General features: G+C 42.1%; 3 protein-coding genes across 8 annotated transcripts in view; 2 read left to right on the top strand and 1 right to left on the bottom strand.

The window, feature by feature from the left end:
- kcnn1a (potassium intermediate/small conductance calcium-activated channel, subfamily N, member 1a) overlaps positions 1 to 4,460 on the top strand; it is an 80,946-nt gene extending 76,486 nt beyond the window's left edge. For all 3 annotated transcript variants that reach the window (XM_071206289.1, XM_034104093.1, XM_071206290.1), the window contains exon 9: positions 117 to 4,460. In XM_071206289.1, coding sequence (XP_071062390.1) covers positions 117 to 422 — 306 coding nt within the window. In that variant the 3' untranslated portion in view covers positions 423 to 4,460. The remainder of the gene's footprint in view (positions 1 to 116) is intronic.
- An 11,123-nt stretch (positions 4,461 to 15,583) lies between these two features.
- LOC117462055 (uncharacterized) lies at positions 15,584 to 38,106 on the top strand. The gene is made up of 14 exons (XM_071206221.1): positions 15,584 to 15,726; positions 18,017 to 19,228; positions 20,462 to 20,658; positions 20,785 to 20,956; positions 21,109 to 21,159; positions 21,477 to 21,583; positions 26,029 to 26,584; positions 27,307 to 27,510; positions 28,030 to 28,191; positions 31,794 to 31,948; positions 32,386 to 32,646; positions 33,936 to 34,107; positions 34,318 to 34,359; positions 35,217 to 38,106. The coding sequence occupies exons 2-14, from the start codon at positions 18,092 to 18,094 to the stop codon at positions 35,316 to 35,318; spliced, it is 3,318 nt and encodes a 1,105-aa protein (XP_071062322.1). The 5' UTR covers positions 15,584 to 15,726; positions 18,017 to 18,091; the 3' UTR covers positions 35,319 to 38,106.
- Positions 38,107 to 38,186: 80 nt separating this feature from the next.
- On the bottom strand, positions 38,187 to 45,729 carry nr2f6a (nuclear receptor subfamily 2, group F, member 6a). 4 transcript variants are annotated; one of them, XM_034104123.2, is made up of 6 exons: positions 44,911 to 45,729; positions 43,831 to 44,580; positions 42,036 to 42,130; positions 40,344 to 40,681; positions 39,913 to 40,159; positions 38,187 to 38,867 (listed from the first exon to the last, which is right to left on the bottom strand). In XM_034104123.2, the coding sequence occupies exons 2-6, from the start codon at positions 44,097 to 44,099 to the stop codon at positions 38,593 to 38,595; spliced, it is 1,224 nt and encodes a 407-aa protein (XP_033960014.1). In that variant the 5' UTR covers positions 44,100 to 44,580; positions 44,911 to 45,729; the 3' UTR covers positions 38,187 to 38,592. The 4 variants fall into 4 exon arrangements, with proteins under 4 accessions (XP_033960014.1, XP_033960017.1, XP_033960015.1 ...); XM_034104126.2 differs by having other exon boundaries at positions 40,344 to 40,678; XM_034104124.2 differs by having other exon boundaries at positions 45,116 to 45,729.
- Positions 45,730 to 66,658: the final 20,929 nt, after the last annotated feature.

The following is a 66,658-nucleotide window of genomic DNA, read 5'->3' as shown; positions in this document are numbered from 1 at the left end:
CTTTACTTGTGTTTATTAAGTTATCCTCCTCTAACCCCCCGGCCCTCCTCTTCTTCCCTCTCTGTCTTCCTGTTCCTGCACCTCCCCAAACACATTTACTCTCTCTCCTTCATTAGACCCAGAATGTGATGTATGACCTGGTGTCAGAGCTGCAGGAGCGCAGTGAGGAGCTGGACAAGCGCATCGGCACGTTGGAGGACAAGCTGGACTCGGTGACGGGCAGCCTGCAGGCTCTGCCCTGCCTCATCTCCCAAGCCATAACCCAGCAGCAGCAGGAATTCCTGGACGGCTTTGTTCACCGCTTTCGGCCCGCCTCACTAGCCTCTGAGCGCTCTGAGCGCTCTGAGCGGTCGTGGACTTCCACCGCCCGCAGGCGGCGCTCTCCCTCCACAGCACCACACACATCCTCTGATAGCGGATAACCTTGACCAACCTGACGGGCCTCACCTTTCCCAAACCAACTCGCCACCTCACTCCTATCCAAAGCTGCCCCTGTAACCGCTGGCGAGTCCACGTCTGGACTGATAATGAACCCATATCTTGACCTCTGACCTGATCCTTACCCTTATTCTCTCCCTCCCATCCATCTTCTCTCCCCTTCCCCCCCACATCATATCCAAATACCAATTCCTCTGTGACTGGGCGACTCAGCACAGGACAGGATCAGAGCTACTCCAAAAGAATAAAGAAAAAGCAAACAAAGACTTCAATCGAGAAAAAACACAAATGCATAAAAAAAAGAAAAAGGGAAAAAAATGAAAAATGACTGAAAAACCGAGATAAAGTAGATATGGTTTATGTTTTAGCCATTGTATGGCTGTTCAAGTTAGCTTTTTTGTAAAAGCCCTTGTATAGTTAAAAAATGAATGAGTTCAGGGTCGCTGGGGTGAGAGCTGGCTATCACACCGGAGAGTCCTTAACCACGAGGGGGGAAGTCGGTCTGTGGGGACGAGAGCCTCGGCTCACCTGCTGGCCCTCTGAGGCCATGGAGGACATCCGTCCACCCATCCGTCCGTCTATCTGTCAGTCCTGTGACAAACCATTGGATTTCCCTTTCAAAAGACTAGTGTCATAGATTCTTTCCCATATGTAGGGTGATAGCTTTAGATAAGGCTTGGAAAGCTCTGGCTTCAGGTCAGTGTTTGAAAATGCACTTAAGGGGAAACTGTCACACAAACGAAGAGCAAAGGGGATGCATATGGCATTACTACTGGGTAGGAAAATGTACACAGTTGCCAACTTCAAGGTTTCAGCTTCCTTGTTCTTACCAAGGGAAAATGAGAGCGACTATCTTTTTTAGTTACATATTGACATGTGATTTTTCAGTGCCTGAATGTATAAATAGTAGAGGGTTATTTAATTACTTATTTCAGAGCTTTTTTACGATGTTAACAGTCTGAATACAGCATTGCATTCCTTTTTCAGATACATTCCTCCAAAAATTTAAAGAAAATGTCTTAATGTAATGCATAACATTGCCTCCATTACACAGCAACTCTAAATGTTTTGAATTTTTTTATTTGTATTTCTACTAACACCGTGGGTTAAGAAAAAGTTCAGAGACTAAAGCAAAAGGGAGACAGTCGGAGAGAATATTTGTGAGTGTGTTTGTCAGAGTTCACTTTTAGCTCAATGTTGCACACTAATACAACGATGAAATATGTAGTACCTTTCTCACCACCCCTAATTAGAGCTTCCTGTGGTCTTCAGATGAAGGCATGGCTTGAGGTCTGCCGGTATGTGCGGCCACACAGGCTCACATCACTGGTCTGCATGGGTATGTGCAACAATGGCAGTGGAGCACATTCTTCCTCGGATGGCTTGATGATTTTATTTAGACTTTTATTACGTTTAATTTAGTTTGGGTTGCCTTTCTTTCCTTTCTTTTACAAAACATGTTTTGCTGGATACCTAGGGTTTTTACAGTTGCAGAACCTAGAGAGTTGCAGTAATGTGATTCTGTAATTCCCTTTAAAATATGAGGTGAAGAATTCATCGCTATTATAAAAAGATACAAATAAAAGTGCTGAAGAAACTTGGATGAAAGGGTCCCTCTGCACACTTAAAATAATAGTTTTGGGAAATACATGTATTCATTTTCTAGCTAAGTGTTTGATGCAAAGATTGATACAACAGTGTAAATATGAAGCTACTGCTAGAAGCTGCTCAGTTTAGCTTAGCTAAACTGAGCTTGTGGTCAAGACTAGAAACAAGGAGAACAGCATTCCTAGCTCTTTATAAATTAAAACAATGTTTATTGGTTGTTTAATCCCTACAGAAAACTGAAATGAAATTGTCACTTCCTGGACTTTCTGCTGGTTGCCTTGGCTACTGCGTGTTCTCAACATGTTCGTACTTCGGTTTTCGTACGGATTAAAAAACATGAAATGTTAAGTGATTTTCAGGAGCTTGTAAGTGTATTGTAATACCCTTATGCAGAAGCATCTGTTTTTATACTTTTTGCCTTTTTGAATACTAAAATTAGCTAGCGACTTCTGTCTTCTTATTTACCGAAAGAGTGCTGTCAATCTTTTCATCTAACTCAATGAGCAATCAAGTGAATTAGCTTATTTTCCAACTATTCCTCTAACATTACAGTATTAGGCCACTGTGGTGTCTTTTTAAAAGACATTATTACACATTGACTAGGATAGAGGATACGATTAAAACATTCTGAATTTGAGAGGCATGGTGAATGATTAATCTTAGAATAGTAATACATTACTTTTTGAAGATAAATATTTAGGATGTTTAAAGCAATTTTCTCCAGAGAACATATAAAAGGCAGATCAGGAAGTCAGCGGGTTAGTGGGCTAGCATGCTGTCCTAAAGTAGTTTGAATGGTAGATAACTTGCATACGTAAAAGGATGTTGGAGCTAAAACAGAGTCTTTATGACCCCTTAAGCTAATAGACAAATAGGATCATATTTTTCGCTGGATCTTAACTATTTCCAAGATGCTACGATTTGAATTGGGGCAATCTCTAACCCCTGTGAGCGAGGTCATTCTCCCACAGGCTCTGGACAGGCCGAAGAGCACTTCATTTAAGAACACATTCAGGTTGCTACGAGTGGATCTTAATCAAGCATGACTATTAGCTTTTTTCCTTTCAACTTGAGTTGATGAAGCATGACTCTTTACTGCCCCCACCTCCAGCCACTTCTCTTGCAGTGCTACACTCCATCCTCCCAGTATAGAAGGATATTTTATGCCATAACAGTCTCTGTTTCGATCATGGACTGTTTCAGTCAGTGTCATCCATTGAGTCAGGACGGCTAACGTAAGACTGTCTGCTTGATTTTGACCTTACCTGCCTTTTATGTATCACAGGTCTCCACCTTATCATTGCATTGCATATTTAGCCTTGCGTTTGTCGTCTGTCATGATTAACAACTTCAGCCCCCCCAAACACAAATAGGCTTCCCAAATGGCCCGCAGCAAAGACCTTTTAGAGGTTTGAATGGAAAAAAACAAAAACAGGAAGAAGCAGGGGAACCCTCAGGTCATGTTTCATGTTGCACTCAGTGTGTAATATTCAGTTACACCAGAAAGGATCGCAGATGCTGGAGTGTCGTCCCCAGAGACGTAACAGTACTGGTGTTAAGGAGTTCATCCTTCATCAGCCGGGGCGAGACTAGCTGGGGGGGAAATGGGAAAGATGAGAACAGTAGCTCATTTACTGACAGACGTTCGTTTTGGCCCAGGGGGGTTTGAGGGGGTTTGTGAAGAGCAAGAGTGTGTCCTGTAAATATGACCTCATTGTAGATGTCGAACAAACGGGCCGAATGGTGAGCCGCAGGGGTGAAGGTAGCCGGGAGCCCACACAGCAGGTTACAAAAATGCAGGAGAATAAACATCTAGAAAGGAAATGACATATTATAAAAATATTATATTTTATTAATTTCACCTTTTTTTTTTCTGCTAATGGAGGTACAATCAGGTTCTGTTTTTTAACCCTGTTGTAGAAGTTGGTTTTCTTCTGCACTCCTTATCCTGTCACCAACTAAGTCCTGCCAAAACACCATTCCAATATCTAATAGTGACCCAATTTTTCTCCACTAGGAAATAAAAGATGCACAGTATTTTGTAGTAAAGTGAGGGACATTCATGATGTTATTCTGATGATGGTAGATGAGTCAAAGTGATAAACGCATCCCAGAGTCTTTTTAATTATCCTGAAAAGTAGGCTTTCCTCGTAGAGCAGGAATCAAAACACACTTCGACTGAACAAAAACCCCAAAAAGTGAAGAAATGTAACCCAATCATTGTTCTGTGTACACTGCCACATGATGCATAATGTACGTAGTAGCACTGGAATAAATCAACTTTTAATGGGTGGCAAATGGGTTTAACATGTTCTCTGTATACTGTTCGCTGTTCCTTCATTTTGCAGGTGAACTTTTGTCCTAGCAAGGAGAGACACCAAGGTCAAATCATTAAAGACTTTCTTCAGCTATGACCTCACTCTCTTCTCCTTTTTGGCAGAGCTAGTGTACTTGCATGACCTCCAATCTGAAACTTTTGTATACAAAGAAAAGGGAAACAGCTAATCGTTACAGTGAAAGGTGAGTTGGCACATGTGTTGACAGATACAGACATCACGTGTCTGTTCCTGGAAAACTGTGAGTCAGGGACATCCTAAAACATGATTACAGGAGGATGTATTGACATAAACATAAACATTGCTCCAGAGGACACACAGCTGCTGAGGCGCTGTTCCAAGGTGAACTATGAGCTGTACATAACACACACGCACATACGCACAAAGCCATTAATTTTCAAATAACAAGCTACTATTCATGTCCACATGCACAAACAAGGCTCAACCTGGTTAATTACAGCCAAATCAGGAGGGACTTGGCAGCAGACCGATATCCCGCAAGAGTGGCAGAGTCAGTCACCCTGCAGTTGTTGCTATACAACCCCAAACACATGCAGCCTTGGAAACACAGCTCCTCTGCTCCTCATCCCTCCCACATGAATACCACATCATTAAATATAGTGTTGTTATCCCTTTAATTTATGGTAATGTGTGATTTCAAACATGCACTCTTAGATCAGAATATAGTTTCACAGTTTAAAGTTATACATTGGTAAATTAAGGCAATTTTAGCCATAGATACCCAGCCTGGCCTAAGCAGGTGCTTTCCAGTATTCCCCTCAGTAATATTTCTGTATCTTAATTAGCCCAGTAAATCCATCCAGCTACTCACTCTTGTGTAAAAGGCAAGAATAGAGGCATCAAATTACCACAGAGCCACCCTAGAGGGTACTTACGATGGGTCAATGGTGAAGCAAGACGAGAAGGTTGACTGAAGATGACCCTCGGACCGGGAATGGGTGGAGGGGAGGGAATTGACTTGCAGGGTGTTTAGGATCATACCAGAGTGTGAAAAGATCCTTCGGGGATAGCTTGCGGCCGGCAGAGGAAGTAATAATGAATTGATTGCAGTACCTATCGTTCTCCCCATCTGCCCTGGAAGCTAATGGCTAGCAGCTGCATTATTCGTAATGCCCTCCCTATCACTTTCAGCTAAGGTGGTTTGGTATTTCAGAGAGTATAGCAGTATTGATCTTGGTTTTTGGCACTTTTTAATGCACAATGCTGTAGTGGTTGAAAGTGGGTGTGAAGGACTTTTTATTAATGTTTTTTTGAGTGTTGTTTATTCAGCATCAATCATTTCTCTCTTTCTATCTGCTATCTTGTTGCTGGTTTCTCTCTAAAGGCAGAATGAACTGATAGAAATGAGCTTGTCTGTCGGAGTCTGCCGGAGCTTCCCTGCCTCATTTACCTCTGAAGGAAGAAAATAGCATTTTTTTCTGAGCCCTCAAGCCATGTATCGTTTTTATATGTACAAAAGTGGAGGGGCACGAAAAACGTAGATGTGTATATATAAGCTTCTAGTGCTTTTTTAAACACGTAAACAAATAGCTGTAGGCTATCCATGGTTCCGATAGAGAGAGAGGGGGGATGGGGGGGTATAAGGAAAACTCATACACTCATCACCGAGGTCACAATATCAATCGATCCAGCAGAGCAATAGCCTATAGGCAAAACACAGAAGATCAACAAAATATATGACATAAAATGAACTTACCAAAGCTGAAGTAGATGGTCAACTTCATTCATTTTCTTTCCGTTTTACTGATTTGAATCGCTATATGCTGCTCTCTCAAAATATATTTTAAGATGTATTTCTTTTGCATTTATTTGCATTTTTTGGGAATTTCTATTTGAATTACTTTCTGCTGATACTATAGGTGTCCCTAATGACCAGTCGCCACTGTGTGCACATGTATGTTTCTACAGTGCGAGTGTGTGCACGTGTACACTAAAGATTAACTTTCTCCATATAGACACCTAGACTCTAAAAACAAATACAGGTGGCGAATAACAAATGTCCAGGTTCACTTTGACATTTATAAAGAGAGACTTGGCGTTTATAATTTGGAATTGAAAAACGCACGACAATCGTTCTTCTCTGACATCATTACCAAAAACAAAAACAACGCACGTGCCTTGTTTGCTACCGTCGACAGACTAACTAACCCCCCAGTGTCAGTAGCCTCTGAATTTCTATCCACCAGGGCGTGCAACGATTTTGCCTCCTTTTTCACTGACAAAATTCAGAAAATCAGACAAGCAGTCAGTGCCTCTGCATCAGTCAGTGCCTCTGCATCAGGAACCGCAAATGTGTTGTCTCTGTGTCCACCTAATAACAATTCAAGCACCATGACACAATTCCATCAGATTAATGATAAAAACCTAGAGGACATTATACAACTTCTGAAATCCTCCTCCTGCTGCCTTGATATTATTCCAACAGGATTTTTCAAAGATGTTTTGCCTTGCATGGCCTCAGATCTACTTCATATAGTAAACAAATCTCTTCACTCAGGTATTTTTCCACAGGCCCTGAAAACTGCAGTCATTAAACCGCTCTTAAAAAAGAATAATCTAAATGCTTCAGTAATGAACAATTACAGGCCCATATCAAACCTCCCATTTCTAGGTAAAATCATTGAAAAAGTTGTTTTTCAACAGTTGAGTAATTTCTTGCATTTAAATAACTGTTTCGATGTGTTCCAGTCAGGCTTTCGTCCAAACCACAGCACTGAGACTGCTCTTGTAAAGGTCTTTAATGACATCCACTTAAACACAGATAGTGGCAGAACTTCAGTGTTAGTATTATTAGATCTCAGTGCTGCGTTTGACACTGTTGACCACAACATATTACTAGACCGACTGGAAAACTGGGTGGGACTTTCGGAAACAGTTCTAAATTGGTTTGAATCCTACTTAAAGGATAGAAACAACTTTGTTTGAGTTGACAAATATGACATGTGGGTTTCCTCAAGGCTCCATCTTGGGGCCTCTTCTCTTTAACATCTACATGCTACCACTGGCTCAGATAATGAAGAACAACAAAATAAGTTACCATAGCTATGCAGATGACACACACATTTACGTAACAATTTCACCAGGAGACTATGCTCCAATTCAAACACTGAGTAAGTGCATTGAACAAATCAATGACTGGATGTGTCAGAACTTTCTCCAATTAAACAAAGATAAAACTGAGGTAATGGTTTTTGGAGCCAAGGCAGAACGTATAAAAGTGAGCGCTGAGCTTCAGTGTGCAATGTTCAAAACAACAGATAAAGCCAGAAATCACAGGTGTCACTAAAAAATCTATTAGAAAGCTGCAGCTGATTCAGAACGCCGCTGCTCGAGTCCTCACTAACACTAAGAAAGTGGATCACATCACTCCTGTTCTGAAGTCTTTACACTGGCTTCCTGTGTGTCAAAGAATAGACTTCAAAATATTGCTGCTGGTTTATAAAGCACTGAATGGTTTAGGCCCAAAATATATTACTGACCTCCTGCTAAATGATGAAGCATCCAGATCTCTCAGGTCTTCAGGGACTGGTCAGCTTTCTGTCCCCAGAGTCAGAACTAAACATGGAGAAGCAGCGTTCAGTTATTATGCTCCAAATATCTGGAACAAACTCCCAGAAACCTGCAGGTCCGCTGCAACTCTTACTACTTTTAAATCCAGGCTGAAGACTTTTATTTTTGTCGCTGTTTTTAATTGAACTATTCATATCTTAAACTGCACTGTAACTTTTATCCATGTATTTTTCCTTTTAATGTTTATTTTATTAGCTTTTCTTTTTTAATGCTTAATGTCTTTCATTTTTTGTAAAGCACTTTGAATTGGCTTGTGTTGAAAAGTGCTATATAAATAAACTTGCCTTGCCTTGGCTCAACAAAGAAAATCAACACAACAGTTTGCATCGATGTTTTTTGAGTCAAGACAACTTCTAATGAAATTGTCTTAAAGCAACAAAGTTATTTGAGTTAGGAGAGAAGGCTTTTCCTCTACAATCAGAGGTGTTTTTAATTACCACTTACTTAATAATTGGTATTATAAACACAAGTTTTGAAGTTGATTACTCAAAAGATTAAGTTGTTCCGACTAGTTTTACCACATGATTTAAAAGGAATTTTAAGTTGTATGTACTTTGTGAACACACATTTTTAAGTTGACAACCATTTATAAATGAAGTTGCTCCAAATACATTATATTCAATAGTTTTTTTCATGTTTTTGCCTTTAAAGAAAGACATTAATTGATTCCACAACAAAAATATTAAGCAATTCACTTTTTATTTTGAACTGCAGTTGTTTATTTCAACACATGATGTTTCAATCAGGAGAGAATTCATTTTGTTTGAACATTTATTGACACATGCCATATGATAAGGTGCATGAACATCTGAAATCACAGCTGACTGCAGGAGAGAGGAGAACCATTTTATAGTTTGGCTGCAGCACGTTGATTGGCTGCTGGAGAATGAGGTGAAATGTAATAGGTTAAAGAGAACGCCTGTGATGAGCTGATTATATGCAGCTGCGGAGTGAATGTATACACCCAGTCTTCCTGAAAGAACTTGCGCTGAGCTTAATTTAAATCTTGATAAAAAATACAAATTTAAATTGCCACACAAATAATAAATAAACACATTACCCATATTACCATGGGAAATGGGGACACAGCAAATAAATGCTGCCATCACAACGAAGTTAGAGGCCTTTGCATATTTAAAACCGGTGCCAAATATGTCAAATCTGTAAAGTTTTTGTAAAGCTACAGAAACAAACTCTCAATGGCCACCAATCTGCAGATCACACACATCAATTTTACAAAAGATGTAACAAAGATGTTTACACTGCCGACAGTCATTATTTCAAACAGTATGAACACATTTAAGGCAGAATGCTTGCTCATTCATTTGTTTCCCTCGACCACGATGGTTGCCATCATATGGTCAGATCCTGGGGTGGACCGGTCACTGATGAAGGCGATATTCATGTCCTTTTGAAGCACATTAAATAATAGGTTAGCGCATAAGAGATAATGAATTAGGTAATTGCATACTTTTTAAACTGTCACTCTTAGCGAATTCAGAGCCATTATTACCAGCTGCTAAAGCAACGCTGGTATTGTTTTCACCTATTGAGTCTGCAAGTGTGTGTCGTCATGGCAATGTGGTCCTGAAGACACACAGAGGTGCTTTTGAGTACTTTGCCTAGTGTTTAAATGCATGTGGACAGATTTTGTCAATCCCAACCGTGCAAGTTTTAGTGTATCTTCTCATATTTTTTGCAGGTTCCATACAATATGTGAACTGGTTAAGTGAAGAGCAGAAGCCAGTTTTCAAATTGTACACAATCCTTTGCATGCCATTGCTGTCAACACCTATCCATGCTGAACGTTGCTAAGATATTATTGATTGGGGTGTGGCCAAAAGTGCAATATCAATCAATCAATCAATCAATCAATCAATGTTTATTTATATAGCCCAATATCACAAATGTTACATTTGTCTCAGTGGTCTTCACAGTGTGTACAGAATATCAGTATGACAATACGACACCCTCTGTCCTTAGACCCTCACATCGTACAAGGAAAAACTTCCAAAGAAAACCCAGTTTAAAGGGAAAAATGGGAGAAACCTCAGGGAGAGCAACAGAGGAGGGATCCCTCTCCCAGGACGGACAGACGTGCAATAGATGCCGTGTGTAAATTGAAAAGATAATACATTTGCAACATAGGTAGTCCAAATGTTTTGGAAATGCATGTGTGTATAATAGGAAGATATGCTTCAAAATGTAACTGACGGAGAGCAATGCTTTTGTCCTGTGTTTTTACACTGTGCCCATGGATTTTATTTTAAGATTTTGAATTACGTCGCTAAATCATTTAACTCACATTTTTATCTTGCAACCATGCATTTAATTAAGTAGAGGTGAAAGGTCGCCTGAATTCTTTTTTAGAGTGTATACTTACATCCATCACTACTGCCTCATGTGTTAATGCTTAATCACACAGTGGATCACCATTTAATGACGCACTAAAAGTCAGGCTATTGATCGATACCTTTGACCCTTTAATAGATAATCAATCAAATCAGCGCGCTAGAAGCGCTTCATTGAATTATTCCTGTATTGTAAAAGAATCTGAAAAGCAACATAAAATCCCCTCTTCAATTATTGATACTTGAGCTAGCTGTATCATTTAAGAGAAAATATACGTTATTGGGTTTATTTTGCCTTTAAGCAAAGCCAGACTAGCTGTTTCCCTGTTTCCAGTTGCTAAGCTAAGCAGGCTAAAGTATCAGCAAGAAAATAATTAATCATATTTCCTGAAATTTCAAGCAATTCCTTTGACATTTGCATTACTCACTAAGTAATTCTATCACTCACTAATGCTTTTGATAACAATTCTACAAATAGCTGTTGAGGGGAGATAAGCGATAAGGGAGAGACATTCATTATTTCAGCTATTACACATATTATGCTTCACAGGACAGCACGACTGAGTCCTTTTAGTTTATTAGTTTAATTATTTTACAAGTTAAGTTTGTGCTTTATATACATGAATCTGGCATTGTTCTGAATATTATTTGCAGCTGACAGGCATCTGCCGGCAGTAGAGGACGAGCGCGGCAACAACAGATGAGGAAGCTCCGGGCCAAGGTAGGCTACTCACTGGAGAAGTGGGTTGCATTATGTGTGTGTGTGTGTGTGTGTGTGTGTGTGTGTGTGTGTGTGTGTGTGTGTGTGTGTGTGTGTGTGTGTGTGTGTGTGTGTGTGTGTGTGTGATGTGTGTGTGTGTGTGTGTGTGTGTGTGTGTGTGTGTGTGTGTGTGGTGTGTGTGTGTGTGTGTGTGTGTGTGTGTGTGTGTGTGTGTGTGTGTGTGTGTGGTGTGTGTGTGTGTGTGTGTGTGTGTGTGTGTGTGTGTGTGTGTGTGTGTGTGTGTGTGTGTGTGTGTGTGTGTGTGTGTGTGTGTGTGTGTGTGTGTGTGTGGGGGTCACTACAGATGTCCTTGCCTTGAGCTTTCTCTACATGAAAATGTGCGCTGCTGGTGGGGAGGAATTGCTAGCACCGAGTGATGTCACATTACACAGCGAGTCACACACAAAGGGTTAAATCTTAATAAGAAGAGGACATGTAGTCATTGCTAAAGGTGAGGTTATCGTAATACTGAATACTGGTTACTTTTTAAATAACAACCTGCACTTTGCCACTTGCAACCATTAAAAATAGCTCAATATCAGGGTGGATTTAATTCATTTAACCCTCTATTTATTGTAATCTTCACAAGACACTAGAGCAGGGGTGGGGAACCTCCGGCCCGCGAGACCATTTGATACGGCCCTCGAGGTAATTTATAAACACACGCAAAAAAGAAAAAAATTAAAGAAATCTAGAGCGCAAAATAATTAAACAAGCGAGTGCCTGTTTTTCCTGGCCAAAGTCAGGGTCCTTGAACACAACACGAGCCAACCCTAGTTTCCACCGGGTCCGTTTGCGCCGCGCTGTGCCGTGTTACGGCTGCGCCGCGTTACGGCTGCGCCGCGTTACGGCTGCGCCGCGGCGGTCGTCGGGATCACGGCCACTCTAGTCAATGGGTGCTATTTCACCACACACGCCGCGTTACGGCTCAGACGCGTCCCAGAAGCGGCTCGGTGCAGCGCTTCTCTAAAATTAGGATGAATCCTATTTTTGCCGCGGCGCAGCCCCAACGTAAGGTCGAGCAGGCAGCCCCCCCTCGCAGGAAGTGGAAAGGTGAGCATCCGGGCCAGGCCCATCCCCCACATATACTAATTTAGCAGACCCCCCTCCTTCATCACAACACCTCCACTACGATACGCACAATGGACGACGAGGTTTTCATCATGGAAGTGGAAAAACACACTATTTTATATGATGTAACCAATGCTTACTACAAGGACAACATCAGAAAGAACAAGGCCTGGTTTTTAGTCGCTGCAGTTTGTGAAGTGGAAGGTAACAACTACATATTAATGTTTTTAAGTTAATTAATACTTGTAGGTACAGTACAGAGCCATTCAATAAACACAATTTAAACAGACACAAAAATAAAACATTTAAGTACGTAGCCTACTTACTTTCTTGTAGAAGTACAAATGTCCAGGATTCCCGAATCAATAACAAAACTGCGAGCCTGCACGCACGACGTTACGCTTCTGAAACGCTTCTGGGACGCGTCCGGTGGGTTATGGCGCTAGAGGACGTCGGACCAAAACCGCAGCGCAGACGGACCCAGTGGAAACTGGGGGTTACGGCTGCGTTATTACCTTCCACTCCACAAACTGCAGGGACTAAAAACCAGGCCTTGTCCTTTCTGATGTTGTCCTTGTAGTAAGCATTGGTTACATCATATAAAATAGTGTGTTTTTCCACTTCCATGATGAAAACCTCATCGTCCATTGTGCGTATCGTAGTGGAGGTGTTGTGATGAAGGAGGTGGGTCTGCTAAATTAGTATATGTGGGGGATGGGCCTGGCCCGGATGCTCACCTTTCCACTTCCTGCGAGGGGAGGCTGCCTGCCCGATCTTATGTTACGGCTGCGCCGCGGCAAAAATAGGATTCATCCTAATTTTAGAGAAGCCACTCTAGTAGTCAATGGGTGCTATTCCACTAGATGCGCCGTGTTACGGCTCAGACGCGTCCCAGAAGCGTCTCGGCGCTGGGCTCCGCTCAAAATAGGATCCAAGTCTATTTTTCGACACAACGCGAGGCGTTGCAGAGGTGCCGGGCAGGAAGTGGACCGGTCAGAGCATTGCTGACCCTATCCCTCCGTAGTCTTTCAAGTAGGAGGAGAAATGCCAGCGTTCTCCTCCGGTTTACAGGCACTGTGTAAATTATAGAATAATTATGATGATGATGAATGCATTTTTTACCACTAAAATACAGTAACACATCTTTGATTCATGTCGTTTATAACTGCGATATTACAATTATTATTAACTTTGTCTGTACAAAGTAGCCTGTCCAGGAAATATGCCTGTTACAGCCGCTGCTTTCCTGGTGCGCCTGTTGATTACCAGCAGCTGTATTTTTGCACAGCCCTTTTCGTTATTTATACCACTTTAGAAGTGAGGTTTTGTTTTCCTTTTGTGTATTATTCTCTGACGTGTACTACCTATATAACTCTCTTTTGGAGTTCTCCTTTTGTTGACTATTAGGCAACAGTATTTGGACCTTTGTTTGTGCCAAGCTTATGCCTTATTATTTTGTTCCACAACTATAGTTACTTATAATAAAACCACTTATAACTTTTACCAATTCCATTCTGGTTTGTGTTGCTTCCCTTTGGTTCCCCTAGCCCAGTAGGGAACGTAATAATGCCCAAATCAACAAAAACTGCGAGCCGGCAGGCAAGATGCTCCGCTTCTGCAATGCTTCTGAAATGCCGGAGGAGGCCGGACCAAAACCGCGGCGCAGCTGTATGGAAAGCCAATTGCGCCATTATACGCACGAAGATATGCACCTCCCCGTATATTTGCGCGAACATACGCGTGTATAATTGCGCAATTGGCTTACCATACCGCCGTGACGCGACGCAGACGGACCCGGTGGAATCGAGGGGTGACGTGTCATCACGTGGTATAGGCCTATGCCTCGTCTGACAGAGGTGCAGTTCTGACGGAGAGCACCAGAACGCAGCTCTGGCACTTCAAAAATGACAGTATCCATAAGGAGCCGTACACATGCTGCAGTTTTTGCATGGCTGCGGTCTTTAGTTGTAAGCCCAGTGGCGATCTGCTCATCTGTCATACAGTCAATCACTTTGTTGTTATTAGCATCTGGTTAGCTAGCTATGCTAACGAATATAAGAAGCTTTTTCTACAACCAGTGAGGTAAAGGCACTTCTTTATATGATCATTATAGGTATAAAAAAATAAGAGAATAAAGTAAACAGATATAAAATACTATATGACAGTAACAAAAAGTTGTTATTAATAAACAAGAATACAGTTTAAAAGGGGAGTGATTTGTAAAATATCCAAAAAGAAAATCTGCTTACAGTTCTGTTTCATATGGGTGTTGAGAGATGTATCCATAGATCTCTTAATTTTGCTCTCAAAGTGCACCATTAATGCTTTTAACTTCAACATTTAAAAAAAAAAAATCTTCCCGGGGGAGCATGCCCCCTAACCCCCCTAGAGGAGGTTAGGTCCACCTCCTACTTAAATCATCTTCACATGAATAGGATACTAAATACATTTGCACACATCATGTGTCCATATCTTTCTGTTTTGGTGGTCATGCCACAACCGTGCACGTGCATGCATGCGCGAGTCATGGTAAAATATCTGGATTAAGAGGTTGCTTTTTCTTTGCACAGAATGAAAGAAAAGCGAAATGAATGGGCTGTGATTTTAGTATTTTTAAGCAGAGGTCAATAATTTGTACGGCCCTCGGAGGATGCTGACAAAATTGAAAAGGCCCTTGAGAGGAAAAAGGTTCCCCACCCCTGCACTAGAGAAACAAGGTCAAAAGATACAGTATGGATTGTGATGTTTACAGGGGGCTAGGAAACATGCAGCAGAGCAAAGGTGGCTTAAGTAGGAAAGAGAGAATGATAAAACTCAGTGAGGGAGAAAGTGAGAAGCACAGGATCCTGCTGCCCTCTAGTGCCAAACCCTCCAGTTCCCTCTGTGGCAACAACGCAATATGATACAGTTGAGCAGAGAATTAAATATTCATTAAATGTGAAAATGATAAAGCAGTATTTCACAAATCTTAGATATGAGATGTAATTGATATCACAGAGCTGACATCAAACATGCTTGTCTCTAAAAATAAATGTAATCTTGCGGACAAGCCACAGTTTCTGATAATTTAAGTGATAATACTTTAGGGTTTAGCAGTATTAATGAGTGGGCTATGAACATTTCTAACATTTACTTATCAATAAAGTGCTTATTTTTTTATTTAGAAGCAGCCTTAATGGCTGTCCAGGCCTTTTTTAATGACCTGTTGTGGGTTTTTAGGTTAACTCACCTCCTCCTGTCCTCAGTTTTATTAATGTCAAAAAAACTCTCTGTTTCTCTCTCCCACAGATTAACCCAGTGGTGCCAGTGAGCACCAGCACACAGGCGGTTCAGGGTTAATTTGTAAGCTTTTACTCCCCCTCAGTTCACAACACACATTGACCAATCAGCCTGCCTGTGTGTTACTGCGCGTCCAACACCAGGGGTGAGTCACCTGAGACTGAAGAGGGTGATCTGAGTGGGCCTGCTGGACACACCGGCCATTTTACAGAAGGTATCAGTTCCTGTTCCCTCACAAACAGAAGCTCAAAGTCCACCTGCATGATCAGAGAAACAAACTTGGGTCAAAACGGTAAGAGAACTATCTGCTTTTCAATCTTTCTTATTGTCTTAAAAACAAACATGCTCTGTTAGGAATGTGTTCCCACTTTGTGACAGTTTCATGACTTTGGCGGTGTATTAAGAGCCCCTGCAGCAACACGCTGTGAGTCACAGTGTGCTTAAACTCCTGTGTTATTAGCCGAGCCTGAAATGTACTGTAGTAAAGTTGCAGATTCTCTCTCAGTTGTTCTGGAGCAGAGCCAGGCATACCTTCATACCAACCCAAACTATTTGATCTCTGTGTTTAGAGGACAATGCCAGAGTTTTGGCAATGTTTTGGTGTGCCATAAATCACAAAACATATAAGGTGACCAGCATGCGATTAAGTCTTACTGACATCAAACGTCTACTGACAAAGGAAAGCAAATAAACAAGGTAATCAACTTAAAAGCAGATTTATGAGGAAGGACCAAAGCTTTACTGTTTTTTTTCTTGCTCTCAGCGATGTCATCAGCTTTGTATCCAAAAGCAGCAGGCTGCTGTTTATAGTGAACACACTGTTAAAAACAGCAAAGAATCATGGATTCTAGCTGCTAAGGAACAAAAGGCAGACACAGTTAGGAGTTGTATGAAACACAAACAAAAAAAGTGATAAAAGCAGGGTGAATGTTGGAATGTTATTATAATGGTGGAATGAACAAGAAACAAATGCTAACAATTGAAAACAATTAAACATTGTGTTCTTAAATTAGGATTACAAAAATCATCTCTTTTTTTTATTAAACTGAAATTGATATACAGTTGAAAGTTCATACATCCTCTTTCACATTCACAGTCATTTTGCTTTGTTTCCAATGATAGACAATGAAGCAGGGCCGTATTCACCATATACATTGGGGGGGGGGACATCCCCCCCAATATTCAGATACACTCAAAATGTCCCCCCCAATAAATAGTAAAAAAAAAAAAAAGTTTTAATTTTTTTATTTAAATAAAATTGCTATTCTATGACTTCTTTATTTTGGTTATCTGTATACTTGAAAATCTATATTTTCTGTTATTGTGAGCTTCACCAAAATGGTTTCTTTTCATATGTAAATTGTTTCCTTATTTTGTACCCGCGGGTGTATTTCGCTGTTGCACGTCTGAGTCCACCTTCAGTTAGCTTGATGCTCCAAGCAGGTCAGTCATGTTTTAATTTGCCCTCCATCAGTTCTGGTATCTTTTCTAGTTAGCCCTAAAGTAATCTATATTATTTTATTTCGTAATGGTAATGTTAATGAACCCTCCGGTTTAGCTTCTTTGTGTAAGTAACTTGTAGTTCTGATGTTAAAACCGAACTTTTCAGGAATAGTAGCTAACTAGCTGTGGGCTAGCTGGTTTCAGTTGTTAGCCAGGGTTTGGCGGGCTAGTGTCAGTATATAATATAGATATCAATATAGATGTTTTTAAAGTAAATTCAGATTGAACATAGTAAAAAAATGTAAATGATAGTGTCCATGCAAAAAATAAACCATTACTTATTGTGAAAACCACCCTTGAATGATGGGATAGTCATAATCCAAACTATAACATATAATAAGTACCCTGTATCAAGATTGATGCAAAACAAGTATTTCCAAGGCACACCTTTATATGATCATTATAGTTATACAAAATAAGAGAATAACAGAATAACAGGTATGAAATCATTCCAACTCATACTACAGTTTAAAAAGGGAGTGATTTGTAAAATATGCATAAAGAAAATGTAAATCTCTTCAGTTCTGTTTCACATGGGTGTTGTTGAGATGTATCCATAGATTTAGTCCCTAATGTTGCTCTCAAAGTGCACTAGATTGATGCTTTTAACTTCAACATTTAAAAAAAAAAATCTTCCCGGGGCAGCATGCCCCCGGACCCCCCTAGAGGAGGTTAGGTCCCCTACCCGCCCACACCCCCCGTCAAATTGTCCCACCCACATTGAGGATGCTTCCTACACCCATGCCTGAGACACAGTTTTGTGACTATTGTTGTGTTTTGCGCCCACGAGCAGGGGCATGGGGTTTAACAGGTTTTGAAGTATCCAATGTGTTAGTGATTTGTATGTATTTTCCTTTAGAATGGCAGGAAATTAGTATTCAAATTTTTATTACATTTTTGGTCCCCCCCAATGTTGACTCCATGAATACGGCCCTGCAATGAAGTATAGTTAAAATCATAACATGAGAGCTACTGAGGCTCTGATGTGTTAATTATACACCTTACAGCGTATAATTATATACGTATGCTTTCATGCCTATTTATACACAACTAATAACTAATCTTTTTACCCCCCACAGTTTCTCCCTCTTCATGTCTGATAAGGATTTCGTGATTACTTCTTTCTCAATGAATCAACACAGTTAGCCTGCAGCATGAAGAACTGGAGCAGGAAATTCAAGAGACAGGAGCCTGACAGTGTGGTTGGCTCCTCCTCAAGCAAGAGGAACTCCATTAGTGATCCACCGGTGCCTGTGTGGGTGACTCACACACCCACACCAGATAATATCACAGAGGATGGCGACAATAACTCCACAGGCCGCACATCCAGCACTGCACCGTATGCAGAGAAGGAGGAAGCAAAAGGGAGCATGAAGGAAAGGCTGAGATCCCTCATCCCTCAGGCATGGGGGGGCATCATGCATAAATGGACAAAGGAAGGGGACAGTTTTAATGACTCTGAAGCCAGCAGCAACAGGATCCAGATCCTTCCTAATGGCACCAGAGTGAGCCCTCCTGTGAGTCCCCTGCTGGAGCGCAGGAAGTGGGGTGATTCACTTCCCACCTCCAGCTGTAACTCCCAGAAGCCTTTGCTGAGGGAAAGTCCTTCTGATGATCTGTTCGATCTGAATCCACGAGAGGAATCCCTCCTCACGAGTATCCACCCTGCAGAGTACTACGCTGAGAAGCTGGAGGTCTACAACCAGAAGTACTCTTATTTGAAATCCTGGCCAGGGTTGCTCAGACTTCTTGCCGGAATTCAGCTCCTTTTTGGGGGCATGGTCTTGGCCTGCGTCATTGGTTACATCCAGAAAGACAGTGAGTGGTCCAACAGCTACGGACTCTATAATGGTGCTTATAACAACGGGCTAGGCATGTCTGGGTACAGCTACAGAGGCCCCATGACGCCCTTTATACTGGCAGTTGCTGGAATCTCCTGGATTATAACCTTCATTCTCTTAGTGATGGGAATGACGATGTATTACCGCACCATCCTCCTCGACGCCCCCTGGTGGCCTCTGACGGAGGGCCTAATTAACGTGGCGCTGTTCCTGCTCTACATGGCGACGGGGATCGTCTACCTAAATGACTTGAACCGCGGGGGGCTATGCTACACGACGATAGGCGTTAACCCCATCATGGCCAGTCTGTGTCGGGTGGAAGGGGGCCAGATGGCGGGAACAGCTTTCATCTTCATCAACATGGCCTTGTATCTGGCTAGCTTCCTTGTGTGTCTGAAGATGTGGAGACATGAGGCCGCTCGTAGGGAGAGGGAATACTTTGAAAAAAAGGTACTTGTCATCAATTCTAATGAGAGTTTAGATTAAAGAAAAGATCATTGCATCTAAAGGCTGGGCATCACTCTCTTTTTTGTCATTTATTGCGCTTATTTAAAATAAAACATGACAAATACCCTGTTTATTGTTGACAACAGTAATGGATACTATTTACTCATGGCAAATGAGCCCACAACAGCCCTAAAACCACAGCGGCAAATCAAATCCAATAAAATATAAAGTCATTCAAGATAATCTACAGTGAGCCATGCCAATTTGTGGTTATTGATTTGTCAGCTTTTTCCAATGGCAGCCAGGATTTGTCTAAAAGCTGTAAACTGTGTTTTTCCTCAATTAATTGAACAAGCAGTTCTCTTTGTGTAAATGTGCCAGATATAGAAAATGTAACAGTGAAGTAGACATTCCTGTTCTACTTGTTCTCTCTCTGTTCATTTGTCTGATGTTTTTTGCGATGAATATAAAATGACAAGCAAACACAATTAGGAAGGATCAATGGCGATATTGTATAGATATTGAATTATGAAAAACAAATTTGCTGTGGCCTGTATTTTTGTAGAACCAACATTTTTTAAATAAACAGCACAACATATACACATATACACTGCTCTGATAAAATAACTGAAGATAGAAAATAATATAGCAACAACAGCATTACTACGTGAAGCCCATGTTATGTAGCATGTTAGCAAGACCAGTCCATGGTCATCCTAGCAGCTCTGTGAGGCTGTATGCACACTGCGGTTTGAGCTCAAACCTAACATCATTGTAAAGTTTATAGTTAAAGTTTATAAGTTACAGTTTACCATGTTTACCATCTTTGCGTATTACGCTGTTGAGATTTTTCAGTCCGGTCCAACAGACTATGCTTTATTGGAGCAGCTAGAATCTTTTAGCACAAATAGCTAATGTTGAATGTGACTGGAAGCTGATCCTATTTCATTTGTACTAAATTCCCAGTTACCATTTCAGTGCGCAAAAAATACACTCTTTTTTAGCATTAGACTAGACTGTAGTCTTTTGTTTTGTTTATTAAGATTATTTTTAGTAATGTCAATCAACACAGACTAGCTCGCTCGTTACTGTTTGCTAAGAGACTCGAGTCTTCCAGCATTACATCGGCGAGAAACGGCATGGTTAGCTACTATATTTGATATTACAGGCCTGCACTTATTACATCCTTTATTTTGTATTTTTGTTTCAATTATCCTCTGTCTTTCTTACCGTTAGCCCAAGGAGGACTTTCACCAGTCCATCCCACTAACACCTCAAACAACAAAGCACATTTCATTCAAGGATGAAACGGATAAGTCTCTGAGTACAGGTTATACCAACCAAAAAGCGCTCCATAAGAACCCAGTCAGTGTGAACAGAGCCACAGCGTCTGAATACACTCCCAAAGTCCACATCATCGCAGACTATATCATGTGAGTGAACATTTAAGCTATGGATGTTATAGAGTTGTATAAACAATGTACTCAAGATTTCTATCTATTAGTCATTTATACTTCCTACTGTTCAATGTAATTGAATGTCTTTCTTCTTTCCTATAGAAAGTATCCAGAGATCAGCTGTGTGGAAAAAAGGGAAAAGTACAAAGCGGTTTTCAATGACCAGTATCAGGAATACAAGGACCTTCACAGAGACATCAGCACCACCCTCCAGAAGTTCAGAGAGCTGGACGCCACCATGGCACAACTTCCCAGAGAGGGGAAAAGCCAAGAGGTGAGCGACCTTTACTAAACCATTTCCATAATTAATATAAACCATTCCTTTAATTTAATTTGAGGTAAAAGTGTCCTAATAAGACCTCCTTATAGTACAGAGATGTTTCCACATGGTTTGATGCAAACGATTTTTTTCAATTGTTTCTATAGGATAAGCAGAGGATTCAAACTATTTTGAGGAAGTATCAGCAGAAAAAGAGCGTAAGTTAAATATTGATTTCCCCCTAATGTTCTTCCATCTGTTCACTCTAAAACATTTGAAAATGTATTTGGCAATCTCACATTTAACTCCAACATGTGTTCAAATTGTATCAATAGTGTAAACACCCAGCTATGATCTCCTTTTCTTCATTAAAGCTTTCAACTTATACAAATAATATTGCTTGTACCGTACAACTGAAAACGTTTCATTTAACGCAGCTTTTACAGAATAATTCAGGCAAGACTAAAGTTAGAAAATAAAAAACTAAGGCTACAGCCATTAATCAATTAATTATTTGATGTGTGTGTTTTTACAGGACCCTGGCTTCCTGGAGAAAAAGGAACGGTGTGAATATCTGAAAGCTAAATTAAGTTACATTAAAAACAGAATCCGCACTTTTGACGAACAGGCCATGGAAAATGAATGGGAATGAAGAAGAACAGAGAGAAATGCCTTAAGCACCCAATGAGCAGACAAAACAAATAACCTTTTAGTCAGTGATTCATTGTCTCTTTTTTATGTTTTCTCATATGTTGATTGCATTGAATATATGTATTGCATTAACAAGAAGTTAGAGGTTAACATGAAACCTGTTTTTTTTAACACCAGAGCTAATGCACTATAAGGGCTGAATGGTACACTCCTTTTGTATTGTGTTCGTACATGTAAATGCAGTGTTTTAACCAGTGATTGCACTAAATATCTTGTAAAGTTTGTATTATAAGAGTTGGATTTTTGTAACTTACATGTACTGTATGCTGTTTTTTATTTGCACAATCATTGTATATTTTGTGCCCTGTGTTGACAGTTGGTTTATCTTACGACCTATGTTGGCTTCTTTGTTTTGCTCCTTAGGTGTGTTAGGTAATACATGATTTGTATTGTCCTTCAGCTTTTTAATTTCTCTATGGTTATAACAAATTAAGTTGGGAGCTCGGTAAACAGACTTTACAAATATTTATTTAGCCTCTATTAGCCTGGTACCTTTCTAACTTGAAAACACCAAAAGGTAATGTTGGTAATATGAAACATCTAGATGCATTTAAGTAATTTGAGTCAAACTCGGGATGTTAATTTTAGATATTTAGCGTCTGACTGGCTATATATCTAGTTTATATATTTAAAACGGATGTTTTAAACATACAAGGGACACATACCAGGACATTTTAAATGAATCTTCTATTTATGTGAAGATATAATAAGCTACTCTTTTTTCAACTGCAATTAGGCCAGACTCCCACATTATATGACTATATTTCCGGTGTCCTTGTTGCTAATTTCTGCATTATCATTAATGCTGTGCACTGATTGTTTTCTACTCATGAATAGTGACAGTCACTGCAGTGTCTATCAATAAAACATTATCAAAGTGTTTTCTCCTCTTCTCTGCTGTATTGTGTCGACAGTGATATTCGGATGTTTTTTGAACAGCAGCATTAAGGTCAATAATGTTTGCAGCAGGCTGCTGTTATTAAGCGGTTTGGACACAGGTAAAATGTTTAATCTCCCAGAAAAAAAACAGCAAGTTCGTGAGAGCCGTTAAATGGTTTAACCAAGCAACATATTGGACAGTGTATCTCCACAAAACTATACTTAAACTGTCTGAAACGATCTGACCAAAATATATATTTTTGTAATATATTTTGACTCAAACAAATTAACTAGATATTTTTGTTTCTTGAACAATTATAAACGAATAACCATTATATTCAAATAGTAATGGAGTAATTTGCTGTTGATCCACAAATCAATTAGCTGCCTTTAATGTAGGTACAATGGACAAATAGTAGGTGAGACCAGGGACAGTTGCAACACTTTTTGGGCTTTTCCCCAATAAGTAAAACACCATTTACAATAGGATAGCCATTTTGCTATATTATACATTATCAATATGTCAGCTACTGAAACAATGTATTTAAGATGTTTTTATGAAATAAGTACAGGTTGGAAAATGTATTTTTTTTTTTTTAACTCAACTGTTACAACTGTCCTTGTGTACAGGGACAGTTGTAGCACATGCCAGGCACGGTTGTAACATGTTAATAACGGTTACCTTTTTTCACACTGCATGACAACAAATAGGGAAAGCTGTCAAATTCTAAGGCAACAAGATTTGAATGGGGTTTCACACATCCTCCAACAAACAATGAACAGGATAACAGATAACACACACAGCATCATCCTCTGTGAAGGATTAAACTGTTCTCTGAGAGGTGCTTCTACCTTAATTATGTAGACCTACCTCCTTTGAGCTGAGACCATAATATAAATCAGCTGCCTCCATCAGGTAGTCTCTCAAAAGCATCTCCTGCTCTGTTGAGAACACCTTCTTTGGTGTCCAGTAGCCTACTCTTGGGGGTGCTTGTGATCCCTGACTCTCCAATCTCAGCCTCTTTTTATGGAACCGGTACAGGGTGACATGGCATATATCCAGGGACTTTGCCACTTCCCTGAATGATTTGCCCTTCTCAACTTCATTTGAGGCCCTCTGCAGCAGAGCAAGTGGCACTCCCCTGTCTGTCTTCCTCTTTCCTCACACACACACACACACACACACACACACACACACACACACACACACACACACACACACACACGCATGCACGCGCACGCACACACACACACACACACACACACACACACACACACACACACACACACACACTTTAGGCCTAATGTACAGTATTTTATTCTGTTTATTTTTACAGGGACAATGCACACCAATCAACAATACAACTGTATGCTTGAATGAACAATTGATCATTCAAGCAAATGAGCCATCATTGTAAATGTGCCATGTTACAACCGTCCCAGGACCACCAGTCTTGCTTCCACCCCCTGTGAACCTGGCTAGCTAGCTTGACCCATATTTAGCTAGTTATATTTGTAGCTTACAAAACAGTGATTCTAATAATACTAGTTTGGATTCCTAGACATTTGAACTCAAGACAGTATCCAAAAAATACATCATATAATTTTAGTTAATATTTTACTTCAGAACCACACTTTTGCTGATATCTTACGCGAGAAATTCAAACGTGACTCCTTTTTTTCTCAGCGACCTTACCATCTAACTGCGCATGTGCAGTGAGTTTCAACACTCTCGCTTGTTTGTGATTGGAGATATTGAAGGTGTTACAACGTTACAACCGACCCGTGTTACAACTGTCCCTGGTCTCCCCTACCTACAGAAGAACAATGCAACTTTAAAAATAATGAATGATACAGGCATTATTATTATAATTATAATTATTATTAATACAATGATGGAGCTAGAAGTCCTATTTACTGTAATTCAAATATTCAAAGAATGTTATAACTTGACCAGGCCTCTGAGTGCTACTTCTCATGCAGTCTTTAATGTTTAATGTCAGGGAGCTGCAGCCTACATGCAGGACCTGTGAGAGCGGACACGTGTCTCCGGCGGGACAGCATTAGGGGATCTGTCCTCCTGGTGAGACACAGCCGCTCCGCAGGTTTCGTTTACGGGCTTTTTGTTAAGTGAAAGTATCCTTCAAGGGAAATGTCTCGGTTTATGATCGTCGGTGAAGTATAAAGAGGACAGTGTGCGGTTCGAGAGGAGACTCATGAATGACGCGAGATCATATCAGCAGGACCTGTGCGAAGTTGAGGAACGTTTCCATAGTGCCCGGGTAAGTGGTTTACTCTTTGTGACTGATCATTTCAGTGTTGAAGTTGCTACAAAGTATATTTCCTTTCAAAGTGATCAATTTGTTGTCCTGCTGAATGTAAGAACATGTCTAGGCTTTGATAATGGACATTTAAAGCCTTTGGATATTAAGCTAGACCTTACGCTTGGAAGAAAGTGGACATATAATCTATATCTTTCACCTCAGTTTATTTTAATGTATTTATCTAGTTCATATCATCACGAATTAAGGGCAGAGGGAGACAAATTAAAGAAATATAGTTAGAAGTATTTTATTTTTAAGCTTTTCTTACTATCTGAGGGAAAAATTGAAGTATGGTAATATTAATCATAAAATGATTTACCTAAACACGTCTACCACAGTGGTTGGTCCTATTTTGTTTCTCCCAATGTCTCTCAGTGAGCAGGTGCACTCAGGTGACATGCCTCCTCTTATCTGCTGTCAGTCTGAATTATTGAAGCCTGTTGGGTTGAGTTCTTCTGGAGTGATGAAGCGTGGGTCAGCGTTATCCGAGAGGGGGTTCAGGGATGGGCTGAGGTGATTGAAGGGCAGAGAGGTGCATGCTGGGCCTTAAGAAGTGCTTAAAAAGCTTACTCACAACAACAACTGCTGAAAGGATTGAGGAACAGGCATTTGAAATATTTAGTTTTATGCATTTACATTCTTTTTTAAAGGGATAGTTCACCTGTTTCTTTGTGAGAGTGTTACAAAATATTGGCCTTCTCTCTATTTAATTGATCAAACTATTATTTTTTTACTGAAACATTTAAAGTAGATGTTAAATGGAAATCTTACAACAACCATCATTTTAAGATGATACATTCAAGTTGTTGGCGCTTTGAGCACCACAAGCCGACAACCATCTATCTTATTTATTCCAGAGAACTGGCAGACATCTCTACAGCTGATATCTACAACACTTTGGCAAATCACACCAGAACAGTATAGATTGATACATAGCTCTACAGGTAAGGGGGAACATTTTAGTTTTGGGGTGAACTGTCCCTTTAATAGTCCATTTTCTAATCAAGGCACACATGTTAGAATTCATGTTAAAACTTCAAATCTTCTCTTAAATGCATTACTATGTCGTGCTAAAACACATTTAAGCAAGTAATGTGATAAAAAGAAATTGCCCTCGTGAATTTCTTAGCCCATATTTTTCCTCTCTTCCAGGTGAAATTGCAGTAATATCCTCGAAAGCATGTATGAGCCTCGGTACTACGATAGCCCCCCTGTGTACAGCCCGCCTTACAGCACTAACTCCCACAGCGTCTACCCCCCACGGAGCATCCACTCCCCGCAGAGCCAGTATGTCCCCTATACCAACAACGTCCCCCCGGACTCCCACTTCATGGAGGAGAAGCCTCAGCACTTCTACCGCTGGTTTTCTCCTCCTGGCTTCGTCAAATCCTTCCAAGGAGCAACGGTCCTCATGTGCTTCCTCATCTTCGCTTGCGTGGCCTCCACCTTAGTGTGGGACATGAATGGATTTGGGTACGGGGGCTACGGTGTCGGGGCTGCAGGGGGTGGTGCAGGGATGGAGTCTGGATATTATGGAGGCAGCTACGGCTACGGGGGCTCCTACATGACGCCACAGTCTGCCAAGGCGGCGATGATCTCCATGGCGGCCATTAACTTCCTGGTCTCACTGGGCTTCCTGGTGGCCAGTTTCTCACGGTCACGGATCATGAGGGGGTGCAGGTTCTACCTCACCATGTTCATCTGTGATATCATCTTAGCTGTCCTTCAAGTGAGTCTCACCAAATATGTAATGTGTCAATTACATTACTAGCAGTGAAGAAACAGCCACAGTTGTCTATTACACATCCAGCAGATACAAAGAAGCATTTGGAGTTCTAATATTTCCTTTTAGCTCTGTTTTGGTCTACACCAGCCCCTGAGTAAAATATCTGTTACTTTAGCTGCCAAATACTCCACTCTCTTCATCAGCACGTTGTTAAGTCGACTTTATTGCCAATCTTTCAGTTTGTGTGTACAGACAGAGATCGAAATACCGTTTCCCACAATCCCGATGGAATAAAAAATAAAAATATGTATAAAAATATGTATATAGATATATATATATATACACAATCAACAGACACATTTATACATATGCACACATTAAAGGCATAAATAAAAGCACAACAATTAATATATACAAAATAACAGTCTGCTAAATACCGAGCAGAAAGTGTACCGTGTGTTTATTATTAACTTGCTGTCTATAAAATAAATGTGATAAAAACGGTGAGAATGTACCAAAACAAGAACATTTGCAGGCCAGACAATCTAAACAATAAACTTAAAGGTGTAAAAAATCTCTCTGTAGCTGAGGGGGGTTACATTATAGTACTACAGGAAATACATCACATGAAGGAAGTCATAATAGCTTGGAAGATCATTCAAATATAATATAGGATACATTTAAATGATTACTGTGAATAAACATGCCTTTCTTTTGTCTTTTAGGGCATCATTGACATCATCTTTGTGATCGGGGTGAACCCGATGTCTCAGAGCTCACAGAGCATGCTCTACAATCCCATGCTGATGATGTGCCAGAGCATCCAGGGCAGTCCCAGCCTCAGCGGCAGCATCGGGGCCGGGTTTCCAGGCGGTTTCCCCATGTACAACCAATACCTGTACCACTACTGCTTCATGGACCCCGAGGAGGTTGGTTAGTGTTAGAAAAATATCACTCGTTACCGGCTTGAGCTTCAATAATCAGGATCCTGTATTTATTATCCTTGCAAGAATGGAAGTAGTCATCACATACAGAGCTGCATGGGACAACTAGTTCCCAGAACAGTGTCCTTCACATGCTTTATATAAAAGACAGGGTGTTATTCAGTCCCAAAATGCATGTATACCGGTTCAAAGCAGTATTCTATGCTTAGTTCAGATTAGCTAAGGCCCATGTAAGCAATACACATGACAGTCATATGTCTATCTCCATAGAGACTGAATCATCATGTTAATCGTTGTCACATAGCTATCATAACAGTCCTGACGCTCTTCTAGGTAATCATACATCCGGTTACGTACACAGCTTCGTAGGGCCTTTGTTATCATGTGCTACTCTGATATTGGAAGAGTACATTCAGTATTTTCCGAACAGCTAGATTATTATTTACTATTCTACTGACATCTATTGTATTGTATCCTGATCTATGATTTACTGTCTTTCCTCAGGCGGTAGCGTTTGTGCTGGGTCTGATGGTGGTGTTGGCCCTGTCCCTATCGGCTTACTACGCCTACAAGACCCGCAGCAAGATCTGGCACCACGGCAAAGCTAACATCTACTGGGACGCGCCGAGGGTCAGGTCTTCAGAGGGCCAGGATGTACAGGACTGGGTGAGATGCTTTATGATTTATACAGCTTCATGATACTTATACAGAGGATTAATGAGGATTGTGTTTGCATAAATGAGCGAGTTAGAATGAAATTATCTACAAAGGACTTGTGGTTTGGGTTTATTTCAATCTTTTTCCCCAGGCAAAATCACATCAACAAATGCGCTTACAATCTCATGTTTGCTCTTCTCAAGTTTCCAGTGCCAATATATACACATCGTCAAGTCTCTTGGTTTTTGTGGCAATTTAGATTCACAAAGTCACATTAACCTGCTGCTGTTGACTCAGAGAACGCTGCCCTTTATCTGCGGCACTCCCAGGTTTCACCCTGGCTGATCATTAACCAGCCTAGTGATAACAGCAGAACATGAATCATATAAACATGAGCATTAAGCAACATTATACGATTTTCTGTATAAGGAAACGCTACCTACAGTATAGGTCCGAAGACTATTCCTGGCTGAAACCAGGTTTTAAGTTTCAGGTTGTTTGAGTTGTTTATCACATACTTTTATTGCACAAAGTCATGATCACACCTTTTCTTTATGGGTGGCCTTGAAACAAGTCAGAGAACATAAATAGATGACTGACTGTGTTCTTCAGTCAATCTATAAAATACTATGAAAGATTGAATGATGATCAAAGCAGCTAAAATAAATTTAAGATGGCAAATATTTTCTTATAAAAATCTATTTTCTTTAACATTGCCATGCAGCCACGATTCTTTATATAATTAACCATTGGGAAAATACATTATTCACCTTACCCTTCCTTAATCATTGATACTTATTATGCAGTACACACAACACTTTCACATAAATCTCATTTATGTTTTAGTGTATTCAACATTCAGACCAACCAAAGGACCCAAAAGACTTGCAGCGATTTGGCAGTTTACTTTTATTTTTGCCTGTGGTGATGATGTGGGTTAGTTAAGCTTTTTTGTATGCGCTATATACAGATTTTAAACCACAGCTTATGTCTTTATCATGTTGAAACAACATTAATGGGATTATGTTGCATAAAAAAATCATTCATGACTCACAAATCATTATGTAAAATAAGGCAACACAACATTTAAAAGTACAGACGCACACATTGAGTCAGAGCGTAGAGAAACAGAAGGACTCTTCTCACTATTACACTGACGTCACTAGTCAGAGTTCAAATATGTATATCGACCCATATATTTTACTTTTCTTCAGTTAAAAATAGCAGTTTGCAAAGTTTCTTTGAACCATACTTTCACAGACAGTGAAACCGTTGTGATGCTGTCCTTTTTCTCGATGTGTAAAACAGAAATAACCGACTACCGCTCAGATCCCCCCCGCTGGCTGAGAGCCGCTGTCCCAGTGCATCAGTGCATTCAGCAGGTGTTCACACTGCTGGGGAGCCCTGTCAACGCGGTGCTGTTTGTGATTCGCAGTGGTAGCCTCATGTGGTGTTTAGCAGTAATTAATATACTACAGCCGCAGATTTCTATGACTGTATCATGTCCTACTTGACTCATTATGGAAGAGAAGGAAAGCACTCAATCAGTTTAGCAGCAAGGCCCTGGCCTACATACTGCCTATCACTGCAAAGGATGGAGTGAGTCACTTCGTGGAGATGCACTCTTCTGTTGCACTGAAGATGCTTGCCTTGCAGGGAGGCATGTATAATGTAGGTGACATGTATAATGTATAAAACGGGTTGTGTTGCCTCAGTGTTGCTGTGTGAATCCCTACAGTGTGTGGTGGCGCTAAATGATTCAGTATGAGATGGGACTGCTGCACATTAGACTCCTGGCTAAGAAGTCATTTCCATGTGCTTACTGACACATTGCTATCGAGCATAGCTGGAAAAGAGTGGCAATTAAGTTAAAAGTTTGTAGGGTTACTTCATTAAAAGCAAACGACCCGCACTTAAGTTGAAACGAGAAGAGAACTGTCATGATTAGTTCATTATAACATGATTACATGTGTGTGGCTTAGCTGTCTTAAAGGTGGGGTAAGTTTGAGAAACCGGCTCGAGATACACTTTTTGTTATATTCCATGGAATGCTCTTAACATCCCGATAGCAATGAATATCTGAAATGCTTCGACAAAAAATCCATACAAAAATGTTATCTGTGGAAGCCGTGGTACTGTAAAAAGCACGACCAATCATTTTAGCCGGCCCGGCTAATATAACTGGATGGCCTACCTGCCTGTCAGCCTTCCATCTGTGCACAAACTTATCTCGTGCCCTCATTGGTCGTGTGTGCGTTCGTGTGTTGGACGAGGGGCTCTGTAAGGAAGTAGCATATTTTTTTCGGTTGTGTATTTTCAAATTCTAGCGCACTCGAGCTGGTTTCTCCAAAATGACCTACCCCACCTTTAAGTTGGTATTTGTACAAAATGAAAAACATAAAAATAATGAAATTATCAAAAAGGTATTCAACATAAAAAAATGTCATCAATCAGACTTCATTTGTATAGCACTCTAATAGAAAGTACTTCAAAAAATAAATAAAACCAACCCCTCAACACAAAGTCACAAATGACTTTGTTATAGTTGATAACTGATTAATCTTTATTTATGTAAAAATACTATAGCGCAAACAATACGCTTTAAATGAGGAATTGTTGCTTTTTTAATATAAATCTGAAACCTTTTGGATATTCAAAACACTTTTAAAACCTCAATTTGTGGTCTGGAGCTGAAACAATCAATCAATAATTGGTTGATTAACTAAAAATAAATTGTGATAGATATTTTTCAAAATATATTAAGATTATATAGAAATGTAAAGAACTGTAAATGATCAATCCAGAATGCAAACATCAGATTCATCTGTGCTGAAAATAATCATCAAATATATTTTGGAGACACAGAATATGTCCATATTTAGACTACCTGATTTCCTTGTTGCAGTTCTTTGGACTTTACCACATTAACTTTCTTCTGCATCATATCATATTCCCTGCAGCTTTCTGGGACTTTCTTTCTACATAATGATCATCCTCTGACATTCATGAGATCTGTTTCACAGGCTGCTTTTTCAAGACATTCGCATCAGCTCACTGGAGCTGATCGATAGGTCAATCCACAACAGTGGATTACAAGAGGAATAATGCAGTTGTTGTGTTTGGTATTCTCTGGTATTATATTCTTTGGTATTGTTTTAGGTAATGCTTTTCCTACCTACTACTGTGGCTGTAAAGGGTTTTACCATTGCTGTGTTTTTACCTGATGATTCAAAAAGATGGAGCAGCAGACATGTTTCTTCCACTGATTTAATTTCTGTCTCAACCTTTCTCAGAGTGACACTATGTGTGCTTCAAGGATGCGGCTGAGTGTCCTTGTATTTATCTGGCGACATGCTTGTATGTCTCGCAGCGACAGCCCTCTCTCGTCAGGTTTTCTCTGCCTATGTGAAAGATTTAGAGCAGAAAAGGTTCTTATTTTCCAGCATAAAGAATGAATCTACCTCTTCCTGTGGACTTTCCCATTTGTATCGTAATTCTAAATTTGGCATTTTGTGTCAAAATACAAAATAAAGTATATTCTGTTTTACAGAGTCAATCTGCACTGTAGTTGAATAAAACCAGACATTCAATGTTTCCTAATGTCATTCTAGGTGAACCATGTTGGAGAGGTACGCAGCACCCAGCAGGCACCAACTGTTGTTTTGTCAGAGAGAGCAGCACCTGACCTGAGGGCGGGGAACAGCGTGGTCTCCTATGGCAACGGGACAGTCAGCATCCACAGTGGGGGAAATTATAACCACAATAGGTGAGTGATGCCCGGACACCACAGTGTGATCTGTTTCAACCCTGAAGCTTCAAATGCACAGTTATTAGTGTTAAATGTCTTTGAAGTCATTTGGTCAAGTGCGAAACATCATCACAAACTGCATTATGCACAAACAGAGTAGCCATATCATGAGTTCTTTATTGTTCTATCCATGCACATGAAATTAATAAATTATTATCATGGCTAACTGTTTGGCTAAATTCAATATCAAGGTCAAATGTATTTATAGCGCAAAAAAACAAACAAGATTGTGCTGTCAGTGCTTTAGAAACAACCATAATTATATAAGAAAGATTATCACAAGACAAATACGTACTGCTCAAATACATTCATTACACTGTGCACAAACACACATGTGACATTAGACACAGAATACGCAATCAGTCATCTGATATCTGTGTCTTGCTTTTCTATAGTTACTCTGCTGACAACAGTAATGGTCGGGGTGTGGATCCACTGTACCAGAACAGCAAGGTCACAGTCGGCTCCAGCAGCTCCTCAGAGGAGACGGACAGCCTCAGGAAACCTCCTCCTTATCACGTGGAGGAGAAGCAGAAGAAAGAACGGGAGCCCAGACCTGCTGCTCGGGAGATGGTGGAGTTCACGTATGAAACTGGTTACACAACCGGAGACACGGGCAATGAGCTGGACCGGCACCACACAGATTACCTCCACAGGTGGGCCACTGCTGCTGCCAGATAATAATGCTGTCCTTGGGTTTTTAATATTTAGGCAGAACACGTTTATTTGTATAGCAGATGCTATGCACTGAGGGCTCACATTTAAAAAAAAAAAAATGTAATTATGCAAACAACAATTAATAAAGCATTGAAATATAAATGTTGAACACAAAGTAGAAGAGTTTTATACTCTCTGCATGTTCATTCGGATGCTTTTTCTTAAATAACAATATTATATTTATAATGTATTTGTTGTCAGCCAGGACAGGCTGAATTTAAAGATGTTGAGTATCAGCATACATACTGTATTGGCTGTTGGCATCTTGAAGCAAGAAAACTCAGTTTCAGATTTAGACACCTTTACCCAAATGAAAGTTTTTAAGACCAATCTGACAAGAACCTTTACTTTCCTCTGGCTTTGCCTCTTTCTAATTAATATCACTATTAATTAGGGATGGGAACGATTAATCGAATATTCAAATATTCTAAATCATTCAGGTATTCAAATATGAGAATATGAGTTATGAATATTTTTATTGTAATTCTTTTTTTTCTTTAAAGTTTAAATATTTATTTTTTGGGTGGGGTGCCTAAGTTGATTACATATTATCAAATGGAATAATTCAATGTATACGACAGTGCCATAGCTAAATGTGTTAGGTCTAAAGGTGTGTTTTGCTCCGCTCACCGGTCACTCACAGCGGGCAGAGCTGCAGGTGCTGATCTCTCTCTCTCTCTCTCGCGTCCGGTTATACTTCACTCGAGTTTATGTCCAAATCCATCAGAAAACCAAGTTATGTTTTAAGCATGAAAGCTGTAGGCCTATAGCTGTCAACTGTTCAAACTGTGATCACCAGTTCAATACATTTGACAAATTCGACTTGGTTGCTATACTTATTTGAACATGTATTTATTTATTTTTCAAAATAATTCTTCTTTTTTTTAAACATTTTTTTTCCACATTTTTTTTTATAGGATATGTACATTTCGGTTAATCGGTTAACGGTTTTTTTGGGGGTCGAATATTCGAATATACATTTGCTTTCAAATTCCCATCCCTACTATTAATGAATGGAGACAATTTGCAGTGCCCTGAAATAGTATTCATTATTTCAGAAGAAAAGGCTGTGATACTATAAAAACTGGCCAGCATCTCTGTTGTCTACTGTTATTCTTATTCAAATACTGTACCAAAAAACCCCCACTGCATACTTGTGTTGCCACTGTCTCAATAATAGTTGTATTTAATCATCTTGTCAAGACTTACTGTTCATTTCCCACTCCAGACTTTACCCAGAGATTACTTCAGATGAGCAGCGTAGGCAGTACAAGACGGAGTTTGACTCAGACCTGGCCCGCTATAAGAGCCTCTGTGCAGAAATGGATGACGTTAGTGACGAGATGCACAAGCTGAGCCGAGAACTGGACATCCTGGAAGAGGACTCCATGAAGTACCAGGTACAGAAAAAAAGGAGTGAGGAGTCGAACATTCAGGGCAGACTGCCAGGAGAATTTACAGTCATAGCCATCCTCTAACAGCTAAGATCATGCTCAGTAACACAATGCAGTGAAGCTGAAGCAAGATTTTGCTTTTGTGCTAACATTTTAAGATTCTCTTATATTGTTAATGTTATAGAGTCAACACAACATGTGTTTTTCTATTTTCAGGGTGTGGCAGATGAGTATAACAGACTCAAAGACCTCAAAAAGGTGAGTGTAATTAAAACTGTCGTCATATCATGATGAGTCATTACTACAATAGTTTGGCATTTTGGAAATTGTTTATTTGTTTTACTGCAGAAAGTTAGATGAGAAGACAAATGCCTCTCGTAACAGTTTATATAAAGCATCAGCATCACGTTATCTTAGCTTAGCATAAAGACTGAATGCAGGGGGAAACAGCTAGTGTAACACACCTTTGAATCTCAGCTGTTACCTTCAACCTCACCAAGTTTAAGAGCCAGCAAAATGGCATGTACAAATCTTTCAAAGGAATAAGTCTAGTTTGGCGCATAACCAACTGTACAACTTCAATTTCCTAGCCTATTTATTCTGTCTGCCCTCCTTTTTCAACTAATTGTAATTTATGGTACCTTGTCTAATTGTCTGAATTAATGTTGAAAAATACTTCAAGTTAAGTTGACAAGCTGTCGGCTGTAAACTTATATTTAAAGTTACGATCTTTAACATTTATAATTTATTGCAAAATTGCGCACTACAGGTTGATTTCCGATGTGTTTTATTTAAATGTCACTTCCCAAATGTAGCCGCTTGTTGTTTTCCTGGTAATGTCACCACAAACTTCTTTGGACCATTATATGGATCGGTGAAATATAGGCTTAATCATAACTTCTACCTAATTTGGCGATAGTGATACTCATTTAAATTACATTTATTGTCAGATAAGTACTTTATTACACACATTGAAGAGCCATATTGATAATTGTATTACATTTGTCAGCAAAGAAAGTGAATAAGGATATTTACCTTCTGCTGGTATTGCTACTAATACCGATGATTATGTTCATTGTTTAATATCTGCTTGCTTTTATTTCTCTATCTTTTAGACTTCAGACTATAAAGCGAAGAAGAGGCAGTGCAAAGAACTTCGGCAGAAACTTTTCCACATCAAACGTCTGGTGAAAGTCTTTGACCAAGGTCTGTGTTAGTGTGATGTAACATTCTGTCCGACAGCCGAGGATGGACACTGACACGCTGTGACCTGGCTGCAGAAACTAGGATTGTATCCTCCATTTTCCCTCCAGTTCTACTGGTTGGAATAACAGTTCAGCTCAACATGGCTGTGCTTGCAGCCACTGAACCTCAAGTGTTTTTGACCCCAATGTTTACAACTACTGTGTGTGGCTTTGGCAGCTGTCAGAATGGATTACTGTCAGGGTAGAGCTACTGGTAGACTTTCATCTGCGTGGTTGTAACAACATGCTACTGTTAACATTTATATTTGTTGTACCTTGTGTAATATTTAAATGGCAATTTTATTTCAACAATGTTTAATTGTTACAGAATGTTGCAGGATGGGAAGCAATGAGTGTCAGTTTTAATACAGAAATAATGTAATGATGAAAATGATAAACAGAAATTGAGTCAATTATTTAAACAAATCAACAACTTTTATAAATACACTTCTACATTTAAGGTTCATGTCGCAGTGTTTATTTGGCATTCTTCATACAGATGTAATTACAACATTTTTTCAAATAGTTTGAAAAAAAAAAAACATAACAAAAACACACATCGCCATCTTTCGATTCTTTTAATAACGTTTCCACACACACTTTAAAAAAAACGTAAGAACTCAGTAACCCAAAGATAGGAAAACATTAATAGCATATTTAGCTTTTTTTTTCTATGACATGGTTGTGTGAGTTGTTGCGTAAAAGAAAAGTCAAAATAACTTTCGAAAGGCCCGGCGGTAGATCAAGAAGCAGAGTTACATCCTTCTACTTCGTGTTTGAAAACACTAAATGCTGAAATCCCTCTAATGTTTAGAGTTGGTTTTGTTTTTTCCTTTCAAATATTTTCCTCATGTAAACTCGCCTCTTTAAATACCAGCATGAGGTAAATCCCAGTGTGGACCAGCAGATCAGGACCCATCTTTTTTTAACTTAAGCATGATGTTTTGGCATTGAATATCCTCCAAGTGCAGTTTCTCCAACCCATTTCCACCTACAGTATTCCCAACAGTATAGACCCACTCAGTTATATCAGCTTTAATGGCATGAAGATAAGCGTCTTTTTTGACATCTAAGCAGATGACAGAGGTATTTTCATGTAAATACATATAGAAAAAAAACAACATTTAGAAGTAAACAGTGAAAGCAATACTTACATGTTTAAATGAAACTTGAATTACATTATGTAAAAGAATAAAACAAGTCGCCACTTAGCAGAGATCCAAAACAACATTTCAACATGCAAAAAAAAACAAAGTTGGCTTCAATATATATATATATATATATCTACATATCAACACATTTTGTCAGGGATCATTACCCCCAGAAACAGAATTGATCGACGTAAACTGGTGTTTTCATTAATAGTGTTGGATATAAACTCTCACCACCAACTATAACTAATAGGGCTGTCCTGAATACCATTTTTCGGGCTCCGGATAGTCGGTAGTAATCAGCAGCGAATATTCGGATATTCGGCCCACGGGGGGGGGGGGGGGGGTATTTCGGTATATTCACGGCATTCATTTTGTTATTCTACAGTATTGTTGTTTTATAGTTATTTGTTCAAGTATATAAGTATATAACCTAATTTGTGTTCTTTGAAATTGAAAAGTATATTGCATTGTGTTTGTTACTTTCGTTGCAGTTGTATATGTCTTAAGTGTAATTTGGCTTGGCTTTCTATTTTTTATGGACATGCTTTTATTTTGAAGGAGAGTTAGCTCTGTTGACAGGAAGTTGTTGTTGCTATGGAAACAACGTGCCGGAGATTAACGGAGAAAAGTCATAATCTACATATAAAGACGGATAAAGTAAACAATAAAGTTTATGGTTAAGTGTTAGCACCCCCCGAAGAGGCACAAGCTCTTACGTTGATATTGGAGATTTTCAATAAAAACGAATAAATTGAAACCCGAATAGTACTCCAATTAACGAATATTCGGGTACAGCCCTAATAACTCATTGATATATCTTCAGTTGTTCGTTTTAAAAGAACCAGAGTTGATGTCAGCCTGCTATTCTCCAAAGAAACAAAACAAAAAGCTTGATCCAAACATTGCTTGATAGCTGAATTCCCCCCCGATTCAAATCATGTTTTGTTTTTTTAAAGATACAAGACAAATGTTGGTGATGCTCACCCCAAAATTCAGAATGAAAAACAAGGCAGTTGTCAAAAAGAAGGCGGTTTCTGGTGAACAACATTTACAGAGGTTTGTGTTTAGGAAATATCAGACTGAAGCATTCTGATGTCTAGTGAGGTATAAGTCCGCTCTCCTGTAACGGCGGCTTTATGACAGAAACAGTGAGCCCTGTGAATGAGTTTAAATGCATTGTTCTGTTGATGGTCAGGCAGTCACAAGAGTCCGTTTATCTCTCTGCTTTGTGGACCAATTATTCGAATCAGAAGCCAACTCTGAGGATGAAATGATAGACTTTGGTGATTTTTCCTTGGTTTTGTTTTCTTTCTGGTTCCATATGATCCATTCCCTCCTCAGTGTTGAGCTAGAAGAGCTTTGCTTCAAAAACAAGCTCTAACTTTGTCCCATATTCAGTTCACCACAGTTCAATTAGATCCACTCTAATCATGTAATTGTAATGTTATCAGTGTGGATAAAAAGGTCAATGTATCACAAAGGGTGAGCTGTGGAAAATGAGCCCAGGGTGGGGAAAATTGTTCTGCTGACGTTCAGCGGCGGGACCGTTGTGTGTGTGTGTGTGTGTGTGTGTGTGTGTGTGTGTGTGTGTGTGTGTGTGTGTGTGTGTGTGTGTGTGTGTGTGTGTGTGTGTGTGTGTGTGTGTGTGTGTGTGTGTGTGTGTGTGTGTGTGTGTGTGTGTGTGTGTGTGTGTGTGTGTGTGTGTGTGTGTGTGTGTGTGTGCTGCTGCCCTCTACATGAAACTGCAGTGTCTTTAGTCACTGTTGCATGTGGGTGGTGGCATGACTGGCCGTGGTGGCCATATCGGAGCCCAGCATGAAAAGCTGTTCGCTGCCCTGAGACCTGGCACCAGAGCGACTGGGCTGGCAACAAGACAGATCCTGGCTGGCACTGGCTCCTCTCTTTACTGGAGGCCGTGTGGAGACAGAGGGATCATTTCATGAGAGTGAATAGATTGGTTACAGTACAGGTCATATGACGGCCAGCTGGCACTGCAGTTTGATAACCACACAGATGGATAGTGATGAGTCAGGAGGTTTCCTGTGGGTCTTTGTCGTCACTAATCCCAGACGGAGACCTCATCCGTAAGCGGGCTACTGTCCTGGGACATACGGCCAGCTGATGGAGCTTCCGGAGAGCTGCATGTCACGAATCAGCGTCTCGATGGGGGTCTTTCCTACCAGGCGCATGAAAAAGAGCTGCGAGATGAGGCTGGCTGGAACGGCGCGCAAGGCAGGGAGGCGCAGGAGCAGGCGTCCGAAGCGCTGAGGCTGACTCGGGTACTGCATCCTCTCGTACTCCGTCAGAGCTACCTGAGCCTTCTCCTGCAGAGACTCCACGTGGACCGGGTCTGTTAGACCACAGGCGTCTGAGGGGGAGGGAGAAGGAGGCCGTTATTTAATAGTGTGGGCAGGTTACATAAAGAGTCGTGATGAGAAATCCAGGCAGATAATAATAATAATAAAATGCCCCCGAGGTGAACACATAAAATATAGTGCTCGGCATGTCTACCCTGTAAAAACAAGACATTAAAAACCTATATCACAGCTTTAAAAAGGAATACAAGGATGGGGTCTTTTAAAAATATTTGAATGCTTTTGGATGAGGCAAACCCACAAGGCAAATTGTTTTAAAGGGAGGCCACTAAAACAAGTCTTAAAATTCAATGTGCTGCATAATGATCAGTGATGGCACTGAATTATGCAGCACATTGTGCGTTTTCATTAATAAGCCAGGAGATGGTGCCATTGTATCAATTCCCAGATGGAGGTTGCACATTTACCTGCAGCCCCACAGATATTTAGGCTGTATGTGACATTTTCAATTTTAAAATATACAGTTTTCCAAGACGTTTACTTTGTGTGTTTAGTTCCTATCCATAGTTATAAAGAGAGGCGCGATAAATATTTAGAAAATTAAGATAGTAACATAAGACAAATACAACATAATTCAGTTTGGCTGCAATCCACTCATTTTAGCAGCATATTAAAAAGAAGAAAAACATCAATCAATCTACATCTATCTTTATGTATATGTGTATATATGTCTAATAATGGTAAAGCATATACAATTAGATGGATGTATAGTTATGGCTGTCATGGAATTAAGATCAGTTTACTATTCATGTTTAGTTGTTGTTTAATTGATTAGCGTTTTCTTTGGCTCTGTGGGAGCTTTTTTTAAGTGTGAAAAAGGTAGTCCCGGTGATGTAATCAGCGTTATGTTGGCTGATGTCTGAATACGACTAATTTTAAAAGTTGAACACTGGATGTGCAGAGTTTAAAAGATGAATGAGAAACAACTTTATGGACAAGATTTAAACGCTGGAGTGCCACTTTAGAATGCCTGAGGTGGTTGGGCAGCACATTGTGTTACGATAACATCAGATGGAACAGAAGAGCAGCAACAATCACCTGGTGAAAACAGCGCGATGGCCTTGAGGCAACTGTACTCAGCTGAGTCCACCTGCAGCCGGGTCAGCTTGTCCACCTGGTCCTGGAACACCCTCACCTGGTCCATGAAGGACACGACGCGCTCCGCAGACATGGGCGAGGAGTGGAAGCCGGCTGCGGCCAACAAGGGGGCCATGTGTAGTGGCAGGGCCGACTGGGCCGCGTTGAGTATGAACAGCTCGCTCCAGCTCAGTCTCAGCAGAGCCACCTGTGGATTTGTGAGTGTGTTAATATGATTGACCTACACTGTCATCATCCATTTTTAATGTTCATTGTATTCATTGTATATTTATGTTTCCATGTAGACAACCTTTTCTCATGGAAACATGCCAAAGAATAGCATCTGATAACTGCAACATATCCAAACACAATTTAAAATCTAATCTGCTAACCTGATCTGACACAGGCAGCTCGGGAAAATAAGGGATGCTCCTGGCCCATTCCACGGTGCTAAAGAGTAGCCTTGCAGCCAGTTCACAGATGTTATCGATCCCCATGGCGTTATCCGGACCGGCCTGCTGGTTGTACTGGTGACCAAACCTACTGCTCGGGTACGGCTCAGCTCGCAGCAGCTGGGAAATGAGCTCCGACACCGGCTGACCTCCGCCACTCCCTCCGTTGTTGTTGTTGTTGTTGTAGAAGTCGCCACCTCCAAGGCCGCTGGCTCCACCTAAGGGCATGATGGAGGGGCTGAGGCTCGGCTGAGGTGGGATCCGACCGCGTTGAACTGCTGTAGTTTAGTTGGGGTACAAAGGGGAGGAGAGGAAGGGTGGGGAGGAAACAAAGAGAGAAGAAAGAGAAGAGATGGAAGCAAAGGGAATGGGAAAAGGGCAGATAAAAAGAGACGGAAGATGAAGGCAAAGGGGAGGTATAGGAAGGGATTTGGAGAAGAAAACGGAGGGAAAGAAAACTTAAAACTGAGTTCAGCCAGCGGTGAATGTCAGATTATCAGAATACAGGCAAAATCAAGTCTAGATTGATTCCTCAAGAAAAGCTTGAAAGTGAGGGGACACATTATTGTGCTTGTCAGGTTTGATGAAGGTTATCCATGGAAATGAAACAAAGACTCCGAGACAAAAGATTACTCTCCATTCAAAATTCAAACCTCTGAAATATTTATTCTGGAGGGGAATTACAGCACGCTATTTCATTAACCATAATACACACAGATTTGATCCTGCCCTCCAAATCACCCTATGAGAAAGAACATCACTACAGACACATTGACTTCCAAAACAAAGCAGCAGGGCAGAATACTGGATAGAGTTAAGTTAATTTGTGCGTATTCATGCTGTAAGCATCTGTTCTGTCTGGGTGTCCTTGAGCAACAGACTCCAGCCTGAGGAATGATCTGTAGCTGACCCTGACCTCTCTGTGGAGATAGTCAAGCAGAGGCAATCTCTCTGCAGGGAGCAATAATGAGTCTCATTAGCAAGCTTTACGATCTGTGCGTATTAGAGGGGGAAACCAATTGTTCTAAAAATCTAACGAACCAGGTCAAAACAACGTGATTGTTTTTTGTTTAAACATCGGCATGACGTTGAACAATACTTCAATCTGGGCTCTGCCACTTAAGTTGAAAACCCTGTATTGGATTTAGTCTGATTTAGCCAACAAGGCAGAGGGTTTGTGCAGCTTCACCCAGAGGCTTAAGGCTCTGGGAAGCAGGTGTCTTAGCACTGTATCCCTCTCAGTCACTCTTAAACAGGCACTAGATTAAGCCACTTACCACATGGCATTGAGCTGACACGCATGGCTTCCTTTGCCATGATAGGGCCTAGACAGCCATGTGTGGCATTTTCCCTGCACTATGGAGCCCATAGAGCAGAAGAAACAAGATAACGTTGAAGGCAAATGTAACTATTATTTGTTATGGTCCTAAGAGCTGCTGATTGTAGTAATGGAATGTCTCTCTGATACTCTTCAGTAAAGGAAATATCAATTATTTTCATTTTTTACATTAATTCACTTTCAGTATTTGCCATATTGCTCATGCGCAGTGGCAGTGTGTCCCACAGTGTCTCAAATAATTTCTTAAAGGATCAAAATGGATTGCGGATTTACAGATCAGGGTAGGCAGATACCTTCTTTGCGCATGCCAACACGGAAACATTTCTTCAGTCGACAGTACTGGCACTGGTTCCTGTGGTGCTGGTCAATCTGACACTCTCTGTTTGACCTGAGGACATAAACACATGATACTGTTGATTATTGCTTACCAACATAATAATTTAGTCTGATGACATGCAGACTGTGTGATCTGCTTTGTGGTTTTGTGACTTTACTGGTTTTCATGAAGATGATAAAAACTATCCAACCCTGATGGCAAAAGTGCAATCAATCCATCCTTTACTGCTGCAAAGTGTATATCAAACTTTTGAATGTACATCATATAAAAAACTGTCATATTGATTATATAATTGTCTATGCGATGTTACAAAGACTTCCTTTTTAAAGTGCTCTCAAACATTAATATTGCATCAGATTTACCACAAGGCCTCAGAGAATGTTGCTATGCTAAGAAAGCATGATGACTGTTTCATTCAGTGTTACTTCTTCCGCATACAGTATTGTTCTGATCTGTAGTATACAACATACTCTTTCATATTTACTCAGCTATAAAGTAGAGCAGAGACAATTGGTTGTGAACTCAATAAACAGAAAACACTGTCTGCTACTTTTTTGATAATCAGTTCATTGTTACAATAATTTTCAAGCGCCACATGCCAAATCTTCCGTGTAAAATCTTTCAAATTCTATTTCTGATTTTGATTGTTTTGTTCACACCAAACAAGTATCATGAAATCACCAGCATGGGCTCCTAGCAATTGTAAATGGTATATTTTTTATAGAACATAAACCTACATCAGAAATAGAGAGAGAAATACTAAAAGACTGAGATGTATTGGAAAAAGACATTTGCAGCCCTTTAGTCAAGACAATATTGGCACTGAAATAGTTTGTCAACTTAAACATCTCACCGAGTCCGACCGCCTTTGCCACAATCTGATTTTTACCTTGCGGCATAAGGCATTGGAACTTGCTTCCACTTGAGCTTAAAATGTACAGACTTTCCAGACTATGTTATAATAGATATATGTGTTGTAGAGATCATAGTAGTTGCATATACATTAATGTTTTAACTGCCTGTTTGTTGTTTTCTGTTTACCTGCCCATGGACTGGAGACGAACATTAGATATATCAGGCATAACATGTTATTCTTGTTCTGAATAATTATAGCGAACAGTCCCAGGCTGTAGTTTCTCTCTTGAATTTGGATATTATGCAGAAACTCTATATATGGTTTGATGTACGGCATGCTTCACAAGCATTATACTCGGCAAACTAGGGATGCAATTACCAATAGTTCTGCCACAATTTACTCATGTATTGAGTAAATAAAACTAGTTTTTAAATCAAGACCATGAAAAATCACAAAGATATGTAGTTATTATCATACAGGACAAACAGCAGGCACATTTGTGATGATGGAACCAGACAATGTGTGGCATGTTTGATTGAAAACTTAAATCCTTAGCAGAACAGAAATAGAAAATATATTGATAGTTTCAGTGCCATAGAGACACCTTTACAAATGTAAATGCTAGGCTATATTTGTGGTTCCCTGTATATTCCTTTTATTTTTACATTTGCTTTATGCACAATAAAAGCACATGGTTAGCATTTTATACCTAAAAAATACTCAATTACATTAGAAAGACAACAGCCTCGTTGCTTATGGAAACCAAACAATGTATTGATAGTGTATAACAATGGATAGCTATAGCTTAGCTTACATTGTACCTTTTAGCAACTTGTATAAAAAAAACACGATACTATCAACAAACTAAACAAAAACTACCCACAATGCCCCTCACCTGCATGTGTAGTTGAGATTCCTCCGCACGCTCCTCTTGAAGAAGCTCTTGCATCCCTCGCACGTGAACACTCCGTAGTGTTTCCCGCTGGACTTGTCCCCGCACACCACGCAGTCCACCACGCACGACTTGTCATCGTCCCCGGCCTCCATGTCGCTTCCTCCCGCCTGCGGAGAGCCGTCTTCGTCCTCCCCCCTCAGGTAACTCTTTTCCCCCAGCCCGTTCGTGCCCCCGTTGGGATCTCCCCAGCCCCCACTCACCATGGCCATCGCTTGGTTACCGAACCACGGAGGAAGAAAATGGGACAGGCCGCCAAGATGTCTGGCTGCTGTCAAGGTACATATATAAGAAAGTCCAGAGTGTGTCTCCCCTCACCGGAAATGGATCAGTGTTGCCTGCTTGTTTGTGCTCACCTTCGTTAATCAAGGTAATTAGAGCTTATATTGACAGAAAAGAGTCCTCAGGCTTAACAAGCAGATGTCAATTAGAGAGAAAATAGGCTACAGCATTGAGAGGGAGGGTGTTTGGCAGAAAAAAGAGCAGTTCGGTCTCCTCCCACTCCACTATGACCTGGAAACAGTCAGTGTGGCAACTTTTAGTTTTGCATGCCTGAGGATTTACATTCCCCCTATTCTTGTCTTCTTTCCTCCAACTGTGTTGTTTTGGTCCTTTTCTTTACACCGATTCCTGAGATGGCTCAAAAGTAGCCTGCTCGATCGCTGCCTGGTCAAACGGTCTCATCCAGGGAACCTTTCCACAGGAAACAATGAGTCAAACATACAGTGCACATTCCACTAAAAGAGAGCAAAGGCTGAAAAGATATTCAAGCAAATTGCATGGGGGAAATCTGCCCTAGCACACCGCTGCACTCCCAGCTCTGTCTCTGTAGCAACAGTAATGGCTGAAAAAGGACCTCGGTGTAGCTCGCCTTAGCACATGCCTGGAGAGGCTTTGACCACCCCTTTTAAAGCACCCCATACACCAAATGTTATCCCTGCTTGCGCCAGTTATTCCTCATATAAGGTTGCTGTCTACCAAAAGATTGCCTCTAAATCCTTGTAGAAATAATGTCAAGCTTACCTGGACGTATATGTGGCTTTCCTTCCTTCAAATTAAATCCTTTTTCTTGCCCTAGATCTTCCTCCCATTCAGCGAGCCTGAGAGCGCAGACACAGCTCTCCTATTCTGCTGTAATCCCCTCAGCGGCAGCAGCATTGTGACCCACAATGAAGTCATTCCTCATCAAGCAAAAACAAGTTGATGTCCTCACAACAACATCACTCACATGTGGCCGTGGGCCAGCTGCAGCAGACTGCGCTCACCTCCTAAATACACGAGTATAGATCCTCAACACAAGGAAGTGATCTGTCTCTTTCCTGCTTGTTGTAGCACGGCTGCTCGGTTGTGACAATGTCCTCCGTGCTGCTTCTTTCCCCCAAAACAAAATAAAAAAGCAGCAGAACGTCCTTGTGCTCAGCCCTCCATAGTTCCTGTGGTCGCTCTCCAGGCACTCATGCGGACTTCTCTCTCACAGCCTTTTGTCAGTGCTTGCCCACCAGGAACTAATGACTTGCGGCCTAGCCCTCTGTGTGCTCCTCTTTCGTCCGTGTGTGTGAAGCCTTTGCCTATGGCTCAGGCAAAACAGGAGGTGGGGGTGGAAGGGGACGTGTGCTGCTCTCCCCCCCTCTTTCTCTCAGGCTTCAGAGTCCACAAATGAAATTATGATTGAAGAAAATGGCCACAGCCGGAGAAAGGCTGGATTTTTTTTTTCCTGGGTTTTTTCTTCTTCTTCTTCCTCGCCCCTCTTTCCCCTTGTCTGTTTTCATCCAACCTATTTGTGTGTGTTGAGAGAGAGATCAAGCAAAGCAAGGGAGGGAGAGTGTGTGCAGAGGGGGAGGGGGCCGTGTGTGTGTGTGTGTGTGTGTGTGTGTGTGTGTGTGTGTGTGTGTGTGTGTGTGTGTGTGTGTGTGTGTGTGTGTGTGTGTGTGTGTGTGTGTGTGTGTGTGTGTGTGTGTGTGTGTGTGTGTGTGTGTGTGTGTGTGTGTGTGTGTGTGTGTGTGTGTGTGTGTGTTCCCAGGGATTTGACACTGCTATTCAAGCCCTGCGGTTTCCATGGTGCTGGCTGCCTTATATGGCTATTGGAGTCAAAGAGCAAAGAGAGTGGGCTGTGTGGGGCAACACACACGCACACGCACACACACAGGAAGGATGTGGAGGATCTCTCTCCTCGGAGATGCAGAGAGCATGACCCCTTGGCCTCAAAAAACACCCCGACAATACCAGATTACCCTAAAGCCTCGCTGCAAATACAAGCAAGCCGAGCTGCTGCCTGCCCTTTGTCTTTCAGAAAGCAATCAAATGTCAGGGTGAAAGTTTCCACATTGCCATACATGATGTAAAAAGCCGTGCAAAGAAACAGAGAGGTGAACTTTATTTCTCAAAGGGAGGATATATCTTTCCAACTCGAATAGCACACTTTGATCTGGCGAATGTGTGAGCAGCCCGCTCGAGATCAACTTATTGTCTTGGAAATAAAGGTCATCGTTTTGTGGTCATTGCTCATTTGCCCAAGGCCCTCTGTCTGTGGGCTTTGTGGAGCACGCAGTGATTTGTGTTTGAGGTTACCCGGAGAGGTCAAACTGACTTTCACACCCTGCCACGCTAAAAGCCCAGGGTCAAATGCAGATAAAGGGGAGGGGGGGGACGCACAGCAGCCCTGGATAAGAGCTTTAAAAGATAAGTGATGAATCTGCTTGTAAATGTGCAGCTCTTCGGGGGTTTGGGGGGGATGGCAGACGTAGATAGGGCGAGATGAAAGTCCTCTGAGACATTCACTATATGCAACTTGTTGTCTTATCTGCAGAGCGTTTACAGACATTTTAAAGGCATTATTTTCCCCCTCAAACACTTTTACGGCATTCCTAAATCTAAACCCGGCTTTACCCCCTGGAGAACAGAAATCTGTGTGTGTGCGACAGAGAAGCATTGTCCTGCCCATTGTGCAGCTAACGGGTCATCAGAGGTGTGTGTGTGTGTGTGTGTGTGTGTGTGTGTGTGTGTGTGTGTGTGTGTGTGTGTGTGTGTGTGTGTGTGTGTGTGTGTGTGTGTGTGTGTGTGTGTGTGTGTGTGTGTGTGTGTGTGTGTGTGTGTGTGTGTGTGTGTGTGTGTGTGTGTGTGTGTGTGTGTGTGTGTGTGTGTGTGTGTGTGTGTGTGTGTGTGTGTGTGTGTGTGTGTGTGTGTGTGTGTGTGTGTGTGTGTGTGTGTGTGTGTGTGTGTGTGTGTGTGTGTGTGTCCCTTTAATTAGGCCGCTGTGCCTGCTTATTGTCACTTCTTGTGTTGGGAAAGATTAGGCTTGTCAAATAAAGGCTGCTTGTAAAGAACAGTGTGTGTCTGTGTGTGAGAAAATCAGATACCCACCGAGCTGTTAATCAATATTTTTGTTCCATTAAAAAAAACCTCACATTTGAGTTGAATTGTACTGTTTATTGCTTATATTATTGTTTATTTAACCCTGTTTTGACGATTTTGATAAAATATTCAAAATTACAGATAGTGGATCTGCAATTTTGAATATTTTATCACATCTCTTAGTTTAATTTCAGTCACGTTTTACCTGTAAAACAAATGGTCCACATTGACATTTATTTAATAATAAAGCACATTGTATACACCAAGTGCAGCTTGAAGTGCTTTAACAATAAGGCACACATCACAAATACAAATTCACTTCAGGTCAAATGTTACAACCCTTTTGCACATGTGCAACATAAAAAACAAATACATTTAAGGGACACAAGGAGGTAAAAGGTATGATAATAAAATAAATAATGAGCTCTGTAAAATAAGGAAGACGTAAGAGAAAACCAATTAATAAATCAAATTGAATATTAAAACTTTTTTTTTAAATAGTTGTAACTATAATAATACAAATTACATTACATTGCATTTAGCTGACGCTTTTATCCAAAGCGACTTACAATAAGTGCGTTCGACCAACAAAATACAAACTTGAAGAAAACGTCGGGTTACGTAGTGTAACCCTTGTCATATTAGCACAGGCGGAGCCCTCTACTGGACCCTATGGGTACTCTCTTACCCCGCAAGCATTTTCCCACTGAGACTTCTATAGACGTAGCCGGCCCTGGGCGGACCTACCTGAAAGCGCGCGCATCACACCGTATAAAAGGAGGACTATCATCCTACACTTCTCTTCAGCGAGCGGAATAGGACAGACAGTGCCCCGAGTAGAGGGCTCCGCCTGTGCTAATATCACAAGGGTTACACTACGTAACCCGACGTTATATCTCTCACAGGCTCCGCCCTCTACTGGACTCTATGGGTACAGTGGGTGGAGCCGCGATGTATACCCGCACTGTCGTCCAACAATATTCCACCCTACTGCCCCTGACCGGCTATTATGGTCAGCAGCTGCTGCCCCACCTTCTCCTTTAACCCGGTTGTAACCGAGGAGAAATCTGGGCTGTGGCTGACAGAGCACACCCTGCTGCGCTTACCTCGCAAAAAGTGTGCTCAAAAAACAGTGCCGGGGGACCCCCCCCCACCCTGGATGGGGAGAGCCCCCTCGGCCCCGAAAGGGCTTACTACACGCCTGCCTCCCTGAATCCCTAAGGATAACAGGGAGAGTGCCAGAGCCCCTGCCCCACACTCAAACACTGACCCCGTGCCGAGTGTGTGGACTAAAGTGTGGAGGGCTCCCCCCCTCCTGCTCTCGGCAGGAGGAGAGCAGCCCCCCCGCCCCTCCCGGGACCCTCCGAAGGCCCGAGAACAGCGAAGGCGCATTACGTCCGGGGAGGGGGTCAGATGCCAACTGACCCACAACCCCCCTCCCCCCTACCAGTCCTGTGTTGCCCCCGCAAGTACAGACGAGGAGAAAGAGCCCGACATGTCCAAGAGATAAAACCTTATGAAGGGGCCTGGCGTCGACCAAGACGCAGCTGTGCATATATCCTCCACACTCACACCGTTGAATAAGGCTGTTGACGCAGCCACTGCCCGTGTGGAGTGTGCACGAACCCCTGTAGGGCAGGCTCTCCCTGCCTGTCCGTAGGCATGTGCAATGCACTCGCAGAGCCAGCCTACCAGGCGTTTCTTGGACAGAGCTTTCCCGATCACCCCGCCCCAGAAGCACACTAACAGCTGTTCGGTGCGTCTAAGGGCAGCCGTGCGCTCTACATAACATGCTAGCGCACGCACCGGGCAGAGGAGGTGCAGTTTAGCTTCCCTGGTCCCACCATGGGGGGGAAGCCTAAAACCCCCTAACTGAATAGCCCTTGACCTGAACGCACTCCTTAGGCTCTTGGGCACAAAGGAGGGGTTCGGTCTGAGTGTCGCGCCGGTCACCCCGAATCTGTAAACAGCTCGGGTGCACCGACAGAGCAGTTAACTCGGACACTCTTTTGGCTGACGTTAAGGCAAGAAGCAAAGCTGTTTTCCACGACAATGCTTTCAGAGAGGAGTGCTCCAGAGCCTCGAGCACTAGGGGCAGGTCCCACTGTGGGGTGGAGGCGTGCACTACTGGGCGCAGCCTCCTGACCCCCTGTAAAAACCGCGACATCAGTGGTTGACTAAAGGCTGACCTGCCGCCAAATCCCTCATGGCAGGACGAGATGGCTGCTGCATACACTTTCACTGTTGAATGCGCAAGCCCTCTGTCCACCAGTAACTGTAAGAAGGATCAAATAGAGCCTAACTCACAAGATGGGGGCTCTATTCTCCGCTCCTCACACCATCGCTGGAATCCTAGCCACTTTGGCATGTAACAGGCTGTGGTGGATCCAGCTCTAGCTGCCTGGATAGACTGAATAACACTATCAGACAATCCACCCTGTCTCAACCTGGAGAGGACGGCCGAGAGTGGGTAACGCCCCGATTGCACCTGCCTCTTGAGACATCGCCCCCCAGAACTGGGGAACCGCCCAGGGCTGGCCCACCTTCATCTGTGTCATCTCTGAGTACCACGGCGCCCCAACGCGATCTGGAGCCACTAGGATGACTGACAGACGTTCTCGCCTCACTCTCCTCAGGAGGGGGAGAATGAGACGCAGCGGTGGAAAGGCGTATAGCAGCTTCCTTGGCCATGGCTCGTGTGCAAACGCGTCCACCCCCAAGGGTGGGTCGTCGCTCCGAGCCACGGAGCGACGACAGGGCACAGTGGCTGTTTCGCCGGCTGGCGAACAGATCCACTTCCGCTCTCCCGAACTGGGCCCAGATCTGCTTCACCACCTTCGGGTGAAGCACCCACTCGCCTGGCAGGGGGCCGCCCCTCGACATGAGGTCGGCTCCCCCGTTCTCCAGTCCCGGGATATGGAGGGCTCTCAGAGATAACACCACCTCTGAAGCCCATAACCACAGTTCCTCCGCTGTGGTCAACAAGGCGGCGGATCGAACTCCGCCCTGCTTGTTGATATAAGCCACTGTGGTGCTGTTGTCGCTCCTGACCTTTACATGTTCCCCCTGAATTAGGGGCCTGAAATGCCGGAGGACTAACACTACCGCCCGTAGCTCTAGGAGGTTGCTGTGTCGAGACTCTGTTAGAGCCCAGCGCCCACCTATAGCCCTCTTCAGGCAGGTCCCTCCCCATCCTGTTCCGGATGCATCCGTGAACACTGTGATGTAGGAGGTCACCCGTCCAAGTGGAGACCCCCTCCGGAGGTGATCCGGGGACCCCCAAAACCGGAGGTTGCCCCTCAGTGAGGGGGGTATGGTCACCAGCCGCCACTTGTGCCTCTTGGGATCCAAGCGCAGGCTGGAGAACCACCTCTGCAGGCGGAGCATATGTAGTAACCCTAACGGGACCATCATGTAAGCAGCCGCCATGAGACCCAGCGTCTGCATGACAGTAAAAGCTGTCACTGTTGCCCCCTGTCGCAGTCTGCGTACCCCCTGAAGAAGGGACGCACGTCTGCTCTCTGACAGGGTGGCGCGCAACGTGCCTGCATCGAGCACCACACCCAAATACAACGCCCGTTGGTGAGGTATGGGGGTGCTCTTTTTCCAATTGATCGCAAAGCCTAATCTGGTGAGGTGTGTGATCAATTGTGCTGTGCAAAACATTGCCTGTTCCCGTGACCCAGCCATGACTATGAGGTCGTCTATGTAAAGAAAACTCTCATGCCGTGTGCGCGCAGCGGTTGAAGTGCTGTGGCCACACATTTGCTGAATGTGCGTGGGGATAGGGAATAGCCGAACGGCAGCCTGTTGTACTCGTAGGCTATTCCCTGGAAGGCAAAACGCAGATACTTTCTGTGCTTTGGAGCAATTTCTACATGAAAGTACGCGTCTTTCAGGTCGATGGTGGTGAACCAATCGCCTGGCTGCACCAGCCCCAGTAACTGTTAGCTAACTTAGTTAGCATGCAGAATTTCCTGCGGGAAATGTGGCGATTCAGGCCGCGGAGATCTAAAATAGGTCTGAATTCCCCTGTCTTCTTGGGAACCAGGAAGTATATGGAATAAAGACCCTCTTCCCTGCGCTGAGGGTGCACAACAGACACAGCCTGTTTCTGCACCAGAGCCTGAATCTCTGCTGAGAGGAAACTCATCCCCTCTCGAGAGGATAGCTTCACCTCTCGCATGCCCATAAAAGGGGGTGGGACGCTGTAGAACTGGAGTGAATAGCCCCGTTTCAGCGTCCTGTCCATTCCCTTTGATAGTACACAGCTGAGTTTCCATTCCCCATAACACTGTGTTAAAGGGCATGCACTCAGCTGTGGGGCCGCAGCTATAAAGCTGTGGTACTCTCTGGCGACCCGTCCCGCCGCAAAACTCCCCGTGAAGGGAAGATTCGCCCATGGAGGGTCGACAAAGAAAGGGCCGATTATTTACTGAGGACCCTGAACGCACCGCCGCACACTCATGTGTGAGCGCGTGCTCCCTCAAAATGCTCCCTCAAAACTTTTTCTTTATTTTTAAATTTTTTCAAAGGAATCTGTGCATCGAATAGGGAGGAGGCGGGATTCACCCTCGCGTCCCGGGCGAAGAGATTTCCTCCCCCCGCCGAGACGCTACCTCCCCCCGCCAGTCAGCTTCGGGCAGACGGCGCACCCCACCCGGCCGCTCGCTGCTGCTGATGAGCCTGCCGAGGTCGGGCAGCCCTTCCCCGTGGCTGCCGATATGCCGGTACCACGTGATGGGCCGTAGAGGTGGAGGGCGCCGCAGCTACGGGACCCCCGTGCCGGCGCCTCTCCCTCCGCTTCACTGTCTCACTGCGCTCCCTCGCCTCCATGGAAACGCGTGGAGGAGTGCGTAGCGGGGCCGGAGGCAGCATCCTGCTAAACTGGACCCTTTCCTCCTCCAGCCGGCTGAAGCGCTGAGTGACCGAGGAGATTGACCCAAAGAGCCCCTCCGTGGACACGGGGGCTCCAAGGAGATCTTCTCGGTCTTTTCTAGATAGGGCAGTGAGTCCCAACCACACGTGACGAGACGCCACTGTGGCCAAGGAAATCACCCGCCCTGCTGCAGCCATGAATCAGATTATTCATCTGACCTATAGCGCGGTCCGGATAATCGCTCCCATCTTGTGAGGAGGGGGGGGGGGGGCGGCTGCCTGAGGGGTGATCAGGGAGACGCCCAACACGCCGAGATTATTGGCTGCAGCCGCCATCTGCGTACCGAGCTTAAACATCTTGTCCAGATATTCCAGAGTGTCTCGGTCCCGGGTCAGCGGGGGCAGGGGTCGCTTACCCTCCGCCCAACCAGCCGCCCGCGGAAACAGATGGGCCGCCAGGCTCTCATCAAGGGGGGGCACCCCCGCACACGCTGTGTCCGAGCGGCCCTCCACCTTGATGATGCCTGCCATAGCGGCTACTGGGGCCTTCGTCTTGAATGGCTGCTGCCATGTCGCCTCCACACACCGCCATATATCAGGCAGTTGGGGCGAAACGAAGGTTGGTTGCGCTGGATGCACCGGGCCGTAAAACCCCTGTGTCAAGCGGCTTATAGGCCGGTGGCAGCGGTGGTGGGAGCGGTAGGCCTACGCGCTCCGCTGCCAGGGTCATCACCGCTGGGAAATCCACACGTGCAGACCTGAGAGTCGGACCTCCCGACACGGAGGCGTCCTCGTCCTCCTCCTCCGGAATCGGGGTTGTCTGGCCCCACGGAAGGGAGAATCGGAACGGCACTTCCTCCTCTCCTGACTCGCCCATCTCGACGACGTCGAGATCCGAATCCTCCACCTCCTCCTGCGGAGCCTCTGCTGACAGGAAATGCTGCCCACGATGCTCACGCGTGAGCCGAGGAAGCATCTGGCAGGCTGAGCATGCCGGCGTCGGGCCCATACCTCTCACAGCGTGGTTAGGCCCCATACACAAAAAACAGCAGGGGTGTGGATCCGCTCCCGCGATCAGGTTTGGACATTTCGGGCAGGTCGTGTGGTCAAGAACTGACTCCATTACTCTAAATTTTCCGTCTTTCTAAGCTCCGTAAAAACACTTCCGCTTGCTGAAGAGAAAAGGATGATAGTCAGGAGGCGAGGCCTCCTTTTATACGGTGTGATGCGTGCGCATTCAGGTAGGCCCGCCCAGGGCCGGCTACGTCTATAGAAGTCTCAGTGGGAGAATGCTTGCGGGGTAAGAGAGTACCCATAGAGTCCAGTAGAGGGCGGAGCCTGTGAGAGATATAACAGAATCATATAAGTACATCAGGTTTCATAGAGCTAAAACATTTCAAGTAACCATTTTAAAAGGGGATGTTGCTAATACAACTACAACATAAATAATTAAAAAATCTATTAAACTTATAAAAGAAAACAATATATAAATAATAAAGATTAAAAAGGGATTTCTATTAAAAGCTAATCTAAAGAAAGGATTCTCCATCTGTCGATTTCAGCTGCTTTTAGATAATTTGCTAACCAGCAACTAAAGGTTTGCCTAATCTTGTCTTAACTCTGCTTCAGTGCTCCTGTCGATTTCAGCCCCAGGATACTGCACTGCTTCTGTGTCGACATTAAGCTTCACCTTACCGAAATACAGAAGAATCAGAAATAATTTATTAGTCCAACATTGGGGAATTGTACATTATAAAGAGACAGATAAAAGGCAAACAAGTAGGTAGTTCAGTAATTGACATTACAATAGCATTTGAAAAGAGTATTTCACATATGAAGGAAAAGTAGACGGATTCAAAAAAGATGCTGCACATAATTTCCACTTCAGTGTGTGTCCGTCTGTCGGAGAGATATCACTTGGGGCAGGAGTGACGAGACCTTTGAACTGACAGTCAGGAATGTGGTTGCTCCCAGCAAGGCATCCAGAAATGCAAGAATGCAAAAAAAGATGTCTACCAAGCTGGCAGCCTATCAGATAAAGCACACAGACGTAGCTGACACTGAGCAGCACAGTGGTAAAATAGCTACTTGGATTTAATAAAAACTCTCAAACTTATTAAATGGTCAGGTATAACCTAAATCATAAACTCTAATTGACATTGTGTGCAATGCCCAATATGGCCACTAGTACAACAAATTGGCTCAGTGGACGACACTGCCATAACAATCTTAAAGAGCCTGTGACAGCCTCCCAACAACTGTTGTGCAATGAAATATTGGGCTACTAGTCATCTCGAACCGTCAGTTTAAAAAAGAAGGTGCGATACCGTTCCGATAAATATCAATAATTTCGAACATCGCGGGGAAATTCCTTCGAGTCATTTTGAAGTTTTGTGGGAAGCCGGAAGTGACGTCAATGCGGGAACGCTTCACTGTACGGCGAGAGAGCCAAACACGGACAAAGTGTGTTGTCATGTGTAGAAATGGTGAATTATTGAGTTTTGGCACGTTAATAACGTTGTAATGAAGTTGACTACAGTATATTCATGTTTGTCAGTGCTTTCATGTCAATTTGGCGAACATAAACATAAATGATCGTGGTGAAGATGATGATTACATTAGGATTAAAAATCGGTAGTGAGAGCTGCTGAATTTCCTCCCGTCGGATGTGATATAAAAACAAATCGATTATTTTTGTAGTTGTAAACTCAAGTGGATGAAACTACATTTATTAGTGCTTTCATGTCAATTCGGCGAACATATGATACATTAAATGATCGTGAAGATGATGATTTAAAAATCGTTTGTTTGAGCCGGTCTGCATTTCCTGATGAGAAAACAAACCGATGCTTTTTGTAGTTGTAGTACACCAACATGGATGTGGTAAAAAAAAACACACGTTTAACGTGTGTTTTTTTTTACCACAATGTTGGGGAAATTAATGGATAAAATGCACGGATTATTATTATTATTATTATTATTATTCCCACTCCCACAGTGGGCCGGTCGAGAGTCCCGGGCTGATTTTTAGTCCCAGTCCACCACTGGCTCCATGACCGTATGATCGCCCATATTGACGCACCTAATTCCTAAACTTCTAACGGATACAACATAAACCGATCCTTCAGCCTCATATGAGCTCTCAGACACGTTCAACATTAACCTGTCATCGCTGTCTGAGCTTGCTGCTGTGTGCGCCGTCGTGCGTTTACATCTGACTGTATATATATAAAGGTTTACATGCAGAAGCTGGGATCCTGAACGGTGCAGCTGGAGCGCTGTGCCCGCAATGACGTCACACATAATTTGGCTTGAAGAATCCCAGAGAAGATCCAGAATATGGTCAACATTGAAGGGCAGATTAATGGTTATCAAAGTACAAATATCCAAAATCAGTTACTCAAATTGATGGGTTTGGATGATGGGGGAAACTCGTGTCACAGGCTCTTTAAATGACACATACACTATACAGACAAAAGTATTGGGCGACCTACACATTATGACATCCCATTCCAAATTCTTAGGCATTAATATGAAGTTGGTCCCCCCTTTGCTGCCCTCTCAACCTTCCACTCTTCTGGGAAGGCTTTCTACAAGATTTTGGAGTGTGTCTGTGGGAATCTTTGCCCATTCATCCAGAAGAGCATTTGTAAGGTCAGATACTGATGTTGGACGAGAAGGCCTGGCTCGCAATCTCCGTTCTAGTTAATCCCAAAGGTGTTTAATGGGGTTGAGGTCAGGGCTCTGTGCGGGCCAGTCAAGTTCTTCCACACCAAACTCACCCAACCATGCCTTTATGGACCTTGCTTTGTGCACTGGGGCACAGTCATGCTGGAACAGAAAAAGAAGAAGAAGAATTTCCCCACTCACTCTGTTTTGTTTGCACACATAGGGGAGGATATACATGCACAAACACAGAGGATACACACACAACCACATGCAGATGGCAGGTGGCAGAGCAGAGAGGCTGCCCGGCACCAAGGGAGCAGTTTTGAGGTTAGGTGCCTTGCTCAAGGGCACCTCGGCAGTGGCCTTGGCGGTGAACTGGCACCTCTTCAGCTACCAGCTCACTCCATCTTTTTTTGGTCCGATCGGGATGTGAACCGGCGACCCTTCGGTTCCAAAACCAAGTCCCTACAGACTGAGCCACTGCCGCCTCGAAAGGGCCTTCCACAAAGTTGGAAGCCTAGAATTGTCCAAAATGACTTGGTAAGCATTAAGAAACCCCTTCACTGGGACTAAGGGCACTACGCCGACTCCAGAAAAACAACCCATAGCATTATCCCTCCTCCACCAAACTTTACAATGTAGTCAGGCAGGTAATGTTCTCCTGGCATTCACCAAACCCAGACTGGTCCATCAGAGGACAGTGTTTGATTTTATACACCTGTGGCAATGGGACTGAAACACCTGAAGTCAATGATTAAGATATTTGTCTATATAGTGTATATAAGTAGTATATCTTCGCTAAAATAAATAACTCATATCAGACATAAATAGTTGTTAAATTAAAAACTATATCCATTTATTTGACATCTGATTACGATATAAAACTACATTAAACGTAAGTAACCTCACAAGATTGTCCATGCAAACAGGTTTAGTGTGCATTGTATTATACCCACCAGAGATGTTCACAAGTTTTTTTTTGCAAGTCCAAGTCAAGTCTCAAGTCTTTGGTCATGAGTCCAAGTCAAGTCTCAAGTCTCTAAAAAATAAAAGTCTCATGTCTCTTCTGGTTGTAATAAGCCTTCTATTGTCTGCTGCTATCCAGTCTGTTAAGAATACTGCACAGCTATATCTAAGAAATTCAAAGCATTTACTGTGTTTTTATCACTCCTATATCTATTAGCATACAGTATCAGTACTGATTAGTTGTTTGTTATATGATCACTTTAAACAGGCTATTGCAATGCAATATGATTAACGTTACCGACCTTTTTTATGTCATGTCAAGAGTTGGATGTCAACGCCACTCAACTCAAACAAGTGTGACAAGCAATTCACTAATCTTTTCAAATATTCACTTACAAAGCTAGGAGCAAGCTAAGTTAACATTACATAGCTGATGCTGAGCTAAACATGTTTGCTAACCGTCCATATGCGTTAATGTGACTGACCTCTCCGGGTGAGTTTAAGTGCCTGATGAAATTTGACGTTGTTGCGCCAGCATCCTTGATTTTGTTATTGCAGACTTTGCAGTGTGCGCTCCTTTTGTTGGTGCCGCCGGCGTTTTGTTCGAAGTTTTTGTAGTTGAACCTAATTAGAAGCGGTACAGCCGCAGGTGTGCCGCCGGTCGCCATTGTGTTACTACGAGGTAGTAACAGAGGCGCGCACGTCTGCGTAATGAGCCCGGCTAAAGTAACTGGATGGCCTACCTGCCTGTCAGCCTTCCATCTGGGCACAAACTTATCTCGTGCCCTCATTGGTCATGTGCGCGTTCGTGTGTGTTGGAGGAGGCGGGCTCTATAAGGAAGTAGCAGCCTCTAGCAGATTATCTCCGGTTGTGTATTTTCAAATTCTAGCGATCTCGAGCCGGTTTCTCTCAAATGTACCTACCCCACCTTTAATACGCCAAAAATAGAAAACACAATGATTGTTCACGAGTCCCAACACACGAGTCCAAGTCGAGTCTGAAGTCTTTTGGTCACGAGTCCAAGTCAAGTCTGAAGTCTCTGTGTGCGATTTAAGTGCGACTCGAGTCCGAGTCGCAGACTCGAGTCCCCATCTCTGATACCCACTGACCATCAAATGGTATGAAAGACAAATAGTGTCTGCTTAAGGCTATTTATCTGAGGGTATCTCTTATCCGAAATAAACGTAGCTTGTCCAACCTGACCACAAAAATGCAACGCAGTTCCTGCTACAATGACCTGCTCTGTTGGGTCCTTGAATTTGAAGGAATTGGGCGCGCAGATTCCTTGAATTATATATTGAAGAAAGTGTGGGAACCCTGTATTCATACATTCTGTGCTTAAATGATAACATATTTTTAACTGAATATCTTCTGATCACACAAAGGAAAACCCAAAATAAGTAAATCTGTTTGTCACCCTTAAAACTAATTTCAACAGAAAAGTCAAAGTCAAACACTATCATTCAGAGTCACCTTTATATACACTATATCCTTTATAGTTTTAAAATTGTAGTTTCATACAAAAGCCCAATCCTGCTTTCATAAAGGTAATACTATTGAGCTTTGTTTTGAAGAGATGTTGATTAAAACCTTATTGACATTTTTGTTAGATTAAAGTTAATCTTTTTTTTACAGCTTTTACTGCTATAATCTGAAGTCGAACAGGATATATTACATGTCATTTGTTAGACGCTTTTATCCAAAGCGACTTACATACATTCAGTACTGTGGACAATCCCCACAGGAGCAATTTGTGTATATATATATATATATATATATATATTGCCTGACTCTTGTATAAGACTGCAATAGTTTTTGCTAGATGTACCCAACAAAAACTGTCAACTGCAGGCATGTAAAAGGCAAGGCAAGTTTATTTATATAGCACTTTTCAACACAAGGCAATTCAAAGTGCTTTACAAAAAATGAAAGACATTAAGAAAATCGCATTTAAAATCAGTCATTAAAAAGAAAAGATAATAAAAGAAATATTAAAAGAAAAAATACATGGATAAAAGTTACAGTGGAGTCTAAGATATGAATAGTTCAATTAAAAGCAGCGACAAAAAGAAAAGTCTTCAGCCTGGATTTAAAAGTAGTCAGAGTTGCAGCGGACCTGCAGGTTTCTGGGAGCTTGTTCCAGATATTTGGAGCATAATAACTGGACGCTGCTTTACCATGTTTAGTTCTGACTCTGGGGACAGAAACCTGACCAGTCCCTGAAGACCTGAGAGATCTGGATGGTTCATAATTTAGCAGGAGGTCAGAAATGTATTTTGGGCCTAAACCATTCAGTGCTTTATAAACCAGCAGCAGTATTTTGAAATCTATTCTTTGACACACAGGAAGCCAGTGTAAAGACTTCAGAGCAGGAGTGATGTGATCCACTTTCTTAGTGTTAGTGAGGACTCGAGCAGCGGCGTTCTGAATCAGCTGCAGCTTTCTAATAGATTTTTTAGTGAGACCTGTAAAGACACCATTACAGTAGTCCAGTCTACTGAAGATAAAAGCATGGACAAGTTTTTCAAAATCCTGCTGTGACATTAATCTTTTAATCCTAGATATATTCTATAGGTGAAAAGTCTTCAAACAACAAGGAAGCAGTCATACAGCACATGGTCGAACCCCTGATCAACCCACCATTAGTTAAAATGAAACTCTAAAAACGTATACTGTACTTTGACTCTAAAACTAAATAATTGAATTTGGTTTGGTTTCTGCTATTTTAATCTCAATTCTCCACACACTTAAATTAATAATAAATCACTTCTATTGGTGGTTTTGTGCACTGCCCATGTTTTGTGTCCCTGCCAGAAAGTTTGAACATTCGGCTATGTGATGTGGTGTTGGTGGTGTGAAATACTGTGGCGCAGATATAATTTAAGCTTTCTTTTAAACCTCTGTCAAGCAGCTGTTATCAATGGATAACATTAAAGTCTTAAAAGGCCTTTTGGTCTTTTTGGCCTATTAGATAATAACACCCATACCCTTTATTCTGAAATTGGCCAACCATTCATTTGACATTTCTAACTTCACACCTCATACAAATGTATCACGGATAAGCAAATGTATAATCTAAGTGGATACACCTTTTTAGTATATTTAATCTAAATTTCTAAACAATTAGAAATCCATATATATTTTTTATCTGTCAGTGGTTGAAAGTGAAGCAGGTTCTGAGTATTGTAGATAACTACAAACCATTAAACGGTTCTGTTCTGTTTCAATGTATGCCATGCAAACCTATTAACCTTGTAATAATGATTAGACATCCTATCACTTGCATTTCCGGTCAAATGTAAAATGCACTTTAGTTAAGTTTGGCTTTAAATTCCCAGACTTCTTTTGAAGTTACGATTACAAGATGGGTAATTAAAACTCACCCTTTGGCATTCCTCTGCAAGCCCAAACATGACTTACACAGCTATTGATTCAGTTACCATTTGAACTATTCAAGTTAACCTTTAAGGTCTGTAACAGAGGACCATCCCATAACAAATACAACCCCCACCCGACACCCCCCAAGTGTCTAAAGTCAGACCAGCCCTCTCCCTGAGGCATCCCCAGCGACCACTGTAATTCGACCTCAGGGTGTTAGTGTGTGCTCTCAACCGCATCAGCATATGGAAAGTAGGTCTTTACTTAAAGTAATCTTGAGGCTCCCTTCTCGCGGTGACTGCGTTTTTCACCACGCTCTGATGGCGGTCAAATGTTTAGACTTGCAGTGACAGCTTCACCCTGCGACCAGAGTGACCTGTGACCTCTGAGGAATGGACAAGCCTGGAAACAAAAACACAGGGCTTTTGTGCGGGTCAAGGGAAAACATCTGCTGAGCTGAGAACAAGGGGAGAAGAGGGGGATTAACTCTCGGAGATTCATCATTCTGTCTTTTCAGCCACCTCTGATGGTGACGGGAGCATTCAGAAAGCCACTGTACATCACATCATTAGGACACAAATCCCCCTTGCTTTACCCCTTAATGCCCCTGCTGCCTCTTGGCTGAGTAGAGAGTCTTTTTTTTTTTTTTTTAAAGCTGATAAATACAATATGAGGGAGAATGTCTTTGATGCGAATGCTGAAGTCTTTCTTATCACACCACCACAGGAGCCACTGGTCACAGCCAGCCTTTCTTTTTAAGATTTGAGTCTGAATAAATGATCTGAGAGGATTGCACATCAGTGTCTGCTGAGAAGTTCATTTGAGCAATTCTGCCTTTGATATCCTCATGCATTGTCATGATAAATGAGCGTCTGCATTTTGAACCCCACTGAAACCTTACAGTATCATTTTAGTCCACAGACAACAAAAGAAAGCATTTCCATGCTCTCTCTACTTAACACGAACTCTGCATGCAGCTATAGCACCATATTGTTTATTTGTCTTTGTTCTGTCTGGTGGTGGACTCAGGTATTTACCACTTCCCCTCAGTGAGCTCTTAGTAACAGAGACCTCTTTCTTCAGGCTAGCCATCTGATATAGCACACGACTGTGATCCGGGTAACCAGATCCTTCACCAATTAGCCAAACATCTCTGGAGGGAAACCTCACAGTGTGATTCTACGTGTTATTCAGGCATTATCATCAGGAGGCTTGATGTTCAGTGAGGGCAGGTTAAACAATATGGCAGGTGGGAGGAGTGAAAAATGCTGGAGTAAGAGGAAAACAGAGAAATTATGCTTCAATTAAACTGATAGTTAGACATTGTAGGAGAAACATATTGAGCAGTTTCCAGGCGACCAACAGAGAGTTTAAAGGTTATTGCTCCCGGCTGACGAACAGCTAATGTAAAAACGGCCAATGAGCTTTTTATACAGTTTTTCAGATGAATAATGGTTCAGACACAACATGTTTAGGAGAGCTGTATTTGGCAGACTCTGTTCCTTTTTGAAATAGGCGTCTCGATAAACCATAATATTTTAAAATAACTATTGATCATGTTAATAACTCACATATGATAACATTGTGTAAATAATCCAGCGCAGCTTGAATTGTTTCTGTTTCTTTACATTCACACATTTTCTTCCCCACATCCACAAATTAGTGTAATTCATCGCCAAAAACAGACAATCAAACAAAGCTACATTTGAAACCGTGTTTCTATTTCCTTCTTTTTCTATAGATATAGCCTACCAATAATATTGTTATTATGAATTCTCTTGGGCAGGATAATTGTGTGAAAATCTGAAATCATGACAGCGTTTCTGAGGACAGAGCCATGCTAGTTGTATCCCTGTTTCTATTCTTTGTGCTAAGCTAACTGGCTAGTACGGTGGTACCACGTTTTTCATCTAGCTCTTGGTATGAAGAGTATTTCCCACAATGTAAAACACTTTATTATTAAAAAGTTTATATTCAGCCAGGTAAGACCTCTGTAAGATTACATTTTTTATACCTGGAGATTTGTTCTTGTTTTAACAATTCAGGAACATCGACTGTATGTTAGACTTGTCCCATCAAATATTGAACACAAATAATGTGATCTAAATAGTCAAATGCATGAATAAGTAGCTTGATGTATACAGGACACGCTGTTTATATTATCCCCCATGTGCTACCATATTGATACTGCACTTATTTCTGGAATATTTATTGACGTAGATGACTTTATTAATAAGTGGAACGTTATCAGTCTTTGGCTGCAGTTCTATTTATCCCCACCAGGTGACAGTGTTTCATGACAATTAATGCGGTGTGTGTCTGTGTTTCTTGCAGCCTTGAGTATGGCATTCAGACTGTCCACTCAGTGATCCAGTTCAAATGCTTCATGATTACTATCATTATTATCATGATTTAAATTACGCATGTTGTGTTTCAAATAGCAAAAATCTGATTACAGAGCATCTGCATGTAAACTGGAGTTTTACAGTTACCATGTCACAGCAGAAAATACGAATGATAATTATATTAAGAATAATCATATTTTTTTTCAATTAACTTGTCCACTCTTAATTCCTGGTAAACAAATAACCAGTGAAGTTGTTCTCAGGTTTCTAACAGATCCCTTAAAAACATTAATCTACAAAGTTACTGGTTGCTTGTTCATCCTTTCTCTCCCTTTTTCAATTTTGGTTTTCTATTGAAACCTATTATTCTTTCTTTAGGTGCACACTTTGATGTTTGCTGAATATATATTGTTTACATGTTAAAAAGTGGTTGCCACTTAAAATAGGTACAAATTATAACGTTGCAACTGTTATAGTCAGTCTCTGTGATTTTTTTTTTAGGAATTTGGTGCATGACAAGCTGAAATATTAATGTGAGGAACATCTAGTTCTTACTAAACATAGAGAAGCCAAATCAGGCCAAGACAATCTCAACAGAGATCTTCAGCTGACAGGAAAAAAATCCCTGTAAACACTTCAGTTTGCTTTGTGTCTAACAGAAGACTCTAAACATCGCCAACACAATAGAGATGTGTTGCCTCACTACCTGTTCCCGTAAATGTGGTAATCTGTGACACCCAGAGGCCGCTGCACTTTCTATGATAACTGTGTCGCTTCAGCCACAGCAGCAGATGCTACACCGTCAGTGGCTGGGTGGTGGGAGTGGTACAGCTTGGCTTGCCAAATTAAGCTGCTTCATACCCACATGGGCAGCTTTTGATACGTTTTTTTTGCAAAACAACAAACCGTGTTGGGGTTGTTTGGAAATATTTGGTTCACAAAAAATAACAAAATAATGTATTTGCATGACGATGTTGAATATGTCCAGTACTGATCTTTTATTAACAATTCTAACACTAATAAGGACTTGTTGTATTCTCTCAGGGTTTTTTGTGTAAATGTATGTTTGTTTTATTAAAGACATACAAAGGTGTCTTTTTACTATTATGGGGGTCAAAATGAATACAAAAATATTAAGCAGACAAATTCAAACAAGCCTTTCCTTTTTATTTTTACCATTTTGTTTATTGTATACTGTTTGGTTTTACTATTTCAAATGTGGCTAAAGGCCCGGACACACCAATCTGACAACAAAGAACTGACACAGACGCAGGCGCGCCGGATTCATTTTAGAAGTGGGGGGGGGCAAAAAAGTGCGTGTGTATGGCCCAATCCCAAACCACGCCCTACACCCTACCCCTACACACTCCCCACACCCTACCCCTACACACTCCCCCTCCGTGACGGAGTGACCTCCTGTCAGATGGAGGGAGTAAATACAGCGGCAAGCTTTGGGACAAACTCCCCTCTCTCTGGCAGACACAGGAAATGCCGCAACTGTATGTAACAACGGTTTCAAATCAGCATCTCTTTGACAAAAAATGTAAATTAATAACTCAAATATACATAACTTTATAATAAAACACATTTACCTTTTTCTAGACTAAACACAGGTATACGATCCTAAGTTAAAAACATATGAGGTTATCAAGAGGTTGTTAACATCGCAATTTACCAGTGGGTTATTGATTCTGAGTCAGTCTTAGGACAGTCATACATTCCTATGAAGTCTTCATAGACAACATAATCAGCTGATACACATCGTACAGTCAGAGACAACTGTTCATGCCTGGAGCAATCGCGAGTTTCATCCACAATAACTGTGTAGGAGCCATGATCAATATTGATTGGTTGGCTTGGGTCACATGGGTATGGGTGGCACTCATTATAATCCTGTTCACCTGTGTGAGGTGTGGGTGTGTGGAAGAGAGGGTGACACAGGGCCGTTGTATTTTTTTGTTGACCGCAAGATTACAATTGCTTGGATTATAACAATGTATATGTCTGATCACTGAGTTTTTTCATTAAACTACCATACTACGAAACAGAGCTTCAGATCTCAGCGAGTACTTTTTTAGCATGTCATACAACAGCAAACAGGCCCGGCCTCAGCCTCTCAGCGACTTAGTTTGTTTCCTGCTGTCGCTACAAACTGCATAGTGTTTTGCATTGCTTTTAATTTCAGTTAATATAGTGGTGAGAGACTCCCGATACATTTGATGTATAAGTTCATTAATTGTCTCGTGTAATGCATATTTCCCGGTGAGCATGACGCTTTTCAGAGTGGGGTTTTTCTCAGCTACGAGTTCAACTAGCTTTTGGAAATGGCTGCTCTCCCCTGATTGCTAGGCCCTGTCGGGTTAGAAACTGCAGACAGCGCAGTTGCTCCATCATTCCATCTCTTTTTTTCCCCTGCTCAATATGCTGTTGTTTGACAAGCTGTTGACTGCTGTTTGACTGAAGAAAGCGCACTTTTTTTTTTTAATACACTCTCTGTGGAAATTAGACTTTTCATGGCTGTCCAGGAGGATTGGGCACTTTTTCCAATTATTAACTCCGGTATTAACAAAGCTATCATCTCCACATTTTTAGAAAGTTACAAGCCGTTAGACAGCAGCAAATCTGCCTATTTCACAGAAGGCCCGTTTAGTTGTTTTGCAAAGAATGAACACTCTGTTTTTGTACCATTCTGCGTTGAAGTACCTTTCTCTTTGCCCAAATAATCTAGCGGTCTCCTTTTTTCCGACACTTAGCTGTACAGCTTTACCCGCCTCAATGTCCCGACAACAAACCTCCATGTAGTCGGAAATGTTTCAGTTCAACGACGACGGTGGGGGTGGCGGCGGCGGTTTTGACAGTCTCTGCGGCCGCAGAGCTGCTGCTTTTGGGTTCATCTGGCTTCGCTGGTTCTTCTATGATTGATGAAGGTCCAGGCTCCGGAGATGTGGATGTCAGGGATGTGACCTTCCAGTTGTTAAATGTAAGTTTAGATTGACTGTATTTAGTTTTCTCCTGCGCTGGTTCTTCTGACATGTTTGCAAGCAGGGGCGGCGGGTACTGTAGGTTAGGGAAGGCTAAGCCTTCCCAAATATTTTTGTCACTGCATCCTGGTAAAATAAAAAGATAATGTTTGTGTCTTTGACATTAGCGCTGCTATGCAGCCACCAGTGCCCTGTACTACGAAGCCAGTTCAACATACCCTGGATATGTTTGAGTTATCTTAACTAACCCAAACAAATGAGATCTCGCTAAGCGGTCCTACGACGCTGGTTGTCAACTCGGTAAATCAAATCAGGGATTCTCTGTCCGGCTGAGAGCGCGTTCACGTGAAAGGGGCGGGGTTAGCTGCATTTGACCAATCACAAACAGGGACAAGTGTACTGACAGCGCAGCGTCATACTTCATTAATGAAAAGTAAACTGATATTAGATAAATACAAACTTTAAACATCCATGGTGCGTTCACACCAGCCTTTTATAGTCCGGTTGAATCGAACCCTGGTGCGTTTAGACGCTTGGTGCGGTTCATTTGGGTCGGTGTGAACGCAGTCCGAGACCTCTTAAGTGAACTAAACAACCAGACTCTGGTCCGCCTAAAATAGGTGGTCTCGGAGCGCTTGCTTGCGAACTCTGGAGTGGTTCATTGCTGGTGAAGAAACACACTCCTCAATGTCAGTTTCGGTAGTTTATTGACAAGGATGACGACACCCTGAAACAGAGCAATGCAGAAAGATAAGCTGACAAAGTACTACATCCATGCATGTTATCATCAACACAAATATATACAACGGCACAAAGTATAGACACACCAAACAATAGTGGAAACAATCCTACATGAATGAGTGGATGAACGTCTCAACTCGAGGTGGAGTGAAGGAACAATGTTCGAACTAAAATGGCCGCTCGGCACTACCGGGTCAGAGCACGGCATATCCGGTCAGCGACAGCAGTGAGACACTCCCCTCTAGTGGCCGGCGATAAACTCTTCATCCCCCCCCAGACCGGAAAGCTATGGGCTGGAATAGATTAACTGTCTAAATCCCGTATCCAGCTGCCGGCCTCGGGCTCGTAACGTGCAGGTGGCCTCCTCACGCGGCTGGGGCAGCGTCGGCGGCGACTGCGGCACCGGGAGCGGTGCGCCCAGGAAGGCACCCGTAGGAACGTGAGGTCAGAGGACGCCTCAT

This window comes from Pseudochaenichthys georgianus, chromosome 17 (genome assembly GCF_902827115.2).
Source record: "Pseudochaenichthys georgianus chromosome 17, fPseGeo1.2, whole genome shotgun sequence".
NCBI classification, from domain to species: Eukaryota; Metazoa; Chordata; class Actinopteri; order Perciformes; family Channichthyidae; genus Pseudochaenichthys; species Pseudochaenichthys georgianus.
The sequence above is the reverse complement of the archived record's forward strand: the minus strand, read 5'-3'. Positions and strand labels throughout refer to the sequence as shown.

What these genes read in the sequence shown, in the direction of transcription:
- LOC117462055 (XM_071206221.1), top strand. Translation starts at nt 18,092, where the DNA reads ATGAAGAACTGGAGCAGGAAATTCAAGAGACAGGAGCCTGACAGTGTG. An exon ending in GAACAGGCCATGGAAAATGA is followed by an intron (nt 21,584 to 26,028) that starts ATGGGAATGAAG and finishes CAGTAATATCCT; the next exon opens with CGAAAGCATGTATGAGCCTC. An exon ending in AGGACTCCATGAAGTACCAG is followed by an intron (nt 34,108 to 34,317) that starts GTACAGAAAAAA and finishes TTCTATTTTCAG; the next exon opens with GGTGTGGCAGATGAGTATAA.
- nr2f6a (XM_034104123.2), bottom strand. Translation starts at nt 44,099, where the DNA reads ATGGCCATGGTGAGTGGGGGCTGGGGAGATCCCAACGGGGGCACGAAC. An exon ending in AATCTCAACTACACATGCAG is followed by an intron (nt 42,131 to 43,830) that starts GTGAGGGGCATT and finishes TTATGTCCTCAG; the next exon opens with GTCAAACAGAGAGTGTCAGA. An exon ending in AGCTGCCTGTGTCAGATCAG is followed by an intron (nt 40,160 to 40,343) that starts GTTAGCAGATTA and finishes ACAAATCCACAG; the next exon opens with GTGGCTCTGCTGAGACTGAG.